At 39.0% G+C, this 72,089-nt stretch overlaps 1 protein-coding gene and 1 pseudogene across 2 annotated transcripts; one reads left to right on the forward strand and one right to left on the reverse strand.

Annotated features, from left to right (window-relative positions):
- Positions 1-8,726: 8,726 nt before the first annotated feature.
- OPRK1 (opioid receptor kappa 1) lies at positions 8,727-39,593 on the forward strand. Of its 2 annotated transcripts, XM_072804632.1 has the most exons (4): positions 8,727-8,879; positions 9,276-9,572; positions 24,731-25,083; positions 35,538-39,593. In XM_072804632.1, exons 2-4 carry the CDS (start codon positions 9,316-9,318, stop codon positions 36,068-36,070), a joined length of 1,143 nt encoding a protein of 380 aa, XP_072660733.1. In that variant the 5' UTR covers positions 8,727-8,879; positions 9,276-9,315; the 3' UTR covers positions 36,071-39,593. The 2 variants fall into 2 exon arrangements, with proteins under 2 accessions (XP_072660733.1, XP_072660734.1); XM_072804633.1 differs by lacking the exon at positions 8,727-8,879 and having other exon boundaries at positions 9,130-9,572.
- Positions 39,594-70,665: 31,072 nt separating this feature from the next.
- Positions 70,666-71,513, reverse strand: LOC140620049 (etoposide-induced protein 2.4 homolog pseudogene; annotated as a pseudogene).
- Between the last annotated feature and the right edge of the window lie 576 nt (positions 71,514-72,089).

A 72,089-nucleotide genomic window follows, 5' to 3' on the forward strand; every position in this document is an offset into this window, starting at 1 on the left:
AGAAAGTTATCAAAACCAAATGAAATATTATCCTATGAAATACTTTGACAAAATCAAAAGCTTGCACAAATTTATGTTACCATTATGATGTTTTGATACACTGCAATGATTTTGAAATCAGTAAAAAACAGTACCTTTGAAGTAAAACTGGGTTTCAATTTTGCTGTACTGTTGAAAATTTTTATATGTGAAATCTATTTTTATTTACTTTTATCTCTTTACCCAAAGTAATATTTTATAGTACCTACTCCCTCTGCTGTTCAAATGTTTTTGCTTTTACTTTCTGTTAAACTGGGGTCGAAAGGAGGGAGAAGAGGAACTCAGGAATAAAAGCAAACAAAATTCACTTCTGTGTCACCTGAAATATTATTTCAATTATCTCTTTCTTAAGGAGGATTATTCAAACATTCTGTACTTTTTTTTTGTAGTTTGTAGAACTTGGCTTTGATCTTCTTTTCAAATATCACTCTTTGAGTGTAGTCTACAGCCTTTAATTTTAATGGCATATGCTGTAAAAATGCTAGAAATTGGAGATCTTTTTCTAATAACACAAAGAAGTCAGTCAGAGATGGTATTCTTAGATGTCAGGAGATATTGGGGCTTCTCAATTCAGGAGATTTTGTTTCTAGACTCTGAGTGCTAACTGAATAATTGTGAAATTTATTGCAGAACACGTGACACTTGTGGCAAACACTGCCTTCAAATACAAAGCTTATTCTGAGTCTGAACTCTTTGGAGTGATGAATTTCAAAATTTTGTTGAGCTCAGTAAGTTTATTGATCTTATTAAATGTACACAATGCTACCTAAGATTCAAAGGAAACTACTAGTTTATTTTCTCCAGATTTATTTTCCCTTGAGCTCTGTCACTTTGCTCATAATTTTGCTTTAAGGAGTATGTAAAAAAAGGGAAAGAAAATGCTATTAAAATGGGTAATTCAAATGTAGCCCCTCTCAAATTAATCTTTTTAAACACATGGTAAGATTCTATCAGCATCTTTTCTCATCTCAAGCCCATCCAGCCACTTTTGCTTCTGTACTGTGAAATGTAACATATAACCCACCATTCATTATTCTTAATTAATTAATTCAATACATGTTTTGTAGATGCCAGATACTATATTGGGAAAAAGGTAATAATATCATTACAGATACTTATTTTTTTTGTTATGGATACTTATTAAATCAAAATGCTTTCTACTCTTTGCATATAGAATGATGGGTTTGGTGAGGTCAAGTGAGCCAGTGGCTACACTGTGGGGTGTCTGTTCAGCTTAGCCTGAGCTATTGAAAGAGAAGACAGAAAGTGGCTATTCTGGGATCAAAGAGTCCCTCAGTTCCTGGGAAACCAGTTATCCTTCCAACTAGTTGTCTGTCAAGTCCTCAATTGACACGCTTTTATAAACCTGCCCTAAATGTCCTTGCTTGCTATGTTATACATCAGTAGTTATGATTATTTCTGAATTAAAAACTCCTGACCTTCTTGATCTCCCTTGAAACTCATGTTTTTATTCACAAAGTGAAATCATAAGACAACTGTATGAACTATGAACAATACAAGTAATATGCTCATGTTTTTAAAATGACTCTTCTGATTCAGCTCTCAGATGCTGAAGATCTGAAGTGCCTCCAGCTTCAAGTACAAGGCGGCAGTGAAAATGGAAGTGGAGGCACCCTCCTCTTCTCTAGACTTACTTGGAGTGGAATGTATCAGAGATGAAGAGATGGTTCAGGAAATATCTATGAAAAGTGTCCCCTGGGAGGGTTCCTTTCTCACTGTGCATCTTCTAAGCCAAACAAGGGGCATATAAACCCTAGTAAGAGAGCATAATTCCCAGAATAGCAGTCCTAGTAACAATTAATGTAAAGTGTTAATTGGAGCTATGCTAGGGATCCACAATCCTATTAGTTTGACAGAAAACACACCAAACAAAGAGAAGAAGAGGAAAGAATTCTAAAACTTCTAACATGTTCCTGTGAAAGGTTTTATTTATTTCTTAATTTTTATTTATTTATGATAGTCACAGAGAGAGAGGCAGAGACATAGGCAGAGGGAGAAGCAGACTCCATGCACCGGGAGCCTGATGTGGGATTCGATCCCAGGTCTCCAGGATGGCACCCTGGGCCAAAGGCAGGCGCTAAACCGCTGCACCACCCAGGGATCCCCTATGAAAGGTTTTAGATGAATAAAATTATATGAGATATATTACTGAGAGTCACCTGAACATTTTCCAATTTCTATGAATAATTCACATAGTGTCCAATGAGCTGAGACACAATGTGGCTTTGACATATGTGGTCCCATGACCTGGAAGAGTTGGATCAGTTGGTCATGTCTCTCCACAATAGCCAATGAGGACATCTCTTGGTCAATACCCAACCTGGTCATGATCTACAGTGTATGGAGCTGGAGTATGTTTTTTTTTTAATTTTTTATTTATTTATTTATGATAGTCACAGAGAGAGAGAGAGAGGCAGAGACACAGGCAGAGGGAGAAGCAGGCTCCATGCACCGGGAGCCTGATGTGGGATTTGATCCCAGGTCTCCAGGATCGCGCCCTGGGCCAAAGGCAGGCGCCAAACTGCTGCGCCACCCAGGGATCCCTGGAGTATGTTTTAACCTCAATGGAAACGTACACAACATTGATGATTAAAAGGGAGAAGAAATCTCTGCTTGGGAGTCTTTGTATTGATGTTGTTTTGTGCATTGTTTCATCCATTCTAAGATAATTCAAAGGTGAGCCAAGAAAGTCAAGGCTGGGCAAGACAGTATCTTTTTAGTTCAGTTAGGGCATTAGGGAAGGCAGATTATCAAACACAAAAATGTAATGTTTCAAAATGAACTGAAAGAAAGTCATGACCAACTTTCTTCTCTATGACTATGGGTCATGTGTGACCAGGATGACATATCAGTTGCTTCTGCCCAGCTCCCTCCTTGCTGCAGGGTGAGTATAATTAACAAAGGTCTTTGTGAATCAGGGAATGTGGGTTCTGAGTGTTACCTTAAACTTGGTAACTGAGAGAATTTATTGTTTAAGCTTTTGTTTTAATTCAAGTTAGTTAACATACAGTGTGACATTAGTTTCAGATGTACAATATGGTGATTTAACACTTCCTTACATCATCCTGTGCTCATCACAAGTGCCCTCCTAATAAAAATATATTTATTAGGTGTGGAAAGAGCTGAGGGAAAAAGATGAATTGAGTACATCAGTTAGAGAAGCAGAAGAGAGGGAGTTCTTCCACTTTTTGGCATGAAGGAGTAAAAGGAAGGAGGAATTTTGTAGGTCTGAGAGGGCAACTGTGTAGAGAGGGCTTTCAGGCAGGAGCTGTGCCTTCAGTAGGGGAAACAGGCTGACACAAGACCCTGGTGGGAGAACCTTGGGGAACAATTGGACTTTACTTGCCATCTGCCCTCTGATCTCTTACCAGGGTGTCTCCTCTTCCCTGGACCCAACAAGTACTTTCCAGACTCAGAGCAAGGTGAAGAAAACAGAGAGTGGATGTATAGGGGCAAATAGAGACTATCCGCGTGATTCGGGAGAAATAGGAAAGCTGATATTCTTGAGCCTCAGAGGTAGGTCCTTGACTCCTGAACATCACAGAAGCTGATGGCCTGGGACCTTGTCCAATATGGAGAGGACACCCCCACCTGCAATGTGCACTGTTCTCTCACCTGGTGACTGGACCAGTAGGTGGGCCTTTCTGTGCTCAGAGTGAGATCCAAAGTGAGCAATGGCCTTGGGCAGGGTAGAAGGCAAGTGTCTTATCCACTGGCCAGCTGACACAGTCCTTGTCTTCAGAGTCAGAGTTCTTTCAACAGAGAACCCTAATACCAAGTGGCTCTTCAGACTTTCATTATGTTTTGTTGCCTGTTTGCTTCTGTTCTAATGCTCAAATAGCACAATTTTAGTTATAGATAATGCCAGGCCTCCACTGACTCTTTCTTTGTCAAGTATCTTAGTTTACATTCTCTGTCGTGTGGACACTGTCGGTCACCTCTCCTTGGAATTCTGTCTTCTCTAGGCTTCCCTGACTTTGTTTCTCTCTCTCCTCCTTCACTTATGCCTATTATCAATCCTCTTTGTGAGATCTCTATTAAATGGTGTAGTTTCTCAGCACTGTCTCATCAGCTTGCCTTTCTTGCCATCCTCACCCTGGCACCTTTATTCCTGTCCTTGGCTCTAACTATCCTTTATTTCTCCAATAGTAGCTATCCCCAGCATTAGATGATCCTGCACCACATACACAAACAAATGCCTCGCTGGTGGCTCAAACACAGCTTTGCACATTATCTGGGCACATTATGTTCTCTTCCAAGCTTGCTGTGACTGCTCCTGTATTTCTTATTTCAGTTAATGGTGCTGTCCTCCACTTGGTCACCCAAGCATAAGCCTAAAGTAATTCCAGGCTATTCCTCCTCCATAACTTCTATAATCATTCAAACTACAAGTTTTGCCAATTTAATTTCCCAAATGGTTCTCAAAACTATCACGTTCCCTATTTGCTCAGCAATTACCTGGCTTTAGAGTTGAATAATCTCTCACCTAGACCATTATAGTAGTTTTACTACTGTTTTCTCTTCAAATGCACTCTCCTCAAATCCATCAACCACCACTGCCACTTTGCCATACACTCAAAACCCCTCAGTCTGTGCACCATTGTCCTTGGGACTCACCATTCTTGTCTCCCCCCATCCTTCACCCAGCCTTACCTCAGTACCTTTGGTGCTGCTAACAGTATGAACATGCTATAATGTGCTATTTATTTCCTTGTGTTGCCTTAATTTTTCTCACTCCCCAACCTGGTGCCTGACATTGGACTGGCACTGAATTTTTAAATCTGTGGATTTAATTTGATCAAGTTGTTCAGTGTAAGCAATTTCAGGTTTGAAACTCAGCTCCATGACTATGGGATAGTCCTCATTTTATCCCTCATTTATGTATTATGCAGGTATGTGTCACACTAAGATGCCTTTCAGTGGTAACAGTACATGACGCTGATTCAATACGGAACTTGTCGCATCTGTTCTTGTTCTTCCAATACAATCCACAAATTAAAGATTAAATGAGGTTTCAAAAATCCCAAATCTGAGCGTGCTATTCCCCTGAGATTCTTCATGTCACTTTATGTGTCTTATGCTGAAATCCAAAACCTTCACCACATATTTGTTAGGGCTCAATGTATTATTTTTTTAAGATTTATTTACTGATGAGAGTGATCCCACAAGCAAAAGGGGCAGAGGGAGAGGAAGAGAGAATTCTAAGCAGACTCTGCACTGAGCACAGAGCCCTTGAGGCTCAATATCATGACCCTGAGATCATGACCTGAGTGGAAAACAAGAGTCAGGTGTGCAACATACTGTGCCACCCAGATGCCCCAGGGCTCAGTGTAACCTTCACCTTGACTGCCATTTTATCTTGTGTCAGTCACACTTCCCTTGGCCACCAGGCTCAAATGCCTTGGACTCCCCTTAGTTCCACAGATGTGCCCCATTCTTGCTCATGCATGTTCTTTGCATATGCTATTCCTTGCCTAGAATTTCTCTTTCTTCCTCTTCACCTGGAGAACTACCACATGGTCTTTAAAAGTCAGCTTCAACACTATGTGGTCCTGAGGGATTTCCCTGACATCTGGTCTTCAGAGACCCCTAAACATGTGCAGGCTGTACACCTGCAATGGTTCATGGGATGCCTTTGGGACAGACATGAAAGAGACTTAAATCTTTATTACGGCAATTTGCAGATAGTGTCTTGAAGAAGAGGAACCCCCTCCTTTTTTTTTTTTTTTTTACTTCACATAAACTTGCTGCATTAGTTGTTGACTACCTTGTTTTATCACATTTCCTATAAAACACTTACCAATTAACTGTATTTTTAATTACTCATAAAATTAAAAAAATTTTAGATTCTGTCTCTCACACTAGATTGCACAACCTATTTGGGAAAGGACTGCCTTTGTCTTGTTTATCGTTATTCCCTGGAATCCTGCCTTCTGACCTGCCATTTGGGGACATTCAGCAATATCTGATGAGTGAAGTGACCTGGAGCCTATGGCATTCTGGCTCTTCTTAGGCTGTATTGGCCACACTCAGGGTCTTAAGCAAATGTAACTGCTGCCTTCAGCTATATACTCCTTGCAGGTTTATGTCTGTTTTTAGAGCCACAAAAAAGCCAACTGATCACAGTTTACTGGTAAAGTCCATAGTCTATACAATGGAAATGCCAAAGCACCTACTACCCAAGACATTTTGTAGTATTAAGCAATAAGAATCACTGAAAACACATTTTCAGCTTTAAAAGTATTTTACTTGTAATTATAAGCATAGTGTTTGCATTGAGCTGAATGGCAGATAGCGATAAAGTGTGAGTGTTTAATAACGTGCTTTATATCAGTGTATAATAGTGTACTACATTTTAGCAGTTTATTTTTCCTCTCTATTTTATAAGCTTTTCTCCAATATTATGATAAAGTCTCATACTCCTGACAACCTGACTCCACATTAAGCAGACTTCCTCACTGTGCTCAGAGACACAAGCCAGGTTCCCCTGGCAACCACAACTGCCTGAAGGTTTCTTAATGCTCTGCCTGTTTCAGCTTCACTTTATTTTGGCCATTAGTTTGGTAAAAAGAAAAAAAATAAGAGTACTCAAATGAAACAAAACTGCCTTTATCATAATTAGTAATTTTTTACCTTCAAAAGACTGTCCCAACAAGTAGAGGCTTCTTACAGTGGTCAGAATGAGAACATCATCTTATAGGTTAGAAGCCCCAAGCTGAGTTCTGTATTCTGCTGTCATTATAGAAGTACCCTGCAAACCTCTCTACACACAGATAACATGTATATATATGAGACGTACAGGGAGGTCAAAAGTTCGAATTATTGGATTTGTACCAACTTGGAAGCTTCTTTAAAGTTTTTTACCTCTTTAAAACTGGGCATCTGGGTGGCTCAGTCAGTTAAGCGTCTGCTTTCAGATCACGATCTTAGGGTCCTGGGATCCAGCCCCACGTTGGGATCCAGCAGGGAGTCTGCTTCTCCCTTTTCTATTCTTTTTTTGTCCTTTCCAAATAACCCCTTCTATATATGTTTTGTCCTTCGGGGAAGAGTGGCTCTGTAATTGTTCCCTTATATGAAATCACTCTGTGTAATCAGCATATGGTAAGAGACAGAAACACCTGTGTTTGAGCTCAATTCAGTAATGTTACCAGCTGTATAAGCCACCTGTGTACTAAATTTAACAACAAAAACTAACCAATACAGTGAGTGCAAAAGGACAGACATCGTAAATACTCCTTCAAACGTGTGTTGAACAGAGACAGTTGTATGTATTTTCAATGCATGAAATCATAAATAGGTAGTAGACAGAAAGATAGATGAATAATTCTTTCCTAGCTATTTTCCTTTAACATACTCTTTTTATTTTCTTTGTTGGATACTGCTTAGTTTTCAAACAAAATGTCTTCCTGGGTTGGTTTGGTGGTAATCTGGGATCCCTTTGGCAGGAAATGAGCTCCCAAACAACTGGAGATTTATCTGGAGAAGATTTGTCAGCCATCTTCCTAACAGAGAAGGACCCTCAGGCACATGGAGATTCCATCATTCCCATGTTTTGTTATCTTCTAAAGAAAATCTGCAATCAAAACCTAAAAAAAATGTAAGATCTGATAATACTTTTCAAAACACCAATGGCCCCAGGGTTGGAGAGATGTTGTGGGGGCAAAGAAGAGCTTTCCTGTTGTTCTTCGAATCACATTGCCAAGAAGAGCTGTGTATTTCGAGGTTGTAGTAAGATTCTGGTGGTCAAATGCCTTTTTGGGAGTCACAATATCTGAAACAAGGTGGAAGCTCTCTTCTGCGGTCAACTGATGAATGGAATGACTGTATAGGCATCCTGATTCCTGTACCCAGTCTGGAAAGGGGAACTTCTCCACTGTCCTTCAGTGGCTGAGTCCTGGCTCCCCTGTACAGCCAACTTTGGCCTTCCTTCCTTGTCTTCATCATCCCCTGGGTCTCTTTGCCTGAGGGGACATTTCAGCAGAATCTGACAGATATCCTTGGACTGGTGGAGTTATGCACAGAAATGATGATGACTGAACTTCTCCATGAGGGTTCAGGTTCTTGGGGGCTCTATAAAGAAGGCATCCCAGTGAAGGGAAAGTGGATTTGCAGGGATTAATAAAAGAGAAAGACAATGTCAACTCCCGGCCCAGCGCCGAGGCCTGAGTAAGGAGAGTGTCTTACTCATTGCAGGTAATAACCACGAAATACGGATAATACCTGAGATGCCAGTCTGTGTGTCATCTCAGAGAAGAATGAAAGGAACAGAATGAACAGAAATATTCTATTTACGTATATTAAATCGTTAATATCTGATGGCCCGGTCTTACTCTAATTGGATTGTTTTGCCACTTTATTTGGATGCGTCATTCAGAATTTCTCCTCTCTTGAAAGAAGACATGTCTTGAGAACGATGCCCACAGTAGCTCTAGACTTTATTATGAATAATCCAGATGCATAATCGCACTGAGGAGGCACACCCTTACTGCTAAAGCTAATCCGCACAGCTGCTAGTCTTAGGGCCGCCCAGGAGAGGCTGATTGAGGCTCTGGGTAGTTGGTGGTCGGGGAGCCTCGGCTGGGGGCGCGGCCCGGGCAGGGGCGGGGCGCCGGGGAGCTCCCCGCCCGCCGAGCCCGCGCGCTCCGAGTCCTTGCAGCGCACGCCTGGCTGAGCCGCCGCGGGCCGTGGGAGCCGCGCTGAGCCGCGCTGAGCCGCGGGGACCGGGCTGGGCTGAGAAGGTGCCTCATCCAGGGCGCCGAGCTGCGGGCGCGCCGCGACTCCAGGGCTGAGACCGCTGCGCGGGTCTCCGGGAGCCGGAGGTGGGCTTTGGGCTTTCGACTTTCTAGGAGCAGCCCTGGGGAGCGACGGCTCCTTGCTCGAGAGCTCTTCGTGTCTGGGGGCTCAGAGCAGCAGTCTGGGGACGGTTTCACGGGGCGGGGGCGGGAGGAGGGGTCGTACCTAGGAAGGGGTTGGAGGGGATTGCAGGAGCCGGGGAAGAGGAGCGAGCGCTGTCCGCTGTGCTAGTCGAGCGGGTAGCGCCAGGCGCCCGCCTTTTCCCGCCCCCGGGGACGTGCGCCGGGTGGGCATCAGGCTGGGCATCAGGCTGGGCATCAGGCTGGTCCCGGCGCCCCGGGCCGCTGGCCCCCGGCGCTGGCCCGTGTGCCGCCAAGTTTGCCTCTCCGGGTCCAGCTTCTCTCGCTCTCGCCGCCCCGCAGGTTCTGCCTCTGCTCGCCCTGCACCTGCGGCCGCCGGACCATGGAGTCCCCGGTCCAGATCTTTCGCGGGGAGCCGGGCCCCACCTGCTCCGCGAGCACCTGCCTGCTCCCCAACGGCAGCGGCTGGCTGCCCGGCTGGGCCGAGACGGAAGGCAACCACAGCGGCGGCTCCGAGGGCGCGCAGCTCGAGTCCGCGCACATCTCTCCCGCCATCCCCGTCATCATCACGGCTGTCTACTCCGTGGTGTTCGTCGTGGGCTTGGTGGGCAACTCCCTGGTCATGTTCGTGATCATCCGGTGAGTGCGGGTCCCGGCGCCGCAGTGGCTGGGGTCGGGAGGGAAGGTCCGCCTGGCGCCAGGACGCGCGGTTGGGGCTCCAGCCCGGTGGCGGGGCTCTGCCCGCGGTGCAGGACCTCGGAGAGCCCCCGAGGGCGGCCTCTTTGAAGTAAAGGATTCCTGGAAGAGTTTTGGGTGAGGGACTCTGAGGTTGCACGGGGGCGAATAGAACAGCCAGGGGAGTTTTGAGGCTTTAAATGACCCTCCCATCCCTCCCCCCACCCCCCAAAAAAAACCCCTTACTGAAAACTATGGTTATGGAAAATATTAGGGTGTGGAGCAAGGTCAGCGTCTTCTGGAAAGGAAACTAGTTCCTTTGCCTGGCCTTTTTGCCTGGTTGCCCGCACTAGTTCGGAGCACTTTGTTCTGTCCTTTGCAAATATTTTTTAAGGTAAAATTCAAGCCCATTGAATGCACTGGAGATAATTCAGAATTTCCTGTGACTCATCAGATTGGTGTTACGGTTTATAAGCAAAAGCCGATATATCCTTAGGGTTGTTAGTATCCATCCACGAGCCATTTTAGTACTGAAATGTTATCTCATTTACTTAGAATTTCAGTGATTTTTTAAAAATAAGCCATCTAATATTTATCCTCTAAAGTGTGGATTGTGGAGGTTTTCAAAAATTGCTTTGCTTCTTATTTTCCATGGAGAGAAACTGATGATTTTATTTTATTGCTCTTTGGTGTTACATTGAAGTCAGCTTCTATTATAAACATCCAAATACCCACCCATATCTGCTAATTTTCTGGTAGGTGAAGTGATTTTTTATTTTGGCCTCTTTCAACAACAACAACAAAAAAGAAAAAAGAAAAAAGAAAAAAAGAAAAAAAGAAAAAAATCTCAACTTTGCTTTCGATACTCTTTGATATAAATATTTCACTTTCTGGGAGAGTTAATGCTTTGGAAATACACCTTTGAGAGTGAATAAGGAGTTTACATTCCTTTGAAGAGTTCCTGTGAAATAAGGGACACAAGTCACTCATTTCAAGGGCATTGAAGTGATGAATAAAAACTACATCTTTAAAAAAATTCTAGCTTTAGTTTAGTTCTTTATTTATTATAAACCTTAAGAACATTATCTATAGCATGAGTCTTGGGAAATCATCATAATAAAAAATGCCCATTCATCTGTCTATCCAGGTTTGAGAATTTTATCTTCATCTGTACTCCAGAACTAAAACCCATCATTTAAGCTTCCAAATACACATTATAAAGCTCATTTCATCTACAATTAGCATTTGCAGCTTGGTAGCCTTGGTTTCCATGATTGTGTATTGCATTTTATAGGCATCCTATCTGTGACAAGTAAAGGCCACAGAGGGAGGAAAAATTTTAAAAGCACATTGTTTTCCAAAGTCTTTAGTAATTTCAGGGCTGCTCTCCATTAGAGAGAAGATTATAGCAACCAAAAGAAAAGAAGACAGTTGTGTTCTCAATTACAATTAAAAGTTTTAGGAGATCTTTGGTTCAGAGGCTGTGAGTTTGTAATAAAACACTGCTACACAAAAAGAAGATGCTAAGAAAAGAAACAACTCTGTTCCTACTTATATCATATTTAAGTGCATGAGTAAAATGAATACATCTTATTGTTATTTGAAAGAGCACCTGAAGTTCTGAGTTTGAGAAGAGCTTCTTAGTTGTTAACAACTGTTTATATAGCCCTACAAAGTAGGATAAAAAGGAATGAAGAATCCTAAAATATGTGCAAAGACAACTCCATGGGGAACAGTAGAAATGTCAGAATGAAAACAGAATTATGTATATATTTTTAATATATTTTTTAAATATTCAATTTATTTATTCATGAGAGACAGAGAGTGAGAAAGAGTGAGAAAGAGAGAGAGGCAGAGACACAGGCAGAGGGAGAAGCAGGCTCCATGCAGGGAGCCTGACGTGGGACTCGATCCTGGGTCTCCAGGATCAGGCCCTGGGCTGAAAGCGCACTAAACTGCTGAGCCACTCAGGCTGCCCAAAAACAGAATTATAGATTAACTAGGACTTTTAATGGCGAATATGAATATGAAGAAATAAAAATGAAATATAAAAATATATAACAATTATATGTAATTATATATAATGAATAATCACCATTATAAATAGTAATATAGTACTCTTATCAATTGTTCATATATTTATATAATATATACAATATATAATTTTATATATGTGCTTGTGTGTGTGTGTGTGTGTGTGTGTGCATCCAAAAGATATCCAGGATCAAAATTTATTAAAAGATAAATTCAGCTAAAAATCCAAAAAAAGTTAGCTGGTTCAGGTAACATCATTCATCCTCCCACCTCACTCCCAACTGGTTGGAAATGAAGTATGAAAAGTGAGGAATCATCCTGGAATGCCAATGTACTGAAACATTTGTTTCCTTATATCTATAGCTATGAGGATTAAGGAGTATTTGGTATTGGTTAAGACTGAGAGATGCCCAAAGAGTTGAAAAATAAAACCTCAAAAGGAAGGTTAGTAGAAGTGGGTTTATTTTGCTCAGAAGAAGAAGGAACTGAAGACTTGAGAGAGGTGGCTAGTGTCTGCACACCAGAATTGAGAGCAGAACGGGAATACGGAATTCAAATGCAACTTTTATAATTGATGTTGAGGGCTGAGCAACATTGCTTAAAAAGATGGAGGACCACTTTTGAGGACACTATTTTAAAACACTGTTCATTGAAAAGGGCCATGGTTCAGTCATTTAGGACATCATTCTAGAGATGGGGTTTAGATGCTTGGATGTTGGGGCAGATGTAGTCCAAGATGGCCTGCTCAGACCCAAGGAGAAAGCTAGGGTTGTGGAAAAAGCTGTGACTATTTTTAGACCTGTCTTACAAATAGCTTTCCCATCTTGGATGCCTGAAATGCTGCCCAGTATCCTCTGAGTATATTTAACATTTCAAGGGTTTTCATCATTTTATATGTACCAACTACCATAACTGCCTAATATTAGGGCATAGGAACTTTTCATTGTGAAAACCTTATAACTAAGCACTCAGCCTCCCTTCTCACCAGGCTTTGGAGTTTTTGGTCCTGGGGTGGGAAGTTCTTACCTCAGCCATAGATCCCTGTCTTTGGCTTCTACTGACACCTTGGGTGTGCCCCTGGGTACAGCACTTAAGATCCTAACCCTGTGTTCTCTCCACCTCTTCCCATGTAGGTCACCTGCGGGGAATGCTATGATGCCCATCCACATTCACATCTCCGATCTCTCCAGGCAGTCTCACCTATGACATGACATCTTAAACTTCCATTCTCCCACAACTTCCATGCATATGGCTATTTCCTCCCGTAGCAGACATGACTAAAAGTTTAGGGACACTAAATATATGCCAGGCCAGTAAAGCTACCTACTTCATGGAAATCATTTTATTTACTCTTCACAACCATAGTTGTATTATCATCCCCATTTAACAGATGATGAAATGAAGGCAAAGTAAGATTAAATAAACTGACTAAGGTCACACATGCTGATTGTGGACCCCAAATGACACAGAGCCTGTGCGTCAGTTTGCTGTTCACTATACCACTTCTGCAAACCTGTGGATAATTTCTTGCCAGGTAGCCCTTTATTTTCTCCCAGACTTTCTTTCTTTTTTCTTACCTTGCCTGGATACCACAAACCATCGCCGCAGCCTCTCTTGACAATACACTCAGCTGCCGTGACTTCTTGTCCTCTGCGGCTGTCTTCTACTGAACCTTGACCCTGGATCAAGTCAGTGCCTTATATTCCTTGTTCCTATACCCAGTGAACTGAATGCTGGTGAATAAAATCCGTTTTATCTTTGTCTGGGCAAAGTCACTGCCTTCAAGTGTATCTGACCCCAAGTCTGCCTAGTTTTTCTGTCTCTCTCCTGTTTCCAGAAAGAGCCAATTCCTTTTCCCATTCCCAACAAACCAAACCAAAACCAAAACAACAAACAAAATCCAAATTAATTTAATGGGTGCTAATTCTCATGTCATCTTCTTGACCGTGTTTCATCATGGTAGCTCCCTGTGACACTAGAGTCTAGGTGCTGGGAGTGTTCTTCCTACATATGTGCATTGGCAGCCACCCTCCCTCATACCACACTGTCTCTGCAGAGATCTTTCCTTCTTTGTATCCAGGGCAAATCCCTGTTCCTGAGAGGTGAATCTCATCCCCTCCTGCTCTCCTGAGGTCTCTGCTGTGTTAGTTATCTCCCCTCTGTGCTATCTGCAACCTCACCACTGCTTTTGTCCCATAAGCATCTGGATATAGTCCAGCATCTGTCGTCTTACAAGTGATCATTATCCATCACCCTTCCATTTTTCTGAGTTCCCTTGGCTAATGTCTTTTCATCCTCCTTACCTGTAGGTAAGCTTCTTGGGGGGATAATCCTGCTTCTTCAATTTCTCATCTTCTATTCCTCAGACTGTGCCCTTGGGTTCCCTCCCTGGTGCTCCTTTACCAAAGCCAGAGCATCATGTTTCAGCCACTCGTTTTAGGCTGACTGTCCCTTGATTTCTGTGGAGATTTGGTATGCTCCACCAATCTTATGCCCCTTGCTTCCTCTGATAGCACCCTCCTTGACTTCCTACCACATCTTCGGGGTTTCTCTTGTCTGCAGCACTGATGCCTCTTCCTCTTGGGTTTCTTAATTGATCATATCTTCCAGAGCCTTTTCAGATCTTCTCTCCTCACTTTGCATATTCTCTGTATTAGTCAGGATTCAATCAGAACAGCAGAACCAGAAGGAGATGCACATGTGAAAAGATTTGTTGCAAGGAATTGGGTTGCAACCATGGAGCTGGCTGAGCAAGTCTGAAACCTGGGGGTCAGGCATCAGGAGAGGCAGGCCAGGCCTCTGGCCCCAGGTAGAACTTCTTTCTCAGGGAAGCCTCTGTTCTCCTCTATATTAGCATGCTAGGACTGCTATCACAAAGTGCCACAGACTTGTTGATTTAAACGACAGAACTTACTTTCTCACAGGGAGGCTAGAAGTCTGTGATCAAGGTGTTGGCAGGGTTGGTTTCTTCTGAGACCTCTCTCCTTGGCTTGTCTCGATGGCTGTTTTCTCCGTGTGTCCTTACATGGTCTTCCTTCTATGTATGTCTGTGCCCTAATCTCCTCCTTTGATACAGACACCAGTCATATTGGATTAGGGCTCACCCTCACGACCCCATTTTACCTAGATTTTATCTCCTTTTACCTCTTTAAAGGCTCTATCTTCAAATACAGTCACATTCTGAGGTACTGAGGGGTTAGGACTTGAACACATGTATCTGAGGGACATAGTTCAGCCCTAAACACTTCCTATCCCCCTTCTGTTCTCCTTAATAAAACATTCTCAAGTTTCAATTTTCATAATAAGTATGTATATATGTTCTCTTTTGTTTAATTTGAAGAAAAACTATACTCTTATAAATGTATGCTTCCTTTTAAGTTAAATGTAAGTATAAATAAAAAATTATTAGGACAAAAATAGCAGGAATCAAAATTTCTTAGCCCTCAATCTTTTAAGCTTTGCATTTTTCTTTTCTCATTAGCTTTCATTAATTCATTGCTACCACAATAAAGACCTCTAGGGGATCAATCTTTTGCTACCCTTGCCCTGAGAGTGGACTTTTGTTTCCCTATAGTTCAGAGGGCAGTGTTGAAATTTCCTAAAAGTGGCAACTTTATCAGGGACTTAGAAAAAATAAACAGAGCCACAAAAATACTCTGGAAATGGTTCCATTTCCTGAACTCAAATTTCTTCTTCAAAGGCAGTCAACCTACCCAAGGTTACTGGGCACACAGGTTGTTTTCTATAAGGCTATATGTTTTCTTGCTCAAAAATTGGGAGGCAGAATATTTCTTCTCCAAGCCACTGACAGATGTCCCACTCTGCTGAGACCATCTTAGCTTACATAGGATATATAGGCTCTGGTCACCCCTGAGTCAGTCTGAGTCCCCTGGTTGAAGTTGTATCAGTCTCAGAAAACTGTGTGGCTATCACTGAATTGAGGAGGTGGGAAGAAGTGAGGTGACCCAAACAGAGTGTCTGCTGCAGTGCCTGCCTCTTTTCCATCCAGGGTGTCCGTTTCTTGGGGAGATTCTCATTGCAATCACGGCAGTTGTATGTACACACACATTCCATATTCTCTCAAATGTCACTGTATCCTATCTTGGATAATATCACCAGACTACACCTAGAGAGACATTGAAGAAAAGGCAGAGGCATAGTGGTATAATTAACCTGGTGCTGCTCCCTATCTGACATCCATCTTACCTCAGACTTTGATAAAAAAATATGTTCTCATTTATCCTGAGTCCTCTCTTGGGAATAAATGTTGAACATTTCTTTTAAAGTAAGCATAGTAAAGATCCCTCCAGAAATGATTTTCAAAAATGCCTATCTTGCATTTCTCCAAGTAATTTTATTACTTGACAAGCTCTTAAAAGAGAGAATTTATTTCATTGCAACTGGTGATATGGATTCGCAAAATAGAATTTTCTTCCCTGTGGAACATGTGATGCTGCTGAAATCCGAATCCTTGTGATCTGTTTCAGAGACCAGAGACTAACCAGCTACACTCTCCTCCTCTCAAAAAATCAGAAAAAGAAAGAATTATAGAGAAATAAACCCTATTTGGTCATCAGATATAGATTTCCCAACCTTTAACAGACTCCAGGCAAAATTGTAGTCTTCAAAATCACTTCTTGATTCTGTTGACTTTATGAGACTTTACAATTTTTCCTGGTGCCTGTCTTAGAGTTAGTTTTAGAAGGGATTTATTTCTGGCTGGGAGATGATTGCTCCTCTCCATTAATCATTCAGCTGTATCTCTTGAGCAGCAGTATCTTTGTGTGAGCTGTGCAGTTGGCACTTTCCTCACTCCAGATTAACTTCTTGACATACTCAATTATCGTTGTCCTGGGGGGCTCTGCTTTTAGTGCCAAAACCTAAAATTGTATGGCTGCCGGACAGTCTTTCTTCTAAGGTTTCAGTGCTGAAAGTAATATAGGCTCAAAACTCTTTTTAACAGAAGATTTATTCCTCTACAGAAAATCAGCCCATTTATGTTTGTTTGTTTCTTTGGAGAGGATGCTGGCTTATGTCTAAGATAAGGAAAACTCATGTAAGAGAATAGATTTTAGAAGTGGGGATGATGTTATAAAAGGCTTGTGTGTGTGTGTTTAAACACTTACCCCTTCCCTGGCCCCATAGGTCAGAATTCAGGTGAAAGACAAGAAAAACAGATGGCACATGATGAATATGTGATGAATTGAGAGATCCCAAAGGAATTGGTCTAAAGGCGGTGAAGGAAGCCTTCAGATTAACAATGGTTAGTATTGTGAGCATTTAGAGATCCTCTATTACAAGGGGAACATTTTTCTGAGCTCCTGCTGAGTATTAACTTAACTTCACAAGACAACTAAACTCTCTCTGCTTACAGAGTTACCTTCTGCCCAGTGAAGGGGCCATCTCCTTCTGACAGCATGGAAGGGTAATCTTTAATCTTACCTCCTCTCTGCCAGCATTCTGTGGCTTCTCTTAGTTTGGTCAGTTTTCTGTATAAAATTGGAAAAATCATTTAAGGTATCTGTGCACTTCTAAGTATCTAGATAGCTGTAGGCTGAGAAACTACAAGTCAATCACGTGAGATTTGTAGTTTTCTATTGGGTGTTATCAGGCATGATAAACTCTCACCCTGTGTGCATAGCTGCATACACTAGAATATTCATTCTGGGTGTCAGGGCCATGCCTACAGAGGAAAAGGAGGTCCTGGGCACCAGCTATTGCATTCTCCAACCACCCTGCATGGACAGCCTGCCTCCCATGCAGCACAATGCATGTCTACCATTCTGACTGTACATCACTGCCAGTATGGTCTCTGAGGTTGTGACAGTCATGGAACTCAGGGACACATTCTGTCCTTCTGTTCTTTCTACCTTTGCCCTTTGCATATGGAAGAGTATTTCTGGGGAACTAAAGGGGCTTGACAGCTGTGTGAATCTATGGATTCACATAGTGAATGTGAATATAGTGAATATATTCAATTGCAGAGTCAGATCACTGGAAAAACAATGACTGAATTTCCTTTCCTTCCCTTAAAAATTAATAAGCTATTGCCCCTTAGTAAGGAACCAATGTTTCAATAGCAAGTAGTCCAAAAAGACATAGCAAATTAATTTTATCGAAATGAACTGAAAGTTATCTGGAGAATTAATGAAGCAAACTCATTATGTTTTCAAATAAATTCTTCTGAAAATTCACATCAGTAAAGCCATCATTTAAAACATCATTTCTGATCATTTAAAACATAAAATCCAAATCTTTGTATCTGGAAAACATGCCCAGGGAAATGAATAAATCACGCTTGTTGGCAACACAGAGAAAAGAGTGTCAAAGCATGTCTCTTGTTAATGCTAGTCTTCCACTGTTGGTTTAAAAGAACTGCATTTTCCTAGGTATCACAAAAATTTCCTTCCATTGAACTTGGTGTGTTGAGGGTCTTCAGACCTGAGTGCAGCTGTAGTGCTGTGAGACAGTGAGTGGCCAGCTTCCTGTGGGCCAGGAGTTTTTGGTCACACTAGTTTTTTTCACCAGACCAAACAGCGATTCCTCAGGTGCATTTTGTTGGCCTGTACTAAAAGGGTCATTTCAGAAGAATGACCACTAGGGTGTTTGTTTGTTTCCTTCTTTTGGAGCTGTAGTTTAATGGCTACATGTTTTACTCCCTCATGTCTCACTAATTTGTGGTCTCAGGCAAGCCATTTAATTCCTCTTTACTCTGGCTCCTCACCCAAACAATGGGCACTGTTTGTGAAAAACTGTAACACTATAATGTACATGACAGCATTTGTTCATTGACGGCAGCATGTTAGTGTTTTATATTAGTATTATTTGATTCATACCCCCCTTTCCTCATATTCAATGTTTTTTACCCTCATGGCGCATACTTAACCACACTTATCAGAATGTTTTTCAATCTTTAGCTGCCGGAATAATTCACAGAATCACATTATTTCTCTAGTAAAATTCTTCCTTCCTTAAGAAACTTTGGAATGACAATCCTGAATTTCCTTGCTGATTAGCTATGGACTCTGAGAACCCCTGAGAATCATCTCTAAGACTGCTTATTCTTCAGAATAAGTAGGGGCAGTGGTATTTTATGGGACTGTCATACAGGTTAGGTTATTAGGACAGTGGCAGGTAGTAACAACAGCAATGATACTGGCAGCAGCAATAGTGAGTCTGAGGGCTGGCATCCAATGAGCTGTCATCAAGTACCAGTTCGTGTGCTGAGTACTTTGTGGGACTGTCTCATTTAATCATCATGACAACTTTGCCAGATAAAGTTCCTAAAACAGAATCTGTACAGACTATTCCCTCAATGGATGCTTAAAATGGTTTTGCCTGTTGGTATTCAAGGTCTTCTGTGGGACCTGACACACTTTTCCCCATCCCAGCCAGGCTCTCATTACTGTAGCCGTGAAAGCCTCTCAATCCAAGTCCTCCTCAAAGTGCAAGATCCTGTCCGGGTTTTGTCTTCTTTAAAATGTGTCCAATCTCTTCACTGCTGATCCTTCCCTTCTGTCTTTTCCTCTGGTTCAAGTTGTAATTGAGCCAGTCAGTTGGAAATCTCGCAGGGGCATGGTCCATATATTGAGTTTTTCAGTCATCCTCAATGCCCAGGATATTGCTGTGTATGGGACAGAGACTTAAAAATGTGTTGAAATAATGAATGATGAAGACAGGGGAAGAAGCTTGAATATAACTAGAAAGAAGGGAGGGTGTGTGTATTTTCAGCATGGGGGACAATTGCAAATGAGAGCTAAAAGCAACGATTCAATAAAATGGAAAACATGTAATTTATTACAAGTTAATTGTAATTAAAGATATATGGTGATTACTTATCAAGATTATGGATTTATTATGCTATCATAAAGCTAAAAAGGAGTTCCTGATTAAAGAAATATCATTTAAATTTAAAATAAAAAAGCACTCAGGCAATGCACTTCAGGAGCAGGGGATGCTAATAATTCAAGAATGAGCTCTTCTACTGCACAGTGTCTGAGCACAGCAGGCACATGGGAAGGACAAGAAGATGTGAGACTGCTGTGTCACAAGGTCAATGTTCCTCCTGCTGGTGCCTCATTTTTCTTGTGGCAAGTGCCAGGCTCTCCCAGGAACCTGGGAGAGCTCAGCAGACAACCTTGTTCATGTATGACTGCCAATCTAGAAGCCACCCCTCAATTCTCTGTAAAGAAAATACAGTAGGAACATCTTGTGCTAATGTGTGATGGGGAGCATTTCTTATTCCTGGAGATATCCTCTGCCATGTTGCCAAGTGATGACCTTCCTCATGACTCAGCACTCTAGGCCTCCTCCTGGCCTGCTCCCTGCATCCTGTCTGGTACATCTTACCATCATTTGCAGGCTTATAACATTGACAAGTGTAGCAAGGACAGCCTACAGACTTTGCTCTTTTAGTGCCATATGCTCCTGTGGTGTGTACGCTAAAAAGTGCAACCACTTGCTGCCAGCCCACCTCCATATGAGCCGAAACTTCCCACTCAGATGGTGCCATTTTACTTGAAATACTTAAAAATTTTTGTAAGGCAGGGTGGATGAAGTGGAAAATAATTTCATATCTTATCATAGTAAGAAAGCTTACTTTTTTCCCTCAGGGGACATTTGACTGAAAGGACTAGCTACTATCTCAGTTTGATTAAATGCTAACAATACCAGAGTGCTCAACCAGACAGTTTGAGGGTGAGGGTCTTATTATCACACTCTCACAGGTCCACTGTGAGAGTCCACTGTAGTATATAAAAGTCCACTGTAGTATATAAAAGACTGTCAGTAAATATTTGTTGTACTCATAGTTTATTTACTACTTTGAATTATACCTTTGGTTCTCCATTTTGATGTGGTAGGTTTATAAGTATGAGTCTTCCAAAACCCTAGGAGAGAGGCCTTGCCCTGCCACCCCTTCCAGATGGTCCCACTGAGCCTTTGCCAACACTAGAAACATCACTTTACTCACTTGAGTCTAACTCACTTCACTAATATTAGGTAGAAGACATAAATCTCCTGGCTAACCATGAGAGGCAGTTGTCGTGAGAATCAGATAAAATACATGGAGATCAAAGCACTGGCCTTTGTAAATTATAGAGTTCTGGGAGGGTTTAAGAATGCAGAAAGTGGCAACCAGCACCCAAGTTTGAGTCTTGCAATGCTTTTATAACGTATCACTTTGAGCAATGCACATAACTCCAGTGATTCTCAGTGGTGACTTCTGTAGAAAAGGAATACTGATACCTACCAGATGAAGTTGCAATGGAGACTGAATGGGATAAATATGTGGGATGTACATCGGAGTCTGACAGAGGGAGTGTTTGCAATAAATGGTTACTAAGATTGTCATCATTAACATGAACCATCTCAAAATGAGAGTGATGCTGTGACATAGAGATGCTGGCAGATCCAGGGGTCTCCATGGCAGGAAGGCACAGGTATGTATGTCTCTAGGTCTCTGGTAGGTGTCTCTGGCCCTGAGCGATGGTGACAGTGGTAGGCTCCTACATGAATGGTCTGGGAAGAGCTTATTTCTCTGGGAGCAAGAACTTTTGCTCCAATTAGTATAGTAAAATTAGTGTAATTTGTAGACATTTCTGTTATAGGAGCTTATCTCTGTTATTCTGAGATTCGATGACAGGTTTGAATTCTTTCTAAGTTCAAGCCTTAAGCAATTTCATACATTTATTTGTTAAAAGTAGTTTTGAAAAGCTAAGAGGAAAATCACTCATCATTTTTTGATTACTTAAAGATGCATCTTATATATATATATGTAATTTGCATCAATTTTTAAATTTACATTCTAGTTAATATATAGTGTAATATTGATTTCAGGTGTAGAGTTTAGTGATTCATCCCTTATGTACAACACTTAGTGCTCATCACAAGTGCTCTCCTTAATGCCCATCACCCATCTAGCCGTCTCCCTGTCCACCTCCCCTCCAGCAACCCTCAGTTTGTCCTCTATAGCTAAGAGTCTCTTATGGTTTGCCTCCCTCTCTCTTTTTTTCCCTTCTCCTATGTTCATTTGTTTTGTTTCTTAAATTCCACTTATGATATTTGCCTTCCTCTGACTGACTTATTTTTCTTAGCATACATGATACACTCTAGCTCTCTCCATATCCCTGCAAATGGCAAGATTCCCTCCTTTCTGATGGCTGAATAATATTCCATTGTATATACATACCAAGTCTCCTTTATCCATTTGTCAGTCGATGGACACGTGGACTCTTTTCATAATTTGGCTATTCTTGATAAAGATGCATATTATATTTTATCATACCTCATATTTCATACCATTTACGTTCTTCTAGCATGTAAGGTCACAGGCATCATTTTTACTATTATCTTTCATATTCAAGCTGAACCGTGGCTCTAACTAAGAACTAGGTTCTTTTTTTCTTCTTGTGGTAACTGATCGCTCCCACATACATAAGAGAAGGGGAGGAGTTGAAGACTATAAAATAAATTAGACATATTCTCGGGATTAGGAGGATTCCATCAATTATCTCAGGAGTTCTATGAGGTAAGCATTATATTTCCCATTTTATAGTTGAGAAACTGAAGCTCCATTTTTAGTGACCTCTCCAAAATCTAACAGCTGGAGGGAAAAATAAGGACTGGAACCCTGGCTTACACAACTATATAAGGCCGGGAACATCCATCTAACTTCATAAAATAAGAGGGGACCTTACTTCATAAAGTAAGGGTCACTAAATGTGACTGCAGAAGTCCAAGTCTCTGCCGACCACAATCTTTGATTATATCAGAGATTCTTGGGGAGAAAGTTGAAAAAAATAGGAGATTGGCTTGTAAGATGAACTTTTCAAACATAAAACCATATTAAATGAGCCAACATTTGAAAAGAGCATTTCAGTCTTGCTCATTGGAAACATTTGCTCTGTCTCAGTAGGTGGACTTCCCTAATTATCTGTGCCTTTATAAAGCCTATGCTCTGAGCATTGGCCATATACATTTAATCACTTATTTGTTTGTTTGTTTGTTTATTTATTTGTTTATGAGAGATAGCACACAAGCAAGGGGGAGGAGCAGAGGGAGAGGAAGAAGAGGGCTTACTGTTGAGCAGGGAGCCTGACATGGGGGCTCTATCTCAGGACCCACAGGGGAGGGGACAGGGAGACGGCTAGATGGGTGATGGGCATTAAGGAGAGCACTTGTTGTGATGAGCACTAAGTGTTGTACATAAGGGATGAATCACTAAACTCTACACCTGAAATCAATATTACACTATATATTAACTAACTAGAATGTAAATTTAAAAATTGATGCAAATTACATATATATATATATAAGATGCATCTTTAAGTAATCAAGATCAATCATGATCTGAGCCGAAGGCAGATGCTTAACCAACTGAGTCACCCAGGCATCCCACATTTAATCACTTTCTAAAGCTTATAGGCCACATAATAATATGTGAGTGAAATCTGTAAAGGTAAAAGATAACTTTTTAAAATAAACTCCTCATTCTTCAGATTAAAGCACTGTTTAGATAGCAGAGCATCAAAATGGAAATCGACAGATACTGACTCTGTGCTATTCTATACCATGCCTTCACCCAAGCACAGACAAACCACTTCCTAGCAAGAAGAAAAGAAGAAGGGGAGAATTTGGGGGGAGGGTGAGAGGGACGCTGAGAGTGATCCTATGTGTCACACATTTTGAGTCAGGTCACCTACTGCATTTATCTCGGATACAGCCATTTGGTTTTATTATCTTTATGTGACAGGACCTGAAACTCAGAAAAGTCATATACTGAATCCAGTCTGAGGATGATCTGACTTCATGGAAGACAACTCTGCCTCCCTGGAGAGCCAAAGCTGTTTGTCACTACATGTTAAAAGACATTTCTCATGGAAATTGATGTATTGAAAAGACACTCTAGCAGTGATCAATAATAACCATTGAGATGGAAAACTACTGAAAGCAGTAGTTTTCTATAAGACAGCTCTTTAAAAATGACCTTTAATGACAATCAAAGTCATACCGTAGGGGTATGGTTGAATTAATTACAATAAAGTCTACAAATCTGGGGTGTGTAGAAAGTAATTAACATAGATTTCCCATACATATCTTAGCATTTGGCCTCTGAAAACCTGCTGAAACTGTTTGGGATGCTTCATGCCCTATAGATCCCTGAGGGGGCATTCTCTAAGTAAACCAATCCTCTTAATTCAGTTTTAGTTGAGAGTGGAATTGTTCTAAACTTCATGTTATAATGCAAAGAATAATTTGGGTTTATTTTTATTTTTATTTTTTTAAATTTGGGTTTAAAGGCAATCTTTTTGACCTCTTTTGAAAATTACTGTCCCCTCATTTGGAAGAGGAAACAGCTTACGTGCTTTAAAAATCTCTCAAGATGAGAGTATAGAAAAACTGAGTTATTCTTACCTACTGTGCTAGATTACATTTCGTGTTGTGATGTGTATAAGGAAGAACTTAACATCATTTACATAATGCACTTAAGATGAAAAACTAAAGGCACACTGGCAAACAAAAACCAACAAACTTAGTTGCGTTTTAGCAATTGAAATTGAATGTGTTTTAAAAGTGAAACACATTTCAAATTTTCAAAAGACGTAATTACAATGATGGATTTCTCAAAATGACCCCGAGGGAAAGTTGAGTAAGCTTTATCTTTGTTTTATGCAGTGAAAGGGAAGTAATAAAGTATGTAAAAAATGCTTAAAGCCAGCAACTCCAGATAGGATTAAAATGAATTGTCCGTCACAAAATAAAAAGACCTGTATTATGTGCAAGTCTGTCAAAAAGATCTGTATATATATCTTCATATATTTATCTGTTATTTTCTTTACCTTTTTAAATTTAAATATATTTTGAACAAAGTAGAATAAAAGCTAAGTTAAGTCAGAGATTTTTGTCCATTTTTTCTACTACCCTTAGGATCTAGAACAGTCCTTTTACATATTAAATGCTCAATAAGTATGTAAAGAATAAATGAATTAGAAAAACAAATTCAGTAAGTCAAAGGTTGTCACAAACATGTTTACCTCAAGGATTTGGCACAAAGATGAAGAGAAATGATCTTATTTCTTGTCTTTTAGATACACAAAGATGAAGACAGCAACCAACATTTATATATTTAACCTGGCGTTGGCGGATGCTTTAGTTACTACAACCATGCCCTTCCAGAGCACGGTCTATCTGATGAATTCCTGGCCATTTGGGGATGTGCTGTGCAAGATAGTCATTTCCATTGATTATTATAACATGTTTACCAGCATATTCACCTTGACCATGATGAGTGTGGACCGATACATTGCTGTGTGCCATCCTGTCAAGGCTTTAGACTTTCGCACACCCATGAAGGCAAAGATCATCAACATCTGTATTTGGCTCTTATCGTCATCTGTTGGCATATCTGCAATAGTTCTTGGAGGGACCAAAGTCAGGGAAGGTAAGGGCAGTCATTTTCATCTCATTTTTAAGAACCTTACTTCTAATTATGCAATTCTTAATTTGCAAGTGAGTAGGACACATATCTAAGGGAAAAACTAAAAGGCAGTGGAAACGTAATGCCTAAATCCATGGAAGATGAGAAACACAACAGTTTTGTGCGTTAGGGGTTACTCAGCTATTAGAAATGACAAATACCCACCATTTGCTTTAACGTGGATGGAACTGGAGGGTATTATGCTGAGTGAAGTAAGTCAGTCGGAGAAGGACAAACATTATACGTTCTCATTCATTTGGGGAATATAAATAATAGTGAAAGGGAATATAAGGGAAGGGAGAAGAAATGTGTGGGAAATATCAGAAAGGGAGACAGAACGTAAAGACTGCTAACTCTGGGAAACGAACTAGGAGGGGTGGTAGAAGGGGAGGAGGGCAGGGGGTGGGAGTGAATGGGTGACGGGCACTGAGGGTTATTCTGTATGTTGGTAAATGGAACACCAATAAAAAATAAATTAAAAAAAATCTCCATTTCACCATTGTAACAACTTCATTTGGCATAGGCCATTAAGAATTGGGTTCACAGATGGACAATAGTACCCGTGAGCAAAATTTGGATTCTGAATATACTATACTAGTTCTTAACTAATGCGAACAGGATATTTGATGTTTTTCCAGTATCTCTAGGGTAGTGGTTCTCACCCTGGGCTGCATGTCGGAATCACCTGGGCACTTCAGAAAATACAAATGATCCTTGAATAGTGTTGGGCACCAGCCCCATGCAGTCAAAAATCCTTGTATGACCTTTGACTCCCCAAACATAACTACTAATAGTCTACGGTTGACCCAGAGACTGGGTTACTGATAACATAAACAATTGATTAACACATATTTTGTATATTACATGTTTATATGCTGTATTCTTACAATAAAGTAAGCTGGAGAAAAGAAAATGTTATTGAGAAAATAATAAGGGAGAGAAAATACATTTATAGTACTGCACTTATAAAAAAAAATCCGTGTATAAGTGCATCTGTGTGGCTCAAACCCATGGTGTTCAAGGGTCAACTGTACTGCTGCCTGGGTCCCACCCCTCAGGGGTCTGGTTTAATTGACCTGAGGCACAGTTTGGGTATCAAGATTTTTTTAAAGATTTATTTATTTATGAGAGAGAGAGAGAAAGCAGAACAAGGGGGAGAGAGAAGCCCAAGGAGACTCTATGCTGAATGTGGAGCCCAATGCAGGGCTTGATCCCAAGACCCAAGCCGAAACCAAGAGTCACACACCTAACCATCTGTGCCACCCAGGCACCCCTGGGTGTCAAGGTTTTTAAGATGTCCTCATGTGACTGACCTGCAGCCAGGGTGAGAACTACTGTTCCAGCAGCTTTGCTTTACTAGTAAAAGTAAAACTATGAAAATATCTTCAGTCCTGATGGAAATTCATTTGGAAGAGGGGAACAGATCTGTCACTTTGGACTTTATAAATGCTGTTTATTGCTGTAGCAGTTCTCTAAATTCTCTAGTTTACTAAGGAAGCTCATGATACTTATAAATACAGGTAATTGAATGTGTATAGTAGGGATCTTCCAGATCATAGAAAAAGCAGGTGCTAAATAAAATCAGCTTATCTATCATGGTCCAGTTTGTAATGATAGACAATCTTTTCCCTCTTAAACTCTAAAATGAATTTCCAGCTTAGCCATGGAAGGTGTTAAGCTATAATACTGGCTAAATTTTAAGATATGCCAAACTTTATCAGAGAAGCATTTTGAAATATGATTACACACAGGATTTCCTTTCTTCGTGCATTCAACAAATGGAAATAAAGTTGCAAGAAACTCTTCTGACCCTAGGGTGTTGATGCTTAATAGCTGGATTCAAGAGGACAGGCTACATATGCACCATGAGGACTCGAAGAATGGGCTAAATAATAAAAGAGGATGGCAATTTTCCCCAGGGCAAATAAAGAATTGATTGATTTTGATATTTCACATATTTACAGACTTAACCACTACACTCTTCTAATCATTGTCAGAAAATGACATCCTAGAAACAATGAATTCCAATTCAGTTTTTGAAAGAGGATATGAAGATAGATGTAGGGGCACCTGGGTGGCTCAGCAGTTGAGCACCTGCCTTTAGCCCAGGGCATGATCCTGGAGTCCCAGGATCGAGTCCGCATCCGGCTCCCTGCATGGAGCCTGCTTCTCTCTCTGCCTGTGTCTCTCATGAATAAATAAATAAAATCTTAAAAAAGAAAAAGAAGATAGATGTAGGTTTTCCAGGAATGAGTTCCTGTAGATGAATGTGTGCTAATGCCATGGAAGAAAGGATCCACCAGTGTCGGGAGATTAATTTGTGCAACAAATAGAGGGGAGAGTGGGAGAAAATTAAAGTAGCCTTGTAGGAGGGCTCCTTCTTTCTTTGTTTCTTTTATTTTCTAAAGCAGATTTTGCTTATGTAATGAAAGACTGTCTCTGAGCCATCTAGTCTGCTCATTTTTGAGGGCTGGATGACACTCCCCATCAAGATCACCAAGAGGAGTGTTTTAGATAATCTCCTGAATCAGAGCTGAATGGCAGTGGTAATTTAGAGTGTTGTGTTTGTGGAGAATGCTCAGTGAAGGAAATCAGGCATCAATTGCATTACAACATATCCACCTGGATGAGAAATTTCAGCTAATGCCTCTGATTTTCTTTCCGGTTTCTTTTTGGTTAAGGGCTCAGATTCTGGAAGCAAACTGCCTGGGATTGAATCTTGATTTCATGATTTATGGACAGGATCCTTTTGGAGACATTACTTAGATTTCTGTGCCTCGATGTCCTCATCTGCAAAATAGCGATAAATAATAGTGCCTACCTCCTAGGAGTTTTCCAGATCTAATTAGTCAGTACATGGAAAGCAAGAAATTCACAGTCTGCTTATTACTACTATTATAATCACTAAGTTACTGTAATGGCTACAATAGGAACAGAATTATTCTTAACAAAAAGAATGCAAACAAAGAAAACTCAAGTTTAGATATTAGAGCAAACTCTATAATTACAACAGCCTTGAGACATTAGAACATGTGCCACAGAAAGCTAGGGCCTTCAAATATTGATACAAAAGAAAAAGACTACTTTGTAGAAAAATCACTTTATTATGGTGGATGTGCAAACTGCTGTGATTATTTAATGTGAACGGCTCAGTGAATTTTGAGATAAATATATATCTGTGAAACTATCACCTCATCAAGACCACAGACTTCTGTCACCTCCTAAAGTTTCTTCCTGCCCTGTTTATTATTATTTTTCTTGTGTAATAAGAAAATTTAACATAAGATCTACACTCTCAGCAAACTTTGAGTATGCAGTACAGCATGCTTAGCTATAAATCTCTGCTGCATAGTAGATCTATAGAACTTACTTACTTGCAGAACTGAAATTTGTACCCTTTGACCACTGCCTCCAATCCCTTCCACCCCAAGTTCCTGGAAACCACAATTCTACTCTCTGCTTCTATGAGTTTGATTATTTTAGATTCCATGTATAAGGTAGATCATATAGTATTTGTTTTTATGTGTCTGGCTTATTTAATTTAGCATAATTTTCACCAGGTCTATCCATGTTGCCACAAATGGCAGGATTTCTTTCTTTTTTAAAGCCTGAATAATATTCCATTGTGTGTATGTATATACACACTGTATACCACATTTTCTTTATCCATTCATCCATTGGTGGACATTTGTGGGTTTTTTTTTTTACATATCTTGGCTATTGTAAATAATGTTGCAGTGAACATGAGAGTGCAGATATCTTCGAGATATTGATTTCATTTCCTTTGGATATATACTGAGAAATGGAATTGCTGGATTATATGATAGTTCTATTTTTAGCTTTTTGAGGAACTTCCATACTGTTTCCCAGATTGGCTGCATCAATTTGAATTCCCACCAACAGGAGTTCCCTTTTCTCCACATCCTTGCCAACATTTTTTTTTTTTTTTTTAATAATAGCCACTCTAGCAGGTATGAGGTGATATCTCATTGTGGTTTTTATTGGCACTTCTCCAATGATTAGTGGTGTTGAGCACCTTTTTATAATCCTGTTGGTAGTTTGTATGTCTTCTTTGGAGAAATGTCTATTTCAGTTCTATGTCCATTTTAAATCAGGTTATTTGCTTTTCTGTTATTGAGTTATATGATTTCCTTATATATTTTAGATATTAACCCCTTATCAGATACATGATTTGCATATTTTTTTCCATTCTGTATGTTGCCTTTTCATTTTTCCTTCTCTGTGCAGGAAGTTTTTTGGTTTGTTTTGGGTTTGTTTTTGTTTGTTGTTGTTGTTTTTAGTTCGAATTAGTTTGACATAATCTCACTCATTTATTTTTGGTTCTATTGCTTGTGCATTTGGTATCATATCCAAAAAAAATTATTGCCAAGGCCAGTATCAAGAAGCTTTTCCCTTACGTTATCTTCTAGAAATTTTATGGTTTTATTTACATTAAGTCTTTAATCCATTTTCAGTTGATTTTTATGTATGGTGTAAGATAAAGGCCTAATTTCATTCTTTTGCATGTGGATACCCCATTTTCCCAGCACCATTTATTGAAGAACTTATTCTTTCCCCAATTTCTATTTGTGGTACCCTTATTGAAGATTTCTTGACTAGCATATGTGTGGGTTTATTTATGGCCTCTGTCTTCCATTCCATTGGAATATGTGTCTGTTTTTTATGCCAGCATCAGACTGTTTTGATTATTATTGCTTTGTAATACAATTTGATATCAGGAAGTGTGATGCTTCCAGCTTTGTTCTTGCTTAAGATTACTTTAACTGCTCAGTCTTTTGTGGTTCCATATTAATTTAAGGTTTCTTTCTTTCTTTCTTTCTTTCTTTCTTTCTTTCTTTCTTTCTTTCTTTCTTCTTTCTTTCTCTCTTCCTTTCTTCTTTCTTTCTTTTTTTTATTTCCTTCCTTTTTTCTTTCTTTCTTTCCTTCTTTTTTTTTTATTTTTTTGAGAGAGATAAAGTGAGTTCAGGGTGGGGAGGAGCAGAGGGAGAGGAAGAGAGAGAATCTTAAGCAGGCTCCACACTCAGTGTGGACACAGAGCTCAATATCACAATCCTGAGATCATGACCTGAGCCGAAATCAAGAGTTGTACATTTAACTAACTTAGCCACCCAGGAACCCCTGAGAATTATTTTTTTCTATTGCATTGAAAAGTGCCATTGGGTTTTGATAGAGGTTGCACTGAATTTGTACATAGTTTTGTGTAGTATAGACATTTTAACAATGCTATTTTTCCTGATCCATGAACATATGATATCTTTCTATTTATTTGTATCTTCTTAAATTCCTTTTATTTCAATGTTTTACAGTTATCAGTATACAGATATTTTATATTTATTTAAAGATTTATTTCTAAGTGTTTTATTCTTTTTGTTGATAACATAAATGGTATTGTTTTATTTGTTTTTCAGATAGCTTATTGTTAGTGTATAGAAATGCAGCTGATTTTTGTATATTGATTTTGAATTCTTTTTTTATAAAGATTTTATTTATTCATTCATGATATATATATCATGATACATATATATATGTATGATACATATATACATATATAATCTTTTTATAAAGATTTTATTTATTCATTCATGATATATATATCATGATACATATATATATATGAGAGAGAGAGAGAGAGAGAGAGGCAGAGACACAGGCAGAGGGAGAAGCAGGCTCCCATGCTGGGAGCCCGACGTGGGACTCGACCCCGGGACTCCAGAATTTCGTGCTGGGCCAAAGGCAGGCGCTGAACTGCTGAGCCACCCAGGGATCCCCTGATTTTGAATTCTACAACTTTACTGAATTCGTTTTTTCTAATAGTGTCTTAGTGGAGTTTTAGGGTTTGTTATACATAAGATTGTGTTATCTCCAAACAATTTTAAGTCTGATTTGGATGCCTTTTATTTCTTTTCTTGCCTAAGTGCTCTGGCTAAGACTTCCAGTACTATGTTGAATAAAACTGGTGAGAGTGAGTATCTTTGCCTTGTTCCTGATGTTAGAGGAAAAGTTTTCAATCTTTCACTGTTGAGCAGTGTGTTCCTCTGGGCTGTCATATATGGCCTTTATTACACTGAGATACATTCCTTCTATACTGACCATGTTGAGAATTTTAATCCTGAATACATGTTGGATTTTTGTCAAAGGCTTCCTATTGAGGTGATCTTATGATTTTTAATCTTTCATTTTATTAATGTGACATATCACATTGTTTGATTTGTGAGCCATACTTGCATCCCAGGGATAAATCTCACTTGATTATGATATATGATTCTTTTTGTGTACTATTGAATTTGGTTTGCTAGTGTAGTAGGACTTTTGTATGTCTGTTCATCAGAGATATTGTGGTGCCCTTTCTGGTTTTGCTATCAGGGTAATTCTGGCTTGTAAAATGAGTTTGGAAGTGTACCTTCTTCAACTTTTGAAAAAGCTTGCAATAGATTGATATCCTTTTTAAATGCTTGATCAAACTCACCAGTGAAACAATCTGGCACTTGGTTTTTCTTTGTAGTAGTCTTGTTTTTTTTTTTTTTCCTTATGTAGTCTCAATCTATCTGTTATTAGTCTATTATATTTTTTAATTTCCTTGTAATTCAGTCTTATAGGTTGTATGTTCTAGGAATTTATCAATTTCTTCTAGCTTATCCAATTTATTGGCATGTAATTGTGTATAGTAGTCTTTTATGATCCTTTGTATTTTGTGTTATCAGTTTTAATATCTTTTCTTTCATTTAGTCTTATATCTTTTTTTTCTTAGTCTAAGAGTTTGGATTTATCTTTTCAAAAAACCAAATTCTTTTTTCTACTATTTTTCTGGTCTCTACTTCATTTATTTCTGTTCTTTTTATTTTTTTTTATTTTTTTGAATTTTTTTTTTTATTTATTTATGATAGGCACACAGTGAGAGAGAGAGAGGCAGAGACACAGGCAGAGGGAGAAGCAGGCTCCATGCACCGGGAGCCCGATGCGGGATTCGATCCCGGGTCTCCAGGATCGCGCCCCGGGCCAAAGGCAGGCGCCAAACCGCTGCGCCACCCAGGGATCCCCTCTGTTCTGTTCTTTATTATTCCCTTCCTTCTACTAACTTTGGACTTTGTTCTTTTTTTTTTTTTTTTTTTTTTTTTAGTTCCTTAATATGTAAAGTTAGGTTATTTATTTGAGATTTTTTTTTTTTAATGTAGGTGGTTATCACTATAAACTTCACTAAGAATGGCTTTTGCTACATCCCATAGTTTTGGTATATTGTATTTCTTTTGTCATTCAACTCAAGCATTTATATATATATATATATATATATAATAATTGTATATACTTATATACAAGTATATAAGTATATATATACATATATATATATACTTAATAATTGTTACATTCTTTTGATGACTTGGCTCTTTTATCATTATATTGTCATTTATGACAGTTTCTAAGTTGAAGCCAGTTTTCTCTGATATAAGTATAGCTACTTCTGTTCTCTTTTGATTTATATTCACATGGAATATATTTTTCTATTCTCACTTTCAACCTATGTGTGTCATTAAAGCTAAAGATGCACTCTTTTTCCTGAAAGAGAACATTTAATAGAAATGGTACATGTTGACTTGAATTTCCTTGATGATTGCCTCAGTACTCTCTTTTCGCTTTGTTGGTATAATCTTAGCTTCATTGGCATATCTGGAGGATATTTCTAACTCTAACACTGAATGCTTTCCAAGGTCTTGTAAAAGTAGCTGTAGTTTATTTTGCCCATTCAGCAAATATTTATTGAGCTCCTACTACATGAAAGACAATTTGTTCAAGAGGAAGCTGATTAAACATCAGCTCTTACATTGCCTTACTTATCTTAGCAGATTGCTCTTCCATAATAACTACTGTAATCAGTATCCATTTTCAAGGGTTTCCATGTGGTATTCATTTATTCACTTATTCAACAATTTGTACTCCTGAAGTACCTCATGTTCTTATTTAAGGATTTATATTCCTTAAGTATCTTATGTTCTTGCCACCCTATGTAGCAAGGATTATATATTGGATAAAGCAAGCTGGGTATCCACGCTATGGTAGTTTGATTCTGGATGGAGAGAAAAATGTCAGGAAGGGTAAGATATTTTTGCAGAAGAGCTTCTGTCTAGCTTCTGTCATTATATAATGATTTTAAAATAAGGTAAATATAATATATATGGAGAAAATAAGTTGCAAGGGTGAGGACTATTCAAATGGATCAGACTCTGTATGAATGTCTCTGATGTGGCTTTTAAGCTGAGGCCAACCTCGAGAAAGAGACAATGTTGAAATATACAAAAGTTAAGCATGGAAAAGACAAAACAAAACTAGATGTGTTCCCTATCTTCACTAGATTCAATAGACAAATCAAATCTAGATTAGTATGTTTTTTAAATTCAGATTTTTTCAATGTGTACCTGTCAAAAGCTGTTTAATAAATGCTTTTTTATCAATGATAATAATGATGATTTTTTAAAAATGATTTTAACTCTTAGTATTCCCATAAACACTAAAAGCAGAAATTAAAAGAGATGCTTGCTTGTTTCTAATAGTCTTCATGTAATAGTACTTTAAACAATTATTTATTTTTTTTTTAGAGAATCAAAAAATTGAGTTATTCTGGAAGTTTGTGTTTACTAATGAAAGGTTTGATCTGGTATCTAGTTGATAAAAGATATATTTATAAGATAATCATCTTTATTGGCCAAAATGATTATATTCTTTCTTTTTTACAGTATGCCTAATTGAAATTCTAAGATGATATATTTTGTTTTTACTAAGAGATATTTGACCAAAATCACATTAAAATATTTAGAAAACACAAATAGAGCTGTTTCACTACTTAAAAAAATATCTTGTTCTATTTTTGAAGTGGATTTTCCCAATATCAGAAGAAAATATTGTCATTATAAAAATTTTATTCTTATTATTTTTCATGATTACTTTACCTGTAAAGAAGGATCAGGACAAAGAGTTTGCCTGGTCTGTGCTCAATGACTGCTCAGAGGGAAGGGGGAAAATGTGGGCTGGCTGATGCTTGGGGAGAAAGGGAGCCCCCCACAGTGGTGAGCAGGCTCTCAATGAAGTGTCATAAAAGTGCTTATCCTGGGTCTCTGTTCTTTTTGATCTCTGCTCTTTCCTTTTTTTTTTTTTTAATTTTTTATTTATATATAATAGTCACACAGAGAGAGAGAGGCAGAGACACAGGCAGAGGGAGAAGCAGGCTCCATGCACCGGAAGCCCGACGTGGGATTCGATCCCAGGTCTCCAGGATCACGCCCTGGGCCAAAGGCAGGCGCCAAACCGCTGCGCCACCCAGGGATCCCCGATCTCTGCTCTTTCCAATATGAAGGTCATTACAAAGGGAATACTATCAATCAAAGAGAAGCAGAGCAAATAACACAATTTTCCAAGTCAAGTAATCATATAAAATATTTGTTTTGTCTGTTGCATAGTGTTGTTAAAAATGAAAAATCTGTTTCATTTATGAATTTTCTTGATGATGGTGCTAATGAGCATGATTTTCTTCCTCCTTTTTCTCCTTTTCCTTATTCTGTTTTTTTCTTTCCTTTTCTTCCTCTTTCTCCTTCTCCAAAAGTTTACTCATGTCTCAACAACACCCTCTAGTCAATCAATTCCATTAAGTCACAATTCCTGGGTCATATTTAAAGATTTATTTATTTATTTATTTATTTATTTATTTATTTATTTATGATAGAGAGAGAGAGAGGCAGAGACACAGGCAGAGGAAGAAGCAGGCTCCATGCAGAAAGCCCAACATGGGACTCGGTCCTGGATCTCAGGATCACGCCCTGGGCTGAAGGCAGTGCTAAACCACTGAGCCACCCATGCTGCCCAAACACACTTTATGTAAATTTTTACTGACCCGAATAGTACTTTCTTGTAAATCACTTGATTTTTTCATACAAGTTGGTTTTTGTTAAATTGAATGGCTAGATTTGAAATATTTAGTCACTTATTACAAATAGATACTAGCTTTTATTGGCAGAGCCATAGGTCTGGGAGAATTGTTAATTAATGGAAATGCAAGTAAGGCTTAATGCTATAAATTACCAATTTAGCTCTTCTGAAAGTCATCCATATCAAACTGGTTTCCACAACTACATAATTTATATTGCTAGCTAGCTTTATGTATTCCATAGCATTGTATACATTACCAATAAATGGTGACTTTCTAGCTTCATTGATCTAAGCACAGATAGTCTGGTTAATATATACAGCATCCATTCCTAATTTGGTGGGCTGTTTCAGGTACTGTCATCTTACCATAATTGGACTTTTGTACCCAAACATATTAAAACTCACTTTTTAGAATATTTTGCAGCCACAATAATAAGAATAGATTTTCTTTTTGTGCTTCTGTTTGTTTTGTTCACCTTGTTTAGATGTGGATGTCATCGAGTGCTCCTTGCAATTCCCAGATGATGATTACTCCTGGTGGGACCTCTTCATGAAGATCTGTGTCTTCATCTTTGCCTTTGTGATCCCTGTCCTCATCATCATCATCTGCTACACCCTGATGATCCTACGTTTGAAGAGTGTCCGACTCCTTTCTGGCTCCCGAGAGAAAGATCGCAACCTTCGTCGGATCACCAGGCTGGTCCTTGTGGTGGTGGCAGTCTTTATCATCTGTTGGACACCCATTCACATTTTCATCCTTGTGGAAGCTCTGGGGAATGCCTCTCACAGCACAGCTGCCCTCTCCAGCTATTACTTCTGCATTGCCTTGGGTTACACCAACAGCAGTCTGAACCCCATTCTCTATGCCTTTCTTGATGAAAACTTCAAGCGGTGTTTCAGGGACTTCTGCTTTCCAATTAAGATGAGGATGGAGCGACAGAGCACTAGTAGAGTCAGAAATACAGTTCAGGATCCTGCTTACATGAGGGATGTTGATGGGCTAAATAAACCAGTATGACTAGTCGTGGAGATGTCTACTTACAGTTCTTCAGGAAGAGAAGAGTTTAATGATCTCGGGTTAACTCAGATTAGTACTGAAGTCTAACATGGAAAGATAGAATTTTTAACTAACTTTTAGAAATCTCATGGTCTGAAGTCATAAGATGCAGACTGGGTCTGCCACCCAGGTCAGTGGAAGCATCAAGGTTGTAAGGATGGAGTACAAAAGAATCGAGTAAGCAAATACAGCCCCTTTCTAAGGCAGGGAAGAAAGGCGGACTCTCAGTTCCTTTGATGAACAAAGAAACAAGCCTTTTTCTTCTGGTCACCTAGATTTAGTTCAGGACCCATCTGCTGTGGCTTTCCCATGCAATGTGGTTCCAAAAGCTCTGTTTAGAAAAAAGGACAAGAAAAAAAATATTGGTTTTAGAGCTTAGTGGGCATCTCATCCAGATGCTTTACATTGATAACAACACCCTGAATAAAAACAAACACCATTTCCAGGGCACATGTCCAGCTCACTTTATGCTATGTGGACACACATGTAGTGTGTCTGTGTGGTGACAATTCTGGTTTAGATATGGCTTGGACCTACACCTTAGGTGTCTGATGTTCATGTATAATAGGAAATTATCTTGATATTTATGAAGTTATTTAAACATGCAAAGGGTGGTTTCCAACATAGCTTAATTTCTTAAAAGGCACAGTTTGTTTTGCAGCATGCTATTCAGATACATAATTTCATAATAACGCATGTCCTTATGTCAAGAAATATAAAGTGATTCAAATATCATTGAAAGTATCTATAGTTTCATCTGTAAATAATAGGATACATGCAAATAAAGACTGGGCTTGCCTCTCATATAGGCACTTTCCCGAGGACACACTAACAATATCCCCTGAGTTACTGACAGTTGATGTGGAAACATTTTGTGGCAACTGAGCTTCTCTCTGGGAATCAGCCAGGCGTTGTCTCTTTCAGACACTAAGCACCAGTTAGTCCTTCAGTGGTGCTCCTAACTCATGTGTTAATCAATCATGAAATATTTCACTCATTCCCAGGTTGTTAACTTGGCAGAATCTAATTTATATGCAGCATCTCTTCATGAATATATAGCTGTTACCAAATTCTCTCTATCCTTGGATGGAGGGCATTTGACTCATGTTGATCTTGGGCTAGGATTTTGTCACTTTTGGCAGAAAGTAGAAATGTTCCTAATCGTGGGCTGAACAAGGACATTATGTCACCCGTGGTGCTTGGACATACCTTGCACTGTATTCTGAAGAGCATTCCAGTTGAGGATAATGCCATGAGCAGCATATTTAGGATAATTTGTCTAAAACTTCCAGATGATATATTAATTTCCTCATCTTTCTCCTGAAACTTATGATTTCAGAGGTAATGGCTTTTTTCCTGTAATTTACCTGGGCAGAAAAAAGAGATAATTTAGAAATAACACCAGTCTCTTCTCTTCTTTAAGCCTATATGTTCTCAGGGCAGCACCCTCTGGAATTTAATGGGAAAATCAAATGTATAGACCTACCTACTCATAGACATCATTACACCTATAATTTATGTTCGCTGTGTACTTTCTATCTTGTGTGTTCTTTCTCTTCTTTTGGAAACAAACCTTGCATTGAAGGCTTCATATGCGGCTTAAGAATTTTACTATGATGATGTTTGTCTACATTCCAGATTTTCATGGCACCTAACAGATGACTTAAGGCAGAAAGGCAGGGTTCTTCTGAATGAACCCAAAGTGCTCTTTTGAGCATTTCTTAAATTCCACTGATTTTCTTTGGTGTTCTTGTATTCTTATAACTAATGTAGATAGGAATGGCTTTAAATATTGGTTGGCATTCACCTCATGGTTATACATTTTGGCTATCACACAGAAGGGATATTTATACAGAGAGTAATTTCAGGTACAAGCCATACTGATGTGAGAAATATAAAAATCTCTTTATTGAACAGTAAGACCCAAAGGATTTTTTTGAAGGATTCTTATGCAGTGCAAAAATATACAATTGTGAAATGGAATTATAGTAATTATAGTAATGGATTCTCTTTCAGTTAGCACCCCATGTACCCTTATGGCATTTGTTGCCATTATTGGAGTCTGAACTTTAGCCAGATTATCCTGCATGTCTTTGTATCTAAGTTTGCAGCCCAAGGAGAGAGAGAAGTAGCTCTGAGTGCCCATGAGAGATGTTATAAGTTTCTCTATTATTGTGAACACCAATTTCTTCAAACTGGAAGAAGAGAGAGGGTGGCTTTGTAATTTCAGGGCACTGCTTTAAGGAATGAAAAAGTGAATGATATATGTTAGAGAAAATACCACTTACACAAAGTATTCATTTGTCAAAAGTGTGTATGTTTGCACACATGCACATGCACGTGTAAGTGAGTGTATGTGGCTATGTGTGCATAAAATGTATGTGTGCTTGTGTGATCATGTAGGCATTCATATGTGAAATTGTGAGCGAATGTTTTTCTGTATATGCATTATGTATGTGCATGCATGTATGTGTGTGAATATATGTGTGAGATTGTGTATGTATATGTGAATACACATGTTTGAACATGTGAGTATGCATGAGTATTTGTGTGTGATCATGTATGCATGTATGCATGAGTATGACTATATGTGTGTGCATGTGTGTGATTATGTGTGCATATGCATGCATGTGTGTGTGAGATTATGTTTGTCTGTGTCCCATGTCTTGATATTCCTGCTGTCTCATCACAGCAAGGAGGGCACACTGTTTGCTGTGTCTTTTTGAGACCAGAACTGTGTGTATCTAACCTCAAGATCAACTCGACATAAATTCCATATTCCCACCCTGATGACTTCTGGAAGCTAAGATCTAGTGAGGGATAGTAAAAAGATACAGAGAAAGGTAGCAGCCATACAGGAGGCAGCAATGAGGATGAAAACACATAATTCTAACTCGGGGGAGACTGGCATTAATGTCTCAGAAATACTGTTAAAAGTCTAAGAGCGTCCCCTATGCAAAGAGGTTAAGTCAAAACTCAAAGCATAATGCTAAAAAAGAAACACAGTTTGGGAAGGTAGTTTTGAAAAAAAAATCAAGGAATATTCATATAAATCTTAAGAAAGTGGTTCTATTCTATGATGCAAATACAAGTTACTAAATATATAGAGCCATTATTGGACAATTTATAGATGTTTCATCTAGTATAATGAGATGAATAACTGGAATAAAAGGAATACGTTGGCTGGATCTAAATTAGACCTTCTTAAAAAGAAAACTCTGATAAGGCTGTAAGTCCATCCAATGAGATTTGTTTTCTAAACAAGAGCTGTTTGGAAGAATCAGTATAAATATGAAAATCCCATTCCCAAAGGGCATAAACCTGTTTGCTCTTAGGCAGTTTTCTTCTCTGAAACAAAAGTATACTCATATATTCTTTATTGTGTATTATTTTTATCTTGAACTTTTGGAAGATGACAACTATGCATTGTATATAAGATTGTGTATCTTGCAGTAAAATAAAAATTGCACCTGCTCCAAACACAGTGTTGATTACTGTGGTAGATCATTTATTCTTTAATGGCTTTGATGATGCTGCACTTCAGCAAGAACAAAGTTAACTGTTTTTAATTTTGAGTTTCTCAAAATTAAAAACAGTCTCTTTGATTTTCATCCATGAAAATGTCGTGGATAATTAATGGAATGGAACAAAACATGTAAGAATCTAAACCATGATCTTAAATTCCAAAACCTACCAATCACTAAGGAAAATTCACATCTTTCCACAGTTATGCTGTCAAGATCCATAATCAATGTTACACATGGCCTTCCCTATGGAAAACCACTTTTTTATAATAACTAATATTCAAAATTCAAAATGAAACTGTCCCATCAATCAAAACATAAAGAAATAAAACTCTTCTTCCCCTCTTCTAATACAGTGTAACTGCATTACCACCATTATCTGTTTCTAAACCTAGTGGTTATGGGTACACATAGCCAAAGGGTAATTTAAAAACCAGAATCTTGACAAAAGAAAGACTTTTTTTTAAGTAGAAAAAAACTTAGGAAGGGAAGTCAAAGAGGGATTCCTCTTGCTAATTGGGGAGAACACGATAGCAGGTCCTACTTTCATTTAAAACAGCAAGTTTCTTGTTGCATACTTATCTTTGATTGATAACTAAATTTCATTTGGGATTGGATTTCAAGTATATTGCAAGTTGGACTGGAGAGAAAACTCAACATGCAGCAAATTTTAGGCATTAAGATATCTTCTCCTCTGTAATTTGCTGCATTGTACATTCCTACAGATAGTCTCCAGGTTTGTGGAAACTAGTGATAAAAATAAAAAAGAAATATCATAATTAATTTTTCAAAAGTTGTTACTTGAGAGGATGTTCATTCATATTTATGTCAGGAACTATGCCAGATTCTGCATAGGTAAACAAAACAGATACACTTTTGATATTACGGTCTAAGAAAAACAAGCAATTAAGGAAATAGTTACAATGTGCTGCAATGAGGGCACAACCTAGTGAATGTAATCTATCCTAAAAGGCCTAGGACATACTTTTAAAAATTCTTTATCTATATCTATGCATTGCCAGTGAAACTACTAGAAAAGTTAGAGTTACAGTATTCTTATAATATGAAGATAGTTAAAATGGCAGCTACTAGTAAAAAATATAAGTGACTTTGTGGGTTTTAAATAGTCAAGGAAGGCTATATGTTGAAAACCAAATAGTTTACGAACAATATAGTCTTGGAATTATATCAGAAGATGAGACATTGATAATTATGGGCTGTGCTACAAAGGCGGATGTAAAACACAGATCAAACTACAGGGTATATTGTAGTTACTTCCAATAATTTTTAATGGAACTAGGGAGGGAAGAGTTAAAATAGATGGTCTGCAACCAATTCATCCCCCTTGTGGAGGTGCCTTCTTTACAAGTGGGGCAGGAACAAAGACAGGTGACTGCCAAATAACCTCAAAAGGACCTCCAATAAATAATGATTTTTGCTTGGTGGAAGAGGCCTCATCCATAAAATGTCCATAGCAGGATGTCCTTGGCTAGAAGATTACTTGTAATAAATCAGTAATCTATAGGTTTATGTTTTTGAAAGACATAAAATGGATGTGTTTCATAATGTAAACACTCTCCTTGCTGTTTGAGGTGGCCTACAATTTCTTCAGAAACCTCAACTGTTATTTAGGGGAAAAGACTCCATGTCGGATGTGGGAAAGGACTTGGGACCACCCATAAAGTCTTGGATAACTCTCTACTTCATCAAAGCTATAGATTTTCTGCATCCTTGAAATTACAAATAAAACTTGATATTTCTATGACATAATTTACCGCAACCAGAAGGTCACACTAAAATATATATTGTTCAAGCCTGAGAGTTATTTACTAAAGAAAATATCAGTTACATTTTGATTTAAAAATAACAGTGCTGCTATGACTAGTGCTAAACCTCATTTTTATTGTTATACTGAGTGTTTTCTATGTCCTGAATTTATACTCTCAATGAGTCTATGAGTTAGTTGAAGTGGAAAAATCAAGTAAATTTGCCAGTGTGACATAGTAAGTGGCAGAGATTATTATATGGAAAATGATGAGATTTGTCAGGGTCAGCATTTTGGGGTGTTGGTAAGCTGCAACAAAAGAGATCCAGAGGATAAACACTAGCATAGACTTGAGAATTAGATGGCCTGGACTAAATCTCAGCTGCGGTTGAGATTTGTGTGGTCTTGGGTGGGATATCATTTTTTTTCTGTATGACAGTATCCTTTATGAAACATTGACAAAAAGAATATCTACCACATAGAATTATGGGCTCCTGTAACTAAAGTCAGTACTCAAAAAGGGTTATTAATATAATTACTATTATCCTCAACCAGCTGCACTGCAAAAAATTGGATTCCATTATTTCTGTGGTTTCTTCCAATTCTAAAATCATATAACTCTGAGATTCCCTGTGGGCCGCTCCACACAGCAACATGACACATCATGGCCATGTGAGGTTCAGCAGGTAGTAAGGATACAATTCTATCATAGCACCTACCACAATACCCATCTCCTCAAACTTTCCACTCTTTCATTAGTGGCTCCAGAGGAAGAAAGGAGAAGAATCTGGTGGGAATAGAAAACCAGGGACAGCAGCATTTACCAGACTGTGCATGTGAAAAGTATTTGCAGGTGGAGGTGGTGGGTGAGCTGAGGAATGAGATGAGAATGAGAACAGCAGTATTATTCATCTTGGCTGCCACAGAGATGGGGACATGGTGTTCTGATAGCTGCAGAGCTTCTCTCCTGTTCTGGGAATGGGGTTCCAGATTTATGTATATAGCCAAGAAGAAAGCACACACTGAAAATATCTATATTCTTGAGTATTAATTCTAAATAGCAATTAGTATTTAGATTTAGAAATTTTATATTAAAAAGAATCATTAAATATTCTTCAATTTAGTAAGTAAAATTTAGCGTATAAGCCCCAGAATAAGTGACACTTCTGAAGAGTTCTAACATGGATAATATTTTATAAATAATACAAGGTGATGTCTGTTAGAAAAAAATGAATATTCACAGATGTTAGAAATAACACTAAAATGGTACTGCTAATAAAAAAAACAATGTACAATTGCTTATCACTATGACTAAACTCATGCTTTTCTTATACCCTCCATATATTCCATATCTTATATCTCCTTATATCTTGCATCACAACATGAGACCTTGTCATATAGTGGCTATTTATACTCAAATCTATCCTGCAACTATCAGATCTAAATTAGACACCATTTGGAGAATGAGAGATCCAGGCATTTTATTGGCATGGAGAAGAGATTACAATACAGGGGCAATTAAGGAAAATAACTTAAAATAATGTGCCTTCAATCTGTGTACAGATCGGAGAGTTTTGCCATTCTTCCTTGTAACCTCACACAAAGCTGTGACATATGCCAGCTGGAGCATGCTTCCATTAGAGTGAAAATTAAGAGTGTTTATATTCTAAGATAATTTGAAGAACAGTGCACCCATAAACACTGACTAGATTTTTTTTTTTTTTTTTTTGTAAACTGGAAGTTGTTTTTTGTAGCCTGTTTTCATTTTGGAATTCTGCTTAGATGAACACACTACAATAAGATGACCCTCTCAAGGTCTTTGCTTCTATGCTTTCTTTATTCTATGCTCTGTTTACACCTTTAACTTTATTTTCACATTAAAAATAAATCTCAATGTTTCTTTGAGTTACATTTTTAAATTATTCCCCTGTACATAAGAATCTATTTTTAAGGATTACTTTTTAAGGAATAGAAAGTATCTCGATTTAAATCGATATGCAGCCAAAATTTTTGACTTATGGAAATGTTCTTGATTATGTTATTCAAATATTAGTTCCAGTATAAATAAAAACTTAAAAAATACCACTCCATATACACATGCACAATGCGTCAAATAGTTTGTCAGGGAATTTAAAAAAATGGAAGTTTCCAACATGTTCACAGAATCAGTGAGCGTAATAAAATGGTTGTTTTACAGCACTATGTTCTGCAGCACTTTGTCATATAATAAATGGAACACCCACAGATCAAAACAGTCAGATTTCATGACCTGCCTCCACTCAGAACCTCCCTGTTCACTTCTTTATATGGCAGATGGGAAAAACTACTCCTCTTAATGATAAACGGAATCATTCTGAGCAGTTAGCCTTTCTCCCAAACCTTGTTAGCTTACCAGTTCACATCCTTTCTAAGGAATAGAAATATATAAATGCTAAGGCTTCTAAGAAACTCATGTTAAATCTCCTTTCCTCCAGCTTCCCTCCAGTTTTGTCCAACAGATAATGGACATAACTAAAAAGGCAGCTGTGGAGTGGGAGATAATACTGCAATAAATTTATTAATAATGGAAATAAGCAATGAGTACAGACATTTTATAAGAATACAGAAAATAAGTTTCTTTTAGGTATGGATAGTTCTCCCATCATAATAGTTTGTAAAACGTAAATTTGTTATCATATATTATTTCAGATTTCTAAATATTGTATCAAATTATACAAAATTTATTACTGGAAACTTGGGGGAATTTTGAAAGATCATGGTTTTGTGAGCCAGCAAAATGTGGGGTTGAAATCACCTCCATTTCTTGACTTTAAAAGTTATTTGACACTTCTTTGTCTCGGTTTCTTTATGCACTAAAAAATAGAAAGATATAAATATCTACTTTGGTAACCTGTTATCAAATTAAACTGAAATTTTGAGTTAAAAATCAGAAATACAAATAGATATGTCCTTTGTTGGTACAATGTTGCATACAGTTTCCAAGGCAAATTATATAAAGTTTAATAAGCTGAACAAAGCATCACAGAGCCCATAATTGTTTGCTCTCAGAGTAATTTATTTTATCTGTAGTTCATTCTGCTTGAGTTAGTGGCAGGTGGGTATTAGATTACATGACTAGGTACAGGAACAAGTTCATCAAAGCTTTACAGAATAAAAAAGCCAAGAGAGCTTACAGTCAGCTCCTTAAAACTCAAAATGCTTCGCAGCCCAGATGGCTCAGCGGCTTAGCGCCGCCTTTGGTCCAGGGCCTGATCCTGGCGACCCGGGATCAATAGAGTCCCACGTCAGGCTCCCTGCATGGAGCCTGCTTCTCCCTCTGCCCGTGTCTCTGCCTCTCTGTGTGTGTGTGTCTCTCATGAATAAATAAATAAAAATCTTTTTAAAAAAACAAAACTCAAAATGCTTGACTTGTAATATATGTTCAGAGAGAAATATAAGGTGGAGGGGATGGGGGATAGAAGCTTCTATTTCCACTATTCTCCACAAATGAGACCATAATTAACTTAAATGCATAAGATCATTTATTTCATTATCTAACATACATACACACATATGTTATCTCTACAAACACACACACACACACACGCACGCACGCACGCACGCACTGTAGCCCTGGTAATAGAGGCACAAACTGCAAATTTTTTCATATCATTTGGCAAAGAGCCTAAGAGGATGGCATTCCCAGCAGAGGTTGTGAGCTGGTACAAGGGCACACAGGGGGAGATGACAGAAGCAGCATTGGGGTTGGCTGCCCCTGTGCTTCCAGGCTTCAGTTGGCAAGGGCACAGGAAAAGGAGGTGAGCCAGGGGCATTGATGGAGGCACTGTAGGCAGGAGCATGGGGCCTGTGGGAGATACTAGTCCCAAGAGTAGACCCTCATTCCCAGTTTTGTTCCTTCACTGCAACTCAGTCTGTACTGGAGACCCAATGATGAGCAAGCAGTACAATCAATGGGTCACATGGAAAAGAAATTCTAAAACTCAGTAAATGATTAAAACAACAATGATTGGAAAGTATGAAAATGACACGGACTTATGTAGAAAGCAGTTGTATGCTGTACACACACACAGTCTTATTTAGAAAATAAAAAATACAGCTTTAAATATTTGATATTGAATTTTCATCTCAATTTATATTACTTAATTTTTATTAAATACTTCTCAATAACATCCCTACATGTATGTACATATTCATACATAGATATATCACAGAGAGAGAGAGAGAGAACAACTTTAAAATACTAATACTGCCATCTGATTGGTAGTAGTTGTTAACTGTCAAGAATTAGGTTTAATAGCAGGGCACTTAATATGGTGCTTAGAATTACCTCTCTATACAAACTTAATGTGCGGTTTATGAAGTGTCTTTTTCAAATGGAACTGAGATTCCCATTAGCACTTAATGACTTTTATTGAGATATATAAGGTCACTTGTTTGACATTGCTCAGTTGTGGGAGTCTTAACCTTATCGATCACTTCCACAAAAAGTACTTTCTTCAACTTTACTGTGCCTGTGATACTCTGGTTTCATTCATATGATACTAATCTTAAACTATCTTCTTCTAGAAGCACGTTCAGAACATGTTCCAATCCCTTTGCCTTAGCCACCTGCACACAGTTACAAGCTCTTTCAAGTCCAGCTGCATAGTCTTACACATAATATGTATTTCCTCAGAGCCTAGCGCAGTGCTTTGGAGTGTAGTTTTGAAACTTTTTAGAAAAGCTTAGAAAAAACTTTTAGAAAATTCCAAATTTCATCAGGGCTCTTTCCCAAAAAAGCCTCAATTCTTTCCCAACTTTATTGAGATATAATGAACATATAACATTTTAGAACTTGAAGGTGTACAATATGTTGATTTGATACACTTTTATATTATAATATCATTATCAGTGTAGGGTTATTTAATACCTCCATCATGTCACATAAATTACCATTACTTTTTAATGGTGAGAACAATTAAGATCTCTTAGCAACTTTCAAATACATAGTACAGTATTGGTATTTATAATCAATTTTAAAAGTCAATTGATAAAACCCTGTGCTGATGTCACAGGACTGTATAATACTGTAGTATCTGGCATGAACATATCCCACTGAGTGCCAGAGATAGGCCAAAGAATATTCCTTGGAACACTAGAAAAAAAAAAAAAAAGACTTCTTAGGGACTATTAGCATGAAAATACATTGATTTATTTGCAGTCTCTGAGGTGTAGTCACAATAGATCAGCATCTATCTCACTATGTAAATTTGTTGTTAATTCCAAATAATCCAGTTAATATAAGGTATTAATTCACTGAGAAGACAAGACCCCTGGGTGGCTCAGCAGTTGAGTGTCTGCCTTTCTCAGGGCATGATCCCCATCCTGGGATCGAGTCCCACATCGGGCTCCCTACAGGGAGCCTGCTTCTCTCTCTGCCTGTGTCTGTGCCTCAATGTGTGTATCTCTCATGACTAAATAAATAAAATCTATAAAAAAATCACTGAGAAGAATACTCTGGGGAAAAAGGAGTGCTGATATGGTATATCTTTGTTAATTTTCACTATCCTCATATTTATATTTTGTATTTCATTACTATTAGCCATTACTAATGCTACCTTCTGGTAGGATCATAAAACATTGGTACCAGAAGTGATTTTTTAAATACGTGATATTATCACATAATCCAGCAATTACATTCCTAGATATGTACCCAAGAGATTTGAAAACTGGAAGCAACCAAGGTATCCTTCAGTAGGTGAATGGATAAACGACTATGGTATATACATATAATGGAATACTATTAAATGATAAAAAAGAGCTATTGAGCCACAAAAAGATATGGATAAACCTAAAGACATATTTCAAAGTTAAAGAAGGTATTCTTAAAAAGCTACATAGTATATAATTCCAGTTATATGACATTTTTCAAAAGGCAAAACTATGGAGACAGTACAGAGTTTGCTGACTCCTAGAAGCTCAAGGGGAGGGAGAGAAGATTAAATGGGTAAAGCACATGGGATATTTAGGGCCATGAAATAATTTCCCTGATACTGTAATGGTAGATGTATATATCACAACCCTTAGAACTTTACAGTACAATGAGTGAACCTTAATGTATACAAATTTTAAGAATAATTTACAAGGTTGATGAGTCCCAGGAAGGAATGAAACCATGACAAGAGAATCTAAGTGTGTTACAGATATATAAAATATGTTCACTGAAGGGCTGGGGAAAAGGTGCTGATCAGTTGGAAATGACTAGAATCTATAAGATCAGAAACAAAGGAACTTCAAGTAAGCACTGCACTCTGGTTGATAAGGTTTTTTCCCAAGAAGATAGCAATGCCCATACTGCTATACATGTATATTGGAATTGAGCACTTTAAGTGAATGGATGGCCGATGGTGTGAGCCAAGTTTGGAGTAGGAATTTACAGAAAATCAAGGCGAGTAAGCTAGAATAACCTATATAGCAATTAGATGGAGACTTCGATCTGATTCCATGTTTATCATAAACAATTACAGATGGTTGCATATAGAAAATGTAGTTATGTGGATGTACCTGTGCTGTTCTATAACGTGTATTTCCTTACTTTGTCAACTGAGTCTAAAAGAGATGACACCCCAGTAGCAATGAGCATACCTAGCATCCAGAACATGGTATCTAATAGCAATCTCCAGTACAAGTGACCAGGGATGATTCTAGGATTGAGACAGGTAATATATAACATTGGCCTGGTACATCTTTAGTTCCAGATACTGAAGATGTGCCCAAAGTAAATATATAAAGTCATAATTCTGAGAATATGTCAAAGGTAAACAAATGGTCTCCCAATGGCTAAAGCTGGAACAATTTGACAAAGAAAAGAAAGAGTATTATATTATAACCCAAGGTGTAATATAAACATGTCTGAGTTCATACTGGAATAAATAAATGATTGAATAAGTAAATAAATGGAGGAGAAGAGACAAACTCTAAATATTTTGTGTGTCCAGGTTACCAAGGCCAACATCAATGACATGTCATGTTGATAGTATGTATCCTTGATGATGTGATGAGTATGGCATAATACCTTGGTTTTCTTTCCCTCAAACCATAAATCAAGTCCACATCATGATAAAAATACTAGAAAAATCTCAAGGCATAGTACTCCTCAAAACTGTCAGGATCACCAAAAATAATGAAAGTCTGAGCAACTGTCACAGTCAAGAAGAGCCCAAGGAGACATTACCATTAAATGTAACATGTAGGGGTGGGACACTGGAACCAAAAAAAGACATTAGGAAAAAACTAAGAAAATCTGAATGAAGTTTAGAGTTCAGTAAATACTTACATATCAATACTTGTTCACTAATTGTAATATAGGTACCGTAATAATGTAAGTTATTAGTAATAAGGGAAGCTGGGTATACAATATATGAGAAACTCTGAACTGTCTTCTCAATTTTACTGTAAATCTAAATCTGTTTTAAAAATAAAATCTATTTAAAACAAGAATCCCCCCCTCCCCCTGCCCCCAGTACTTGTATATTTGCTTCTGGCTTTCCAGCTCCCGCCATTGCTTTTTCTCTTTGCTTTTGAGCTTGGAAATTTCTGTTGATGTCTCTTAAAGCACACTGATACTTTCCTTAGTTATGTCCATTCTGCTGATGAGCCCACCAAAGAGATTCTTCATTTACATTACAGTGGTTTTCATTTCTAGCATTTCCTTTTGATTTCTTCTTAGAGTTTCCATTTCTCTGCTTACACTACCCATTTGTTCTTGCATGTTGTCCACTTTCTGTTTTTCTGTCCACTTGAAAGCCTTTAGTACATTATTTATAGTTATTTAAAATTCCTAGTCCAATAACTTCAAAACTTCTGCCACATCTGAGTCCAGTTGTGATGCTTGCTGTGCGTCTTCAGTCTGTGTTTTGCTTTTTAGCATGCCTGTGTGTGTTGTTGCTGCTGTTGTCATTAAAGGACAGACATAATTTATTGAGTAAGAAGAACAAAGGTAAATAAATATGCCTTTAGTGTGAGGTTTCATGTTTATCTGGCTAGGAATTAGGCTGTGTTTACTGTTTGCCATAGTCAGGTATCCTCTGGTGTCCTTGTTTTTGTATCTATCCTGTATTGTGTTAGGCTCTCTTAGAGACTCCTAAAATTGAGTTTGAATCTTGCAGTTCTTTTTAGCTATAATCCCCATTATTATAAAGGAATGTTTTTGCTACTGGTAAGTTTTGAGGGAGGAAGATGCATTATGTGTTCCTATGATTATGTGCCAGCCCATGCCTCTGGGCTGTGACCTTCACAAGCGCCTCTCAGCTGATTCTCACCCTCTTAGCTGGGTAAAAAGGAGCTGGAGTTGGGCATTTACTTTCCCTGCTGTTGGTTGGACTCGGTAAAAGCCAAGCCAGGTAGGTTCTGGTAAGATGGTTTCCCTTGATGGTAGGCTTCTTTTGTATGAGAACAGAATGCTCTGGGTATATTTCATAATGGTTACATTCCCCTCCTTCTGCTTGAAATAAGCAAGGATTATTTTCCAATCTTTATCTTGAGAATCTGGTGATGTTCCTGGAGGTAAAACTCACAGAAATGTGGGGGAAGTCCTAAGACTCAGCTTGGAGGAGTTCCATTTTCTCTTGAGCTAATGCACATTTTGCCTCAAGGATACATATCCTTCATGTGTCCCCACCATCTACTGTGTCTCCTCCTTTTGGACTCTGGTTCTCTGTACTCTTCTCCAATTTTTTTTTTCTTCTCCAATTTTGAGCCGGTGGCTGCCTCATCACCTCAGTTCTCGGGTGGATCTGAAGAAAAGTCACTGAGGGGCATCTGGGTTGCTCAGTGGGTTGTGTCTGCCTTCAGCTCAGGTCATGATCCCAGGATCCTGGGATTGAGCCCCACGTTGGGGAGGCTTCTTCTTCTCCTCCTCCTCCATTCTCTCTCTCTCACTATCTCTGTCTCTCTATCTCAAAATAAATAAATATCTTTAAAAAAGAAAAAAGGGGGGATCCCTGGGTGGCGCAGTGGTTTGGCGCCTGCCTTTGGCCCAGGGCGCGATCCTGGAGACCCGGGATCGAATCCCACTTCAGGCTCCCGGTGCATGGAGCCTGCTTCCCCCTCTGCCTGTGTCTCTGCCTCTCTCTCTCTCTGTGACTATCATAAATAAATAAAAATTAAAAAAAAAAGGGGAGAAATAGAAGGAGGAGAAAAGTCACTGATTTTCAGTTTTTCTCTTGTTGTGAGGATGGGAGTGATAACATCCAAGCTCTTTTCATGTCAGACCAGAACCTAGATGTCCCCAGAAATAAAATGGAGTCATACTATGTTGCCCATTTGGTGCACTGAATGCAGGCACTTACAATAGCTTGAGAACAGAAAATGGTTCTTAGTTGTCTTGGTGGCCATTTGGCCACAGCCCATGTGAAATTTGGATGTAAACTCAATGCAATGGTATGTTGATACTCATCCACCTTTTGACATTTTATTCTATCACTCTATACTTTGGGCAAATGAATCAATACAGAGATCAAGGAAAATAAGCAGCTCAAATAACCAACTTTATGTGGAAATGCAGTAAATAGATTCCACACTTTCTTAGATGTGAGTGTGATCAACTTTTTTTCCTCATTAAACTTTTGTTTTAATGGGTCTCAAGATTCTGTGAAAGATTTTTGGTTGTTTCCATTAAGTGACCGATTTTCTTTCTAGGAAATACACATATTATAAGAGACTAGATATGTCAGATTCAGGAAGCCAGAATACACAAGACAGACCAAATTGTCAGTGAAGATACTTGTGTTTTCTGAGTCCTGGAGATGTCCTGTCAGCCTCACCAAAGCCTGGTTCATATGTGGATAAAGTCAGAATCCTCAGCATTGGAGGAGGAAAATTTGGTGCCAGTTCTACTGAATGTGTCATTTAAAATTGGCTCTCAGCTCAGCTAAACGTCAAGATTGCTCTCTCTTTATAATGCAAGAAAGCAAAAGAAAATTTTCACTTATATCGCACCAATGATTGTTTTGTCACTGCTATCAGGAAGTTACGAAGGTTGCTTGTGCCAACGGACACACAAGGTTATTTACCAGAGAGATATCACCTGATATGATGGTTATACGCCAGCGGGTAAAGGCTGTAGGCAATGTATTAACACCTGTCTCAGACTTATTCCAGTCTTCCATCATAAGCATTTGGAAACAGGAATCAGATGAAATGTCTTCTAGACCAGACCATGCGATTCCCAATATTGAACTTTTTTTTCATCTGAGAAGTAGTTTCCGAACTGTTATGCCGTATAAAGCAAAGAAGAATGTTTTGTATGAGATTTTCCTTCTGGAACTTTGGGGCTATCCTAGATAAGAACAGCACCTGCCATTAACTCAGTGCTTTGTTTGCTGGCTATTGTCTGAGTACTTTCCATGTGTTAACTCACTCAATTCTCGAAATAATTGAGAGATGCAGGCAGTACCACTGCTGGCATTTCCCTAGGTGATAAAGTTAAGTCTTTGGAAGGGTAGATTAGCCAGGCAAGACAAAGCAGGTGACAAGGGGCATGTCAAGCTCATGCCCTGAAACCTGGTGCTAAATGTTTTTTGCAAAGGGATGCCTCTACTTTTTGTGACTGCAAACAAGGGTATTCTCAGGTTCAGTGTAACAAGTACCATCCCAGAAGACACTGCTAGTCTCTGGGGAAGAGGTCCTGGGGCCTGCCGCATACTCTCTGGCTACCCTTTACCATGGAAAGGCTTTCATTCCTTCAGGCCCAGTAGTGGAGGGTAATGAATGCCCTGCAGTCCATCGCTACCACCTCAGCAAAAATACTTGTTTCTTTTTTGCTTTTAGAGGATAGCTTGAGTGCAAAAAGAGAAACCCATCATGAATTCCATGTTGATTTGGTTTCTTGTATTTAGTAATAAATCTTTGAAAACATTATCTCTTTACCAGGTGTTCTCTGTATGAGATACCGGGACTGCCAAAGAACCCCAACTGGGTAGCTTAAAACAACACAGACTCTTGTCATACAGTTTTGGAGACAAGTCTGAAATTCAGGCATTGGCAGAACCAGGCTATCTCTGAATGTTCTAGGGGAGGCTCCATCCTTCCTCTTCCTAACCTCTGGTAGTTGCTGGCACTCATTGGTGTTCCTTGAATTGAAGACAAGCAATCTCTACTGCCACTGCCACATGGCCTTGCCTTCTCCATGTGTGTCTTTCTTGACTGTGTTTTCTCCTCTTATAAGAACACCAGGCATTTGGGAGCCTTAGTCTTGGGCGACTTAGTCTGTTAAGTGTCTGTTTTTGGCTCAGATCATTATCACAGGGTCCTCAGATGGAGCACTGCATCAGGCTCCCTGCTCAGTGGGAACTCTGCTTCTCCTTCTGCCCCTCACCCTTTCCCAGCTCATGCTCACTTGCTCTCCTCTCTCTCAAATAGATAAATAAAATCTTAAAAATAAAAATAAAAACGCCAGGCATAGTGGATCTTTGGGCTACTTTAGTCCACTGTCACTTCATCTTAACTTGATTGCACTGCCAAGGCCTTATTTCCAAATAAGGTCATATTCTGGAGTTCTGCTTGGACCTGAATTTTTTTGACAGGAGCACTATTGAGAAGTTGGTAGTTAAATAAATATTTAGCCTTCATAAATTCTGTGGTAAAGCAGAGCCAAGAGTCTGGGATTCAAATCTTTTTTGTCACAGTGACCAACAGAGCAGATCTTGAGAGACTCAATTGTGGTCATTTCTGGGGACTCAGCTGACAAAGGCTTGCAAACCAAACCCTGAAATCTGACACTGGAATGGAAGAAACTGAGGGCTGTGTCAACACTGTTGCAAAATGCCACTGGTTTACTTAGGTTTAGGCTGTGAATGTTTTTTTTTTTTTTAAGTTTTAAAGGTTAAGTTTAAAGAGTAAGGTTTGAGAAATATCTAGAGATCTTTGAGGAAACTGAATATTGTATTTTGAAATCTAAGATATTTCAGATTATCTAGATGCTCAGAGATTTTTAACCATTAATATTTGTAACCTATGACTGAAGTAAAGTAAAAGGATCTGTATTGATTTTATACTCATTGACCTGATAAAGCATAACAAACATAAAAAAATGAAGGATCTGTATTGATTTATTTTCATATTCAGTGACTTGATAAAGCACAACAAACATGAAAACAGAAGTGGCATGGCTGAATTTCATTTGATTCTGTGTTGATTCACAAGGCTATCTGACATTACCATGTACCTTATTATTCTTTTTATTTTTTTTAATTTTTTAAAAAATTTATTTATGATAGTCATACAGAGAGAGAGAGAGGCAGAGACACAGGCAGAGGGAGAAGCAGGCTCCATGCACCGGGAGCCCGACATGGGATTCGATCCCGGGTCTCCAGGATCGCGCCCTGGGCCAAAGGCAGGCGCCAAACCGCTGCGCCACCCAGGGATCCCTTATTCTTTTTAAATGTGAATTGGGCAACCTTAATAATGTCCTAAATGTAACTCATAGCTGCATGGCATCTGGTGATTAGGAGCCTGATGGTTAGTACAAGTTCCAGAGCACCACAGTAAAAGGTTTATATACATTTTTTTTCTGCTTCCTGCTTCTTTGTGCACTGGGGAGGATCTATGCTGTATTTTAGTTGTTACTTTATTTCTTGGGAATATAGTGAACCTATCAAAATTCAATTCAGCAAAATATTAGAGGTTCTCTTCTGGCATCTCCATTTTACGTTTTGGGTCCTGTAGGCATCTACTTCATTTCCAGGAGTTCAGTAAATCAATGCACAGGATTTATATCAAGTATCGATCTGGGGTGAATAAGCTTCCTTTTCTGCTATTATCACTACTGATGAGCTATGGCCAGGTGGAGATCAAGGCAGAAGCTCAATTCTCTCTATTTTGAAATGAATTCTGGAGGGCCAAAAGGATGTTGGTAAGCTATATACTGTGGACAGGGATTCCTCCCCTTTCTTAATTATTTAGATTAACAGTGACAATAACATATATTCAAAGGTCAGTGCTGGTGTTTGTATCCTCTTCTTCCTTCCTGCCTCCCTCTGCGTTCCGCAGACAATAGATCTACCCAGCCTGACTGATATGGAGCAGATTGGCAGACCAGCACACTCACAGAAATTATCAAGAAAAACCTACCCCTGGGAATACAAATTTGTATTTTGAAAGATGATCCACTGCCGCTGAGTTATGTAAGTTGCTTGAAGGAGAAGCAATTATTTATTTGTACCTACAAGGGAAAAGAGGCAGGAATAGTGTTAATACTCAGGAGTCTAGACTCTGGAACCAAATTGCCTGAGTTTGCATCTCAGGGCTGCTAATGAGTTGCCTTACTTCTAGATTATGTTCTTATGTGTTAAGTAAGGATACTTACTTGTAGATGTAGAATTATGCACAGGTTAGAGTGGTACTAACTACTTCAGTAGACAAAACCACAAATTTCTATTGTATGACTAAGAAGTATATTTTGAGCTCACAAGAAGTCTCAGACAGATATTTCCAATAGGCCAGTATTGCTCCTCCAGAGGGTCAGGGCCTCACCTTCAACCTAAGGTACCAAGGTGATGATACTTCCATCCAATCTCAGATGGGAAAAGTTTCTGTGGGCTGGGACAGTAATGGTACCCATCACTTGGGATCTCAGTCCACTGGCTAGAGCTCAGTCATGTAACTGCAGATAAGCACATGATTGATTAGAAAAGAGCTGTGTGACCGAGAAGAGATAGTGGATTTAGTGGACTGCTAGCCTCTTTGTGTGACAAGACTGATGCAAAATAAATGAGTTAACATGAACAAAGTGCTTGGAATAACATTAGAAACCTTAAACACTATAGAAAAATTGTAAAACAACTTTTCCTAATGTTCAATCATATAAATTTTCAAATATACAAAAAAGCTGAGTCAGTTTTAGAGTGCACACCTCTATACCCACCACCTAGATTTTACATTAATATTTTATTCTGCTTGCTTTATTAAATCTATCCATCCTGCTCTCCATCCATCAGTCTATCTCATTTTTACATCTATCAATGTAAGCTGTGTCAGTACATTCCACTCCTAGATACTTCAACATATATACCAACAATTAGAGCTCAAGATCTGCTTATGTTTTTTTTTCTTTTGAGGTTTCTTCTTTTCTTAGGTGCAGATGCTTTGAGTCTATTAATAAATAAAATATTGCTATTGTCTTAAGAGAGTTCCCTTCTTGGCCTTTCTCAACTGCCAACCCCCTCAAGGAAATCAACGTTTTGAGTATTTTCCACCATAAATTATTATTGCCTATTCTAGAACTGAAGGGAAATAGGATGATTCAGCATGCAGGTTTTGTGTAATGCCTCTTTCATTGAGCATAATATTTTTTGAGATTTATTCATGTCATGTGTATCAGTAGTTCATTCCTTTAAATTGGTGAGTGGCATTTCACTGTATATCAGAGGACTTCCCCCTCCCCATTTTCCTTTTGTTGGACACATGAACTATTATTAATAAAGTATCATAAACATTGTTGTACATGTTCTTTTGTGGGCATGTGTATTTATTTGTTTTGAGTAACCTAGGAGTAAAATTGCTGGGTGATAGGGCTAGTGTTTTATGAGAACCTGCATGTAAATGATTCTTTGATTCTTTGAGAAACAAATAACAAGTTAAGCAAAATAATTTCCATGATGCTAATGATTCTTTTTTTTTTTTAGTCTTTTTTTTTTAATTAATTAATTTATTTTTTTTATTGGTGTTCAATTTACTAACATACAGAATAACCCCCAGTGCCCGTCACCCATTCACTCCCACCCCCCGCCCTCCTCCCCTTCTTTTCATTGGCTGGGTATTAGAATCCTCCATGAGACATAAGAATAATAGATACTAAGCCCTGTACCAAATCAATACTGAGGAATAGTGAGAGATCCTTGTATTTCTAAAGCACCATGGGAAATTTTGCAGTATGGTTAGTGTTAGTTAATATCTTTGAGTCTCAATGAGCTTAATAGTAAAAGGTTTACTACCTATTGAGGTTTACCTACCTGTGTATCCTCAAAGATTAGCATGATATGGAATCCTTAGAATATGTGTGATAAATATTTTTTACACTGACATGTTAAACATTGTGGCCTGAATATTAAATATTCTTATATGCTCTGTCTTAATGAGTATATGAAATATTAGTTATGAGAAATCTAAATGCTCAAATAATTTCAGTTAGGAGTCTTATGTTATACAGTACTTCCCATTTATATTTTCAGGATTAACAAGCAACAATTAACAACTTTTTATTTTCTCCATAGACCCTGGCAAAGTGCTTTGCACTTAGCAGGTGTTCCAACAAAGACTTATCTAATAAATAAACAAATAAAATAGAGTGATTCTTATTATAATCATTTTAATATGGAAATTTCACACTTAAATTTTGAGAATCAAGAGTTCTACTAGAACATTAGTGTGTTTTAATTTTAAAGATATTAAGATCACAAGCGATAAAAAAGATCCATATTTCTTTATAGTAATTCCTGTGAGTCTAAAGATCGTGAAGAAATTCTAAATGTCCATCCAATTGATTAAAAGTCCATGGGTTCAATATTTAATTCAACTCTGGAGGGTCAATTATATGTCTATGTCAACCACATGTTCTGAATATTTCCAAGATAGACTCCATTTTAAGTTTCAGATTAGATATCATGCTTGTAGATTCAGAGGAGGCAGTTACTCTTTTCCTGACAAGACCATGGATCCAGGTAGAAAAATTATTGTGAAATCTCATATGTTCAGACTGTCTCTCTTGGCCTGTCTCTGGCTATTCCTTTTATATTCTCTCCTCTGCAAATTTCTCTGTCCCCAGGACTCTTTTGATTCCCTCTCCTACTCAAAGCACCTTAGGAATCCAGAAAATATTTCATAGCACTGACTTACTGTATTTATTTCCATTCTTTTTTTTTTTTTCATTCTATTTCTTAGTGAAACCAGCCCTGCAATGATAATACCATTCTTACAGGCTCCCATTTAGTTTGCTAGAGATAGTAGGGGTCATTTTCAGGGGATTATGACTAAAAAAATTCAAGCTATTTGTATAGGAGCTTATTTGGTTGTGCCCAAGGCATGCTTTTTGTGTTCCCTTTCTTTGCACTCAACAAATGGTTGTTGGTTAAATGAACGAACAGGTGAATGGATTGCGTGGAGTAGAAAGTGCATGTTGCTATGGCGGTAGCAGACCTATATTCTGAATCACATACTAGTTGAATAATCTAAGTTAGTAATGTTTTCCTCACCTGAAAAATGAGGATAGTAAGTATGTCTCAGGATAATTATAAAGAGATGATGAGATGATTTGTATTGAAAGGATTTATAAACAAACTCTATACTCCCCCCACCCCAAAAATAGCTGTTATTAACTCTGCATGGGTTAGCAACTAAGAACCTTTTGTAAGTAGCAAAATTAAAGCTCTATATTGTGTTCGTTTCATAGTGAAGTAAGGAGTCTGTCTAGGGCCAATTACTGCCTTTTGGAAGGAAATTATGCTTAAACTAATGTTTGTGTGACCTAAGGGAAGAAGTAAATTCGGAAACTAATCTCACAGCATTGAGCTCTGTCTGGTAATGTCTGTCTAGATTTGTATACCAGATATTCTCAGTAAATGTTAAATCAAATTCCAGACAGGTTTTCTGGGTTAAAATTCAAAAGGTTTTTGTTAAGTCTGAGGTTTTCATTCTTGAACACAAAACATTTCTTAATAACATCTTCATCCATAAAAAAGCAATCTTCCTTTTCTGAGAAAATCTTTCTTTGGAGAAATCTTCTGTTCATGTTGTTAAAGGCCCAAGCCCACTAAGTGATCTGAATGATTATCTGCTGAGAGATTTTTCTAAACTGTTTTCCTGTAAATGTGCTTTCATGTATTGTAGCACACTTAGACGGTTAGTTCTGCCCAGAACAATTTTAAAGTAGAACACTATAATAAAGAAACTGTTAGCTTTGCCACTGCCAACACACCATAGAAATTCTAAGCATCTATTCCTCAATTAAACTTCATCTTAAGGTCCATGAATATGCTACTTCGCACACACTTTATATATTGAGACCATTGCTTACTGACATCATTAATGGTGAGGAACAAACTTAACGTGATGTAAAGTATAAGGTTCATATAGTTCATCTCACATATAAATGTGAGAAAGTAGTTTTGTATTAGTCAACAGGAAATCATTAAGCAGTTAACAAAAACCCTAAGATATTTAAATGCATAATTATATTCTCCATATAGGACCGCCTTGGTTTCCAAAGTACTCCATAGTCCTGGCTCTTCTATCTCTCCAGACTTTGGTGGGTTCAATTCAATTTGTAAGAACCGGAATGTTTCACAGAGAATATCTAAGAGATATTCAGATAGTACTCATTTGCTGCTTTTATTCTATTGTGCCCACTATTTTATCTTGTTCTATTTTTCCATTGGAACCCAGGCCAGTACCCTGCACCTATGGTTGCTGGCCCACCTTCCTTTGACCTTGCTGTTCTTTGAAGCTATTATATAAGTTCCTTTCACCTTAAAAATTCTGAAAAATTCAGTGTTCCCTCATTGCCTCCTATTTAAAGAGCTCTGTCTTTTATTCTACACAGTCTGGTTTCTGCCCCACCACTCTGGCTCCACACAGTATTTCACAGGACAAAGTCCCTCAAAGATCAGTTATTGACTCCCTTTTCACCAAAGAGGAGAATTAAATCCTTAACGAGGCTATTTCTTCCACCTGCTGATGCGATGATGTGAAGTTTGGGTTCGAGAGTGAATGGCTAAGAAAGAATTCCTGACGTTTTTGGTGTAAAAAGGTGATTTTATCGTAGCATAGGGACAGGACCTGTGGACAGAAAAATACTGCACTGGGATGGTGAGCAGTGACTGATTACATATCTTTTAGTTAGTGGGGGTTAGGGAGAGCATAAGTCTCTAAGGAATTTGGAAGAAAAGCTTTCAGGACCTTGAGGGGCCAGCTGCTGTTAACATAAAGTTACTTTTAGTCTTTAATAAAACATAAGCATTAAGCCAGCCATGAGTTTTTTGAGGTAGGTCACACTATGAATGTTTCAGGTATTTAAGAGTCGGTGGCAAGCTGTAAGGAGATTTAATTTTAGCCATATATCCTTTGCCTTTGTTCCCCACATCAGCCACGGTGGACATGGGTGACAGTGCGTGGATGTCCTCATGCCTCACCTGGGCTCTCTGCCCACTTAGCTGTTTGATAGTAGTGATTTTTATCCCTTCCTTGTTTCTACTGCCTCCATGCCATGAGCTGCTACCTCTCGAGTCTACTGTGGTTCTCTCCCTCTGTGTGGACGGCCTCTCTGTGTCTCCGTCCCTACCACGCCCACCTCCACCACCTCATTAACTCTCTCAGCAATCATGGATGAATCCCCAAACTCTATCTGGGGTTTTCACTAATCTCTACATTGTAGTTTTAAATCCCTATGTCTCTGACTCACTCTCCTCTTCTTTCCAAACCCTTTCTCACTGGCACATTTCCTATTTCTGTCCCAGTTACCCCATCACCTCAGTTACTAAGGCTTTAACTCTTTGTGGCAGCTTTTACAGGGCTGTTGATTCTCCACAGCCAGTCACCAAGACCTCTTAACATGTCTTTTACTGTGTGACTTCTTTTTTTGGGGGGATATATGTATATATATATATATATATATATATATATATATATATATATATATTTTTTTTTTTTTTGGAGTTCGATTTGCCAACATATAGCACAACACCCAGTGCTCATCCTGTCAAGTGCCCCGCTCAGTACCCGTCACCCAGTCACCCCATTCCCTTGCCCACCTCCCTTTCCAACACCTCTTGTTCATTTCCCAGAGTTAGGAGTCTCTCATGTTCTGTCACCCTCACTGATATTTCCCACTCATTTTCTCTCCTTTCCCCTTTATTCCTTTTACTATTTTTTATATTTCCCGAATGAATGAGACCATATAATGTTTGTCCTTCTCCGATTGACTTACTTCACTCAGCATAATACCCTCCCGTTCCATCCTCGTTGAAGCAAATGGTGGGTATTTGTCGTTTCTAATGGCTGAGGAATATTCCATTGTATACAGAGACCACATCTTCTTTATCCATTCATCTTTCGATGGACACCGAGGCTCCTTCCACAGTTTGGCTATTGTGGACATTGCTGCTAGAAACATCGGGGTGCGGGTGTCCCGGGGTTTCACTGCATCTGTATCTTTGGGATAAATCTCCAGCAGTGCAATTACTGGGTTGTAGGGTAGCTCTATCTTTAAACTTTGAGGAACCTCTACACAGTTTTCCAAAGTGGCTGCACCAGTTCACATTCCCACCAACAGTGCAAGAGGGTTCCCCTTTCTCCACATCCTCTCCAACATTTATTGTTTCCTGACTTGTTAATTTTCCCCATTCTCACTGGTGTAAGGTGGTACCTTATCGTGGTTTTGATTTGTATTTCCCTGATGGCAAGTGATGTGGAGCATTTTCTCATGTGCGTGTTGGCCATGTCTATGTCTTCCTCTGTGAGATTTCTGTCCATATCTTTTTCCCATTTCATGGTTGGATTGTTTGTTTCTTTGCTGTTGAGTTTAATAAGTTCTTTATAGATCTTGGACACTAGCCCTTTTGCTGATAGGTCATTTGCAAATATCTTCCATCATTCTGTAGATTGTCTTTTAGTTTTGGTGACTGTTTATTTTGCTGTGCAGAAGCTTTTTATCTTGATTAAGTTTCAATAATTCAGTTTTGCTTTTGTTTCCCTCGCCTTCATGGATGTATCTGGCAAGAAGTTGCTGTGGCCAAGTTCAAAAAGGGTGTTGCCTGTGTTCTCCTCTAGGATTTTGATGGATTCTTGTCTCACATTAAATCTTTCATCCATTTTGAATTGATCTTGGTGCATGGTATAAGAGAATGGTCCAGTTTCATTCCTCTTCACGTGGCTGTCAAGTTTTCCCAGCACCATTTATTGAAGAGACTCCTTTTTCCAGTGGATGGTCTTTCCTGCTTTGTCGAATAAGAGTTGACCATAGAGTGAGGGGCAATTTCTGAATTCTCTAGTTAGTTCCATTGATCTGTGTCTGTTTTTGTGCCAGTACCACCTGTCTTGATGACCACAGCTTTTTAGTACAACCTGAAATCTGGCATTGTGATGCCCCCAGCTGTGGTCTTCTATTCAATATTCCCTGGCTATTCGGGGTCTTTTCTGATTCCACACAAATCTTAAGATGATTTGTTCCAACTCTCTGAAGAAAGTCCATGGTATTTTGAAAGGGATTGCATTAAATCTGTAAATTGCCTTAGGTAGCATTGACATTTTCACAATATTAATTCTTCAACTCTATGAGCATGGAATATTTTTCCATCTCTTTGTGTCTTCCTCAATTTCTTTCAGAAGATCCTTTAGCACTTTGGTTAGGTTTATTCCTAGGTATCTTATGCTTTTGGGTGCAATTGTAAATGGGATTGACTCATTAATTTCTCTTTCTTTGGTTTCATTGTTAGTGTATAGAAATGCCACTGATTTCTGGGCATTGATTTTTGTATCCTGCCACAAATCTGAATTGCTGTATGAGTTCTAGCAATCTTGGGGTGGAGTCTTTTGGGTTTTCTATGTAGAGTATCATGTCATCTGCAAAGAGGGAGAGTTTGACTTCTTCTTTGCCAATTTGAATGTCTTTTATTTCTTTTTGTTGTCTGATTGCTGAGGCTAGGACTTCCAGCACTATGTTGAATAGCAATGGTGAGAGTGGACATCCCTGTCTTGTTCCTGATCTTAGAGGAAAGGCTCCCAGTGTTTCCCCATTGAGAATGATATTTGCTGTGGGCTTTTTGTAGATGGCTTTTAAGATGCTGAGGAATGTTCCCTCTATCCCTAAACTCTGAAGAGTTTTGATCAGGAATGGATGCTGTATTTTGTCAAATGCTTTCTCTGCATCTATTGAGAGGATCATATATATGGTTATTATGTTTTCTTATGTTGATGTGATCTATCACGTTGATTGCTTTACGAGTGTTGAACCAACCTTGCATCCCGGGGATAAATCCCACTTGGTCCTGGTGAATAATCTTAATGTACTGTTGGATCATATTGGCTAGTATCTTGTTGAGAATTTTTGCATGTGTGTTCATCAGGTATATTGTTCTATAATTCTCCTTTTTGGTGGGATCTTTGTCTGGTTTTGGAATTAAGGTGATGCTGGCCTCATAGAACAAGTTTGGAAGTATTCTATCTCTTTCTATCTTTCGGCACAGCTTTAGTAGAATAGGTATTGTTTCTTCTTTAAACGTTTGATAGAATTCCCCTGATGAGCCATCTGGCCTTGGACTTTTGTGTATTGGGAGGTTTTTGATGATGGCTTCAATTTTTTCCCTGGTTATAGGCCTAGTCAGGTTTTCTATTTTTTCCTGTTCCAGTTTTGGTAGTTTGTGGTTTTCCAAGAATGCGTCCATTTCTTCTACATTGCCTAATTCATTGGCGTGTAGCTGCTCATAATATGTTTTTAAAATCATTTGTATTTCCTTGGTATTGGTGGTGATCTCTCTTTTTCATTCATGATTTTATTAATTTGAGTCTTCTCTCTTTTGTTTTTAATAAGGCTGGCTAATGGCTTATCTATCTTATTAATTCTTTCAAAGAACCAACTCCTGGTTTTGTTGATCTGTTCTACAGTTCTTCTGGTTTCTATTTCACTGAGTTCTGCTCGAATCTTTCTTTTTTTTTTTTAATTTTTATTTATTTATTATAGTCACAGAGAGAGAGAGAGAGAGAGAGAGAGAGAGGCAGAGACACAGGCAGAGGGAGAAGCAGGCTCCATGCACCGGGAGCCCGACGTGGGATTCGATCCCGGGTCTCCAGGATCGCGCCCTGGGCCAAAGGCAGGCGCTAAACTGCTGCTCCACCCAGGGATCCCCTGCTCGAATCTTTCTTAACTCTCTTCTTCTGCTGGGTATAGGTTTTATTTGTTGTTCTTTCTCCAGTTCCTTTAGGTGCAAAGTTAGCTTGTGTATTTGAGTTTTTTCCAATTTTTTGAAGGATGGTTGTATTGCAATGTATTTCCCTCTCAGGACTTCTTTTGCTGTATCCCAAAGATTTTGAATGGTTGTATCTTCATTCTCATTAGTTTCCATGAATCTTTTTAATTCTTCTCTAATTTCCTAGTTGACCTTTTCATCTTTTAGCAGGATGCTCTTTAACCTCTGCAGGTTTGAAATTCTTCCAAATTTTGTCTTGTGATTGAGTTCTAGTTTCAAAGCATTATGGTCTAAAAATATGCAGGGGACAATCTCAATCTTTTGGTGTCGGTTGAGCCCTGATTTGTGACCCAGTATGTGTTCTAGTCTGGTGAAAGTTCCATGTGCACTTGAGAAGAATGTGTAGTAAGTTGCTTTTGGATGTAAAGTTCTGTAAATATCTGTGAAATCCATCTGGTCCAGTGTATCATTTAAAACTCTTGTTTCTTTGGAGATGTTGTGCTTAGAAAATTTGTCATTTGCAGAAAGTGTTGTGTTGAAGACTCCTACTATTAGTGTATTATTATCTAGGTATGTCTTTACCTTAGTTATCAATTGATTGATATCCTGGCAGCTCCTATATTAGGTGCATACATATTCTTGATTGTTAGGTCCTCTTGTTGGATATAGCCTTTCAGTATGATATAGTGTCCTTCTTCATCTTTTACTAGTCTTTGTGATATGAGGATTGCTACACCTGCTTTCTTTTGAGGACCATTTGAATGGTAAATGGTTCTCCAACCTTTCATTTTCAGGCTCTAGGTGTCCTTAAGTCTAAAATGAGTCTCTTGTAGATAGCAAATAAATGAGTTTTGCTTTTTTATCCAGTCTGTAACCCTGTGTCTTTTGATGGGGTCATTAAACCCATTCACGTTCAGAGTTACTATTGAAAGGTATGAATTTAATGTCATCATCATACCTATTCAGTCCCTGTTTTTGTGGATTATTTCTTTGGGCTTCCTCTTTCTTTTACAGGGTCCCCCTGAATATTTCTTGCAGATCTGGTTTGATTGTCACATATTCTTTCAGTTTCTGCCTATCTTGGTAGCTCTTTATCTCTCCTTCTATTCTGAATGAGAGCCTTGCTGGGTAGAGTATTCTTTGCTGCATGTTCTTTTCATTTAGGACCCTGAATATATCCTGCCAGCCCTTTCTGGCCTGCCAGGTCTCTGTGGAGAGGTCTGCTGTTAATCTTTCTCCCCATATAAGTTAGGGATCTCTTGTCTCTTGCTGCTTTAAGGATTTTCTCTTTATCTTTGGAATTTGCAAGTTTCTCTATTAAATATTGAGATGTTGAATGGTTTTTATTGATTTTAGGGGGAGCCTCTCTATCTCCTGGATCTGAATGCCTGTTTCCCTCCCCAAGTTAGGGAAGTTCTCAGCTATGATTTGTTTAAATATGCTATCTGGTCCTCTGTCCCTTTTGGCACCCTCTGGAACCCCAATTAAATGTAGGTTTTTCCTTCTGAGGCTGTCATTTATTTCCCTTAACCTTTCCTCATGGTTTTTTAATATTTTTTTATTTTTTCCTCAGCTTCCTTCCTTGCCATTAACTTGTCTTCTATGTCACTCACTCTTTCTTCTACTTCATTAACCTCATCGTTAGGACCTCCAGTTTGGATTGCATCTCATTTAATTGATTTTTATTTTCGGCCTAATTAGATCTAAATTCTGCAGTCATGAAGTCTATTGATTTCTCTATGCTTTTTTCCAGAGCCACCAGTAGCTTCATAATTGTGCTTCTGAATTGGCTTTCTGACATTGAATTGTAATCAAAATTCTGTAACTCTGTGGGAGAAAGTACTATTTCTGATTCTTTCTTTTGTGGCGAGTTCTTCTTTCTAGTCATTTTTCTCAGTGCATAGTGGCTAAAAACGAGTTGCACTGGAAAAAGGAAGAACAAGAACAAGAAGAAGAAGAAGAAGAAGAAGAAGAAGAAGAAGAAAAGGAGGAGTATCCTCTGGTTCTATATACTGTAAATCCCTCGACTTCCCCTGGAGCTTTCCAGCACTGCTTGGCCAAGAACTTGCTCTTCCCCTGTCCTTCCAGATGGCCTTCTGGGAGAGGGGCCTGCTGTGCTGATTTTCAGGTGTGTGCACCTTGGGGAGCTTCCCTGCTGTCTGCCAGATGCTGGGATCAGTGGGAGCTGTTTATCCTGTGAGGTCCCTGTTCCCTGGCGGCCCCTCTCTGTCCCAGGCACAAGGTGACACCAGGATGGAATACAACACTGGCCACTGCCAGCTCTCCAGCTCTGGAGTCAGCTCTCGCAGTAACTACCACAGTTTCCCAGTCCCTACTGGCCTGGATGCTCCAGGGGCCGGGGGGCGCTGACCTGCACAGTTTGGGGGTGCCCGGCAGCAGAGGAGTCCTTGCTGTTCCCGCCTCCGCCTGTCCCAGGGGACCATAGAATCCTGGGCTGTGTCCCCCAGCACCCTGGAATCCAGGGCCTGCGCTGCTGGAATCGTGCTCCCGGGGCCACGGCTCCCGAAGGCAGCAGGGCGCAGCCCCCTCCATCTGGAGCCACCACCTGAGCTTCTCCCAAGACCGTGCCAGGGGCGCACTCCAGCCGCTTACCGAGCTCGGCCCACGGTCTGTGGCACGCTCTCCCCCGGGGTGTACTTCCTCTCTTAGTGACCCCGGGAACTTGGAGGCTCCACTGCCCCTCCTGGGGTCCTGTCCGAGTTCCCTGCGAGCGCCTTTATGTCCAGGAAGAATCCGGTGCAAATTCTTAAACTTCCTGCTTCTCCAGCGCTGGGCTTTCCTGTCCTGGCGGCTTTCATCAACCAGCCTTAGCCCCGGCTCCTTGCGGGGGGGGGGGGGGGGGGGGGAGAGGCTCCCCCCCTGGATTATTTTTTATTTATTTTTTTCTGTCTTCCTACCTTGTTAGAAGCACAAACTCTTCTCTCTTTAGCATTCCAGCTGTTCTCTCTTTAAATTTCAGGTCGAATTCATAGGTTTTCAGGATGATTTGAAAGTCTAGGTAAGTTGGTGAGGACAGGTGACTTGGGGATCTACTCCTCCACCATCTTGCCCTACTGACCCCTACTGTGTGACTTCAAACCTCTTTTCTTTTCAACATCCTGTAGTTCAAATTCTCATTTCCTGTTCATCTGTCCACTTTAGGTCCCTCTTGCTCCTCCCTCACACCCACTTCCCTCCTCTCAAATTCCACAGCCATTGCCTAGCTAGTCTTCTTTACCCGCTCATGGTAACAGCAACAGCTAGTCCTTTTGAGCATTTTATAACTTTTTTTGAGTGGTTCTTTATTGTGAAATATACATATCTTACTTCAGTTAATCTTAACAAAAACCCAATGAGATAAAACTATTATTCTGATTCCCATCTTACAGGCAGAAAATGAAGGCACATAGATGTTAAGTAACTTGGCCAAGTTCACACAAGCTTAGTGGCAATGCCAGAATTCAGAGCAGGTAACCTACCTTTGAAGCACAAGGGCTTGTCTTCCATGTGAGTGGCCTGGAATCTGGAATCTTGGTGTACACTTGTAGGTGTGTACCTGTAAGAATCTGATTTCCCTCCTCAACCTCACTGTGCTGTTCCATTTAGCAGGAAGGGGCCCATGACTTGACATTTCATGTTTGCTTTAGTTCCTGGTAACTATGAGAGCTGCTGGGTTCTGAACCCCACCCTCTTGTCTGGGACCCTGCTGAGCTGCCTAAAATCTTACTTCCATCCTTTTAAGAATTGCCATTCATACTGCCCAGCTGCTGTGGGACCTCAATGCTGTTATCTGCTTCGTGTGCCTGTTACTATACTTTACAGAGTCTTAGAGGCAAACATGGATGGAGCTTGTGGTATATTGCAGTATGTACTTGATGATGACTCTCCTAAGGACTTTGTCACTCTCCAGCTCTGCTTTACCACTCCTGACCAGGAGTTAAGATTAGTCAGTTATGACATTATCTTCCTTTCTAGTCTCACCCTAGTTGAAATCCGCATTATCAAAGTGGAATTCCTCAGTAGGCCATGTCTGGTCCAGCCCAGGAACTGCTTTGATTTCCCCTTTCCTTTCTGTTTTCCAAGTCTTCTGGGGGTCTCCCCAAATCTGCAGCCTTCTATTCTCTTGTGCACAATTACAGCAATGCATTGTTTTCACCAATTGAATGTGAATCTGCTGAGGTACAAGGTATACTTTAGATCTGTGATTCTCAAGCTTGGCTGTACATCACAATCACCTGAGAAACATTAAAACTCAGATGATAAGCCTATGCTAAAGTCCTACTGAAATTCAGGACCAACAACCAAGATTTCTTTGGCTCCTTAAGACTCGTTCATAATGAACAATAACTATTCCTGATGGTCCCAGTTTCTTTTTTTAAGTCTTCAATGTACTTGTAAGTTACACAGGCTATGTAAGCCACCTGACCCAATGCCTAACACATAATAGGTATTCAGTAAATGCTAATTACTTTCCCTCCTCCTTATTTCAGTCATCATAAGCTTTAAAGCCTTCATTTGTTTAAATGAACATTTCAAACGGATCTATATTTCCTGTATTTCTCCCTGTTCTGTATATTTATGGCTTCTTCAGTCAAAGTTTCTCTGGCTTACTCTTGACCTTCAGTTATCCCTTTAAGACTCTTTCTTTGACATTTCAATATTAAACTCATTTGCCAGCCTGCATATTTCTCAGATTTCTATACAATTATATATTCTGCCATCTACTCTTTTTCTATTTTTAGTCTTAATCCTTTCTTCTTTATTTTTTTGCTGTAATTTTCTTCTAGTACGTAGTGAACTAGACCTTGATCTCAGAGCCATTAATTTGCTTTGACAATATTTTAATTTATTTAAATTACTTTTATTGAACATTATTGGAAGACTTTAGAACTTCTTAACATTTAAATTTTCTGTCTGAAAAAAAAATCTGTCTGGAGCAGCCTGTATAGGTGAAAAAGGTATATAAGAATTTCAAAGCTAAGAAAGATCTTGGATTTCATCAGTTCACTTGCTTCATTTTACCCAGAAAGCAGCAGAGAATGCCCATCTTCTGGTTACCCTGTCCCTTCAGTGACCCTCAGCTTGTTTCCTATGATTAAGAGTCTCTTATGCTTTGTCTAATTCCTTGAAATAACAAACAAAACAAAACACCAAGCAAACAAAGGTTTGGTATTTAATAAATTTACTCCTTCAATTACTATTTATAGCACTCAGTATTCCTTTGAATTACCAGACAGACCTGGCTGTGGCCAACAGTTAATTTCCAATCTCCAGTGTTGAGAAAGTTCAAGTTTTCTGATTATTCTGTTTGCAGTGACACTGGTACAGAAGCAATGTTTCCTGAAGTTGGGGAATTTTAAGAGCACGAGTGAAAAAAGCTTTTTCTTCTTCAAGGAGAAGAAAGAAAATAATTCCTAAAAATCTAACAGATCTCTCTGTAAGGAAGCTTTTCTTCCTGTTCCATCTTCTCAGGTTGCTTCCCACCCTCACACCCTGCTCCATGAAGCAAGATAGACCAAAAGCTAACCTCAGTTACAAGTGTCCAGCAACAACTGAGATACTACTCCTTCACTCTCCACATCCAATGTAGGTGCTTCCACATCCAATGTACAGTGTTGGGAAGAAAGAATTTCCTCTGATCCTTTTTTAGCTGGATTAGGAATCAAATATACATGAGACAGATGAACAGGAAAAAATCAAATTTAATTTCATTAAAAAAATTTAATTTCATATGTAAAATGAATCCACATAGACATGAAATTCCAAAGACAGATAAAATGAGGTATGTATATGATTCTGAACTGAAGAGAAGTGGGTAGGGGTCTGGGACTTCAAAGGAAAGGAATGCAATTCACAGGAAGATGAAAGAGTAAATGTTTAGTAAACAAATGTTTGCTGGGCCACTTGGCAACAATGGGACAGAAAGAACATTGAACAAACAGGCCTTGTTGAGTTCCTCTTGTCTACCTTACCTAGTTCATATCATAATGTAGTTACATATGGTGATAGGGTCCCGGGATCATGCAGCTCAATGGCCAATGGCCAAGTAAGAATTCTTTTTTTTTCAAGTAAGAATTCTTGAGACGTTTTATAGTGCAAATTAGTAAGTTTATTTGACTAGCATGAGGACAGGACCTATGGGCAGAAAGAGATGCATACTTGCTATATGAAGCTGGTGGTTGCATGCTCAATGCTCAAGGGGGAGCAGACACGCAGGAGTATTAGATCATAAATGTCTTCTTTGAATTTCTACTTGTAAAACTACTCTCATATGATTTCTCTGGTGCTTATCATTCGGTTCAACATTAATTATCAGTGAAATGTACAGGGAGTCACAAGACCCTTTTTTAAAAAAATATTTTATTTATTTATTCATGAGAGACAGAGAGAGAGAGAGAGAAGCAGAGACACAGGCAGAGGGAGAAGCAGGCTCCATGCAGGGAGCCTGATGTGGGACTTGATCCCGGGACTCCAGGATCATGCCCTGTGCAGAAGGCAGGTGCTAAACCACTGAGCCACCCAGGGATTCCCACAAGACCCCTTAAGAATATAGCAACCAGCCTGTATTTGATCCTTATTAAAGCTATGCAGGCTGTAGGTCAGCTTTCTGAGCTAAAGGTTAAGATTTTTCTGCTTCTATCCCTCATCAATAGCTCTCTTCCTCGAGCAAGCCCTCTGTCAAAATTCTTTTTAGGCAGTTCAGGGGGAAATAAAGTAATTTTCATGAATCTACTGAGTTTTGATTGTTTTTTTTTAAGTCAAAATGACCTTCATGCCAATGTGGCCTGTCTTAGGGCCACCTGTCCTTCACTCTTACAACAGAAAAACCAAAATAATGAATGTGTAAAATGTAACAGGCGGAATTACAAAATCCTTTCACCTGAGGGTGGTGGGGCATAGGAAGGTGAGGAGGAGCATAAATGGCAGAGGAAGAAAAAGAAAGTATCAAATCAGTCCAGATACAGAAACTGGCAAATGTTAGAAAGGTGCTGGGAGGAAATCTGGGGTCCTTTCAGGCTCAAGAAGAGTGTTAAAAATCCACACACAGTTGTCAGGAAGATTGTGCCTGATGTTCACTAGAGAGAAAAATCCCAATTCCTCAGAGAAAAGTTAATATACCATGAACCCCAGGTGAAGTAGGGCAAGGAGATCTGTGAAAAGAGCTGCCACAGGGTCCCTTTAATCCCATCCCTCCTCTCTGGGTATAGGCAGCTCAGGGGTGGGTGGTAGCCTGCCATTAACAGGAGACATATGCAGTGAAGAGAACTTCTCTGAGGAAGATTAGTCTTCAGGGCAGACTATAGGTGGTCAGTCTTGTGGAAGAATCTTTGCTTAAGAAGCCCACCAAGAGGAGGTGCATGGGCTGTTTGCCATCCATTGAGTTGACATGAGTAAAAGAAGGAGGATAGAGAAGAGACAGCCACTGACAATGTACAGAGATTATATTCCTGTGAGGAGAGCCAAGGCAAACCATATCCAATCACTCTCTGACTGACAGTGACTGGTGTATTTTGATTCCTTTATTGAACTAAGATATTAAAAGCAGTAGAGTGAATAGACAGGGACATATGCAGAAGACTAACCAGCTGACCAAAATTATGGGTGGAAAAGAGACTCACAACATCCCCTGGATGAAGAAGAGAGTCAGCAGCAAACTGTTGAAGAGCATGTGACCAATTGTTTTGCTGATACTAGGGAATGGGGGAGGCTTTCTTCCTGATACCTCAAATGCCAGATCCACTATATCCTGAAGCCAAATGGCACTGACAACTTTGCTAAGGACTGATGGGGAGTACCCAAAGAACACGAAATTGATGTGAGAAAGAATTTCAGCCAAGACCAAACTTCTCCAGGAAGCCATGCATCACCCATAACTTGTGGTATTACTGATTGAAGCTCAGAAATAAATGCTTAATGAAACAAGTGGAGAACATACCAGAAAACTCCACCATTCCAGTAACAATACATGACTCACTTTTTACTTCTGCACTAGGCTTGCTCTCTCCACTGTGCCAAGTCACTACGTTCCTTTCTCCAATACTGCTCCTTTCTTCCCGGATTTGAGCATCTAGCTTTGAGATGGCACAAATAGCCCAGACAGAAACTTTTATCCCCTTGACAAGGTCCTGGAGAAAGGTTTTGATGCCGTCCGCCATCTCTTCATCACCCATACTATCGACTATACAGAAGAAAGGGAAGAGTCCCTCCACCTTTCACCATGAAGGACATGGCAGCCCTGTCACTGGGGATTCAGCCCCAGTCTGGACCCTCACTCACTATAGGCTGCCCACTTTCTTCCCACCTGGTTGCTTCTCCTGTCAACTCATACCCAGGAGCACACTCCTTTTTCCTGATGGAGTGCTCAATGTTGGATCATTGGACCTCCTCCCTTTACTATCTGTACTGGTTCTGCTAGTGATCACACTATGGAGTACTGTAGAGTGCATTAGCATCATATATACTGATAACCCCAATGATGTTCTCAGGCACACCTCTCTCCTAAATGCCAGAGAATATATAGATAACTGCCTACTCAGCATCTCCATCTTACTACCTAATGGACACCTCAGAATTAACAAATTCACAATGAGATTCTCCCCCAAAACTCCCATAGACTCCCACCTCAGTTGAGGATATCTCCATACTTCCTATTTTTCAGCCTAAAAATCCAGGAGATACACTTGGCATCTTTTTTTCTTTCACGCACTGCATCTGATACATCAAGAGATACTGCTGATTCTAGCTTTCAAATATTC

Source organism: Canis lupus, chromosome 28, assembly GCF_048164855.1.
Source record: "Canis lupus baileyi chromosome 28, mCanLup2.hap1, whole genome shotgun sequence".
In the NCBI taxonomy this organism is placed as follows: domain Eukaryota; kingdom Metazoa; phylum Chordata; class Mammalia; order Carnivora; family Canidae; genus Canis; species Canis lupus.

Bases quoted from the DNA above. Each gene is read 5' to 3' on its own strand.
- OPRK1 (XM_072804632.1), top strand. From the start codon at position 9,316: ATGGAGTCCCCGGTCCAGATCTTTCGCGGGGAGCCGGGCCCCACCTGC. The intron at 9,573-24,730 runs GTGAGTGCGGGT...CTTGTCTTTTAG, and splicing joins GTCATGTTCGTGATCATCCG to ATACACAAAGATGAAGACAG. The intron at 25,084-35,537 runs GTAAGGGCAGTC...CACCTTGTTTAG, and splicing joins AGGGACCAAAGTCAGGGAAG to ATGTGGATGTCATCGAGTGC.